The 72,089-nt window shown below is 26.3% G+C and overlaps 1 protein-coding gene, 2 long non-coding RNA genes and 1 pseudogene across 3 annotated transcripts; 2 read left to right on the top strand and 2 right to left on the bottom strand.

The window, feature by feature from the left end:
• Positions 1–8,240: 8,240 nt before the first annotated feature.
• LOC132923954 (uncharacterized) lies at positions 8,241–10,605 on the bottom strand (annotated as a pseudogene).
• Positions 10,606–25,229: 14,624 nt separating this feature from the next.
• Positions 25,230–31,971, top strand: LOC132923953 (uncharacterized). Its single transcript, XM_060987969.1, has 8 exons — positions 25,230–25,316; positions 26,606–26,696; positions 26,799–26,918; positions 27,016–27,132; positions 29,295–29,411; positions 29,473–29,729; positions 30,968–31,136; positions 31,838–31,971. The coding sequence occupies exons 1-8, from the start codon at positions 25,230–25,232 to the stop codon at positions 31,969–31,971; spliced, it is 1,092 nt and encodes a 363-aa protein (XP_060843952.1).
• A 66-nt stretch (positions 31,972–32,037) lies between these two features.
• Positions 32,038–33,905, top strand: LOC132923678 (uncharacterized). Its single transcript, XR_009661241.1, has 3 exons — positions 32,038–32,284; positions 33,024–33,188; positions 33,623–33,905. It is a non-coding gene; the product is annotated as an uncharacterized LOC132923678 (long non-coding RNA).
• Positions 33,906–54,173: 20,268 nt separating this feature from the next.
• On the bottom strand, positions 54,174–56,367 carry LOC132923938 (uncharacterized). Its single transcript, XR_009661278.1, has 2 exons — positions 56,279–56,367; positions 54,174–54,482 (listed from the first exon to the last, which is right to left on the bottom strand). It is a non-coding gene; the product is annotated as an uncharacterized LOC132923938 (long non-coding RNA).
• Between the last annotated feature and the right edge of the window lie 15,722 nt (positions 56,368–72,089).

The raw sequence follows: 72,089 nt of genomic DNA, 5'->3' as shown, positions 1-72,089 counted from the left end.
TTTTTACACTCAATTTACTTTGTACAGGAACAATGTGCACTTCTGGGCTCTGGCTTTGCTAAAAAAGAAATTTCTAGGGAGGATAAAATCCTGAATGTACCTCTATGGATCTATATAAAACGTTTTCACTATACACATTTCAATATACGAGTAATATAGGTACATTTTTGGACTTAAATTAATATATTAAGAGTGTACATATGCATATTATACTATTATACATGTATTTTTATCATGAAAAATTGATAAATATATTCGTAAAAATCCATATACCTATCATAATATTATGTAATTCACGAACTGGCATTTTTAACTAGTCTTATGAATTTATATTTTTTTTTAATAAATATATTTTTAATAGGTATTTATTGTTAAATTATAATGACATTTAATTGTTATGTTAATAGTTTAAACAACGGTAGATTATATAATCATAATTAAAATAATTATTATAATCTACCGTGGTATAAACTATAAATAGTTTAGGAATAGTTTGATCAGCTGATTATAATTATAATTGACAATTGGGTATAAATCTAGTTTAGCACCCCCTCGAAATGTCAATATTTTTCTTTTGAAACCTATGTATTTTAATGTTTTGAAAATGATGGCGCAAAAAGTTTTTTTCGGAAATTTTTAGTTTTAAAGTTATAGCCACGTTAAGTTCACTATTTTCGGTGTTCCGCGCACGCATAGTGGTGATATAATATGATACAGGTAAAATAACAATATAATACGTAATAATACCTGTCGTAGCACTCGTACTTACACATATCTGTCAAACCGGTGATTTAATAAAAAATATATTCTACTGGGAATTTATTTGAAGTTTCAATTTTTATAAACAATAAAAATATAAAATAGTATAAAATAATTTGTAATCATAATATTTTTTTTTATTTTTAGTAATTAAACATTTGTATATAACAATTTAACGTATAATCACTGCACATTCTATACGACATAACTTACCCTGTGATCTACTTGAGGTAGTGTTGCATAGCAAGTCGAGGGATATTTTCGATTTGCGGATTGGAGCGACGGCGCCGAGGAGCGCAGCGACGAGTGCCGCTAACAAGGCAAAACTGCCCATATTATACGACATAACTTACCCTGTGATCTACTTGAGGTTATTTGAGGGACATTTTTTTTTGTTTTTTTTTTTTACACTGAAAACCATATAATAAGGATATAAACGAAACCATACAGTTCATATTTTATCTTATCTTATAATTTTTATTTGTCTGAATACTGTGTGTTTATGGGTTATAATATAAACTGAGAACTTAAATTAGCTAAATTAGCCATTTACTTTGGCGCCATCATTTTTAAAACGTTGATTTACCTAGGTTTCAAAAAAAGGTGAAAAATTCGTGTGGCCACTAAACTAGATTAAACTATTGTATAATTTCAAAACTAATAATTTCCGACAATTTACTTTTACACCATCGTTATAAACTCGTTGAAGTAAAAAGGTTTCCCCAAAAAAATAATTTAAAAATTCGTTATATAAAAGCGGTAAAAACGTAAAATACGTAGTGTCACGCATATGAGTAAAACACCGAAAGTCGTGTTTGCGCATGCGCAGAACGCCGAAAATCATGAACTTAACGTGGCTATAACTTTAAAACTAATGATTTCCGAAAAAAACTTTTTGCAAAACCATTTTTATAACGTTAAAATACATAGGTTTCCAAAAAAAAAAACCAAAATTTCGAGGGGGTGCTAAACTAGATTTGTTCCGACAATTGTTAAGCATAAAAAACAGTTTTTTGTGTATAAAATTAAATTATTGATTTCCGTAAAATGCTTCATAAATCATATTAATTTAATATTTTCTTCGATGCCTATCTATATTATTTTTCTATCTTTGGTATGGTGGTTCTTGGTTCCTGTTAACTATCATGTGCAAAGTACAAAAGTTAAATTTCTGTAAGCTATTTTAAGAACTACGGTCTGTGTTATAGATAAATGCTAATCAAATTTACAATTTATAGCTACTTGTGAAACTATTATTATCTGAATGGTAGGTATAAGACACCAAATTTATCTTCTACACGGGTTTAAGTGGTAAATATTTTAGTCTCTACTCAATACGTACACTCTAAATCTATTCTATACAGCAGATCGAGATTCCAAGTTTTTATTCACTTTTATATTTTATAAATGAAAAAAAATAACTGTGGATACAATAGAATATGACTCTGTAAGGCCTACAGACCCATTTATCATGTCAGACGATGGGTAGGTCACCGCCCGCCGGCGCCTATGCTATTGAATTGACCCACTCACTATAAAGAGTTACAGTATTATACTTTGTAAAGGACAAACATTTTAAACGTCCATAATATTGTCATAATGCTCGAAAACACGTAGTTTGAATTCAGTACGACTAACCTTAACTAAAATGATAAATAAAATAATATTCTATTAACAGCATTTAAATTAATAATTATTGCAGTAAACATACGAAAACGACGATAGCAACAATAATAATAATCAAATAATTTAAATGTTCATAAAAGATCAAATTTAATACTTATTAAAATTTAAAACACTTCATAGTATATTATTAAAAAAAAAAAATAACTGTACAATTGAATACGAGTCTGTAGGCCATCGAATTAAATATAAAATATAAAATCAGGGAATAACATTCCAGCACTGTACCTAATGCAGTGACGCTTTTAAACTACCTCCTATAATAGCATATACTGTAGTTTTACAATAAAACACGTTCATTCTCAATTGCAACATAATTTATTGTGGATAAACATTGAACGGCGCCGATGAGACGTAAAAGAAACTATGCGTGCCCTTGACAAAGGATTAGGTATGTCAGCAACAATACGAATTTTTATCTTGCCTGCGTTCTTCACTGTTTCCTACGTATCGATCGGTTTTCGGGACAATCTTGTAGTCAGGGTGGCTGGGTGAGGGTTGCCGGACCGTACACTACACAAGAAAACGTCCTTTTTTATTGTGACGATGAAACACGTCGATCCAGACACACAGTTTCGACTATTTTTTTAATATAATTTATAACTGGTGTATTCATGTCTCATTGTTGGTTTTCGGTAAGGTATACTCTTTGGTTTTGGACTTGATCTCGACTTTGTCACTACGTGTTACAATAGAAATTGAAAACCTACGTGTTTCATTGTATTTTAGGTGTAGTAACACTAAACCATAACAAGTATGACTATATAATATTATAGTTACGAGTTTACGACATATTAATATGTTATATGTGCTTTGTGTTCTAACATTCGATTTTGTCGCTATGAAAATCGATTTAAAGGAAGACACATGAGCTACTCAAGTCGAATACACCCTATTGCGAAATCTTAGTCTTCGTAAAATGTGTCAAATAACACAATTCAAAAATGCTTACTTTTTCCCTCCAAATAACGTCGTATTTCCTCATAGAATCGTATAAAATAATATTACCAGTTTATGAGAACAGCTTGCCTATAGGCTCTCCCAATTTTACGAACTAATACTCGTCGTGGACTTTATCACTGCTGTTTCGAGGTTTAATCTGTGTTTGTTTTTAAATTTTAGTATACGTATACCTACTATAATATACTATATTATATTAGTAGAATTTTTAATGCGTGTAACCTCATAAGGCCATACATGTAATGAATGAACGGTAATTTAATAACTTTTAAAATACTTACTTAATTCGAAATAATATTTTTATGAAATATTCAAGTACGTATTTATAATTTTTCATTAGTATTGAAGTATGGTAAATCAAAGACAATAATATTTTTAAAGGTTTAGGTAACGTATCGGTTTTTTATTTTTTTTATTATATTTTAACTATATACATTATAGTATAATAGATACATATTATATATTATATTGTAATTTTTACAAGTAATTTGCTACCAATATTATTCAAAAACATAAACAATGGTTTTGCGTTAATGAATTTTGTTTATAGGTATTGCGTATTGGCTAGAGAAAGAAAACAAAATATACGGTCAGTACATCCTCTCGAGTCAACTGCACATACTCATTTTATATTTCTGCTGCAGGATTATTATAGATTTAAAGGACGACGACATGGCGAATTGGGTTTCGAATACGTTTCACAGCATAAGCACCAAAAAATAACGAAACATATAATAATAATAGAATAATTTATATTATAATTTATAAACTGATTTCAGGCATATTGTATTCTATGAATCAAATCAATGTCCTCGCAGACCGTACCTACTTCCAAAACCATAGAATTACAATCGTATCCGCTGCCCGTGTCGAGCGCTACATACACTCGACGCCCCTTCCCGTATACGAATTCCTGCAGAGTGCAGACCGGTTCCATCCAACATTGTGCTCTGATATTTGCGTTTCGTCTTCACCCGTCAGTCGTTTTCGAGTCGCATTTTTCGACACTTGTACTTGTACACGATACTTGTATTTTTGTTTGTCGCCGACGTCTTCATCGTAAAAGGTATGTTATTAGTTTTATTTATTTGTTTGAGGATATCGGCGCAATTTATTAGATTCTCGGGTAATTTTGGCGTAAATATTAGTTTATTAGAAATATTAATATTTTTGAAGGTTTGACGTGATCCGTTTAATATTTTAATATTATTGTTCGACCTTTAAATTTATTTGAGACAATATTTAGACAAATCAATGTATTATCCTTTTATAAATAATATTATCTTCCTTTGAATATTAATTCTCCAACACGGTTTTGTCTTACCTACTTTTCTTTTAAGTGCGGTGCTTATTCTTTTTCTTTCGTGCCGTAAAGGACATTGCTATTTGCTAGAAAGCCATGAAATAATTTAATATTAAAATATTTATTTAATTATCATATTAGAGAATATTAAATACGGCTATTAACTCCGTTAATGTTTATTATATTAAGGAAGTTGGTCAGTTAGTCGATTACTATGTATTTTTAAAATTCGAGGGTCTTGTAATCATGAAGTACTGTTCTAAGTGATCCTGCGCGTATTACACGGTCGCACGGACAGTGTTTTTATGTTCTGCAGGTAATTTCGAAGTCCGTATTTCCTTATCGGAGTACCGGAGTATTCGTAGTGATTCTATCGGCGTTCTTGAAATTCTTAAACGTACATCTCGATATATCTCATTGAAATCAAAACTCCTTTAAAATACGCGAACGCAAGTACTGACACTGTTGAAAATTGTTAAATATATTTTGTCTAATAATTGTTGAATATTAAAAAGTAATGTTTAAATATGAATTTATGACGAAATATGTAAAAATATGTAAAATAAAGTATATATTATTTTATTGCAGATCACATGAAATGAATTTATAATTTGCAATACTTAATTTATCATGTTTTAATAAAAATATATGTATTTACATACAAATCCCAGCCCTAATTATAACTTATAACCATTTAGTTTATTTATATAAATAAAGCAAATACTTAAATATAGTGCTATAATATTTTACCAAAATATAAAGGAACTTTAAAAAACAACTTCTCTGCATCTTGTAAATTTGTATTTTTAAATATCTTAACAATTGTAACATTAATAAAACTATTAATATTAATTATTATACTTGGGGGTTTCAGCATATCATTTATTTTAGTGTACTTACTATGTATTTAACATTTATCTTTTTGAATTTACTGTTACAGTAAACTATGTGGATCCACTAGATCAGTGACGTATTTAAGAGGGGGATATGGGGGGATAGATCACACCTTGGTTTTTTTTTTACTAGTAGGTTTAATAATTTCATACGTATACTACAGAAATACAGAATAAAATTATTGAAAGCGTTACACTTTATTATAATATTGTAGTAGCTGCATTGAGGAGGCCCTGAGACTCTTAAGCTCGGAGCACTGGCTGGTACATTATTTTTTACTGTTTTTGTCTTAGATATAAATTTGTATATTTATCAATAGATACTACATATTGTATTCTCACGGTTTTCTCCATTTTATAAAAAAATTAATTACCAATGAATAATAAATCTTCAAAACAAAATAATACAAATTTATATATTTATGTATAGGTACTTATTGATAATAAGTATAAAGTAATACTTTATATAAATGTTTAACATTTTTGAGAAATAGTGGTGATTTATATAAATAAAGCAAATACTTAAAATATAGTGCTATAATATTTTACCAAAATATAAAGGAACTTTAAAAATCAACTTCTCTGCATCTTGTAAATTTGTATTTTTAAATATCTTAACAATTGGAACATTAAATGAGTTATTAACTTCTGATAAATTTTGGATTTTTTGACAGTAACCATATAGTCCAATATTAACATTAGCACCATCTGTGACAAAGGAAGAACTCATAAGTAATATTTTATTTCATTCAATAATAACATAAGTAATAACGCAAAACATTGTTTAAAGTACATTTTTAAATTCTGTACTACACAAAGTATGTCATACACATACTACACACAGTTTTTAGGGCTGCTTCTTTATAAGTATGCTATACAACTGCCTTAGCCATTCGCAAACTTAATGTTTTATAACTGTTTACATTTTCACAAAAAAATATTCTATTTTTATATTAGATTAAACATAATATAACATATAAACCATAATTCTGTTAGAATAAAATGTTTTTAAATGATAATCTCTTAAATATCAGATTTTCAGTTATGGTGGATAGACTTTATAGTACTAAGTGTGTACCCTAATCGAGGCTGAAATGTGTTTTTAACAAATTGTTTTATATTTGTATTATATAGGTCTAGGATTTGTATGTAATAAAAAATTGTAAAATATGCAAAAATAACCATTTTAATTTTTATATTATATAATTGAGATTAAAAATTATTTTATTTTTTGCATGCATATTTATTAATTATTATTTTAGAAATACAATTTATTATTCACATTTAACAGTAGAAATATGTGTAATACATGTTACAACCACATATTTCTTTTTAAATTTTCAAATATATATGATCGGTGATTGGATCGTAGGTACTATTGATTTGTATTGGCTGAAGCTTCTTTTAATACCACATAATTTAGTTGGTGCATAATATATTAATAAAGGAATAATTTGTCCTAGTGTTAAATTACTCCTTAAATTGCCTTCTTTTTGTTAAAACCAAGAATAAAACTTAATCATGACTCAAAGAAGTCAATCCATTACGGGCTCAAATACAATAAATACGATCATACTAAATTTGCAAAAATATCCATAAAGCTCATTATATGCAAAAACATGCAAAATAAAAATAGTATTATTTTCATTAGTATAATATAAATTGTGGACATAACTCACTATAACTATTTGTACGTAGCAAATAAAAACATGCTGTTGCTTACAAATCATAGCCCTGGTAATATGTACAATAAATTTTTTGTAGATCACAGTATAATTATGGTTTTGATAATAAGAATACTTCATAATTTACCTATATATTACACTTTAAACAAAGAATTTCTATCAATTAAATTTATTTTTTTTTTTTTATAAATTGTACATGTAAAAACAATGTTTTAAAGGAATAAAACGTCAAAGCGGGACACTTGTAAATTTTAATAGGAAAACCAAAATATTTTTTTTCTGAAGATGACATCACAAAAACACGGACAAATGTTATAATTAAAAACCGGATTTATATGTATTTTAAATTGTAGAATATGCATGCAAACATGCACTAAAAAAAAAGCAAAACATGCATATTAAAATTTCAATTTTTATTAAATTTTATCCAAATTATCACTGATGGTTAATTATTAATTTTATTTAGATTTTCATAAAAAAAAGTAGACAAGTAAATAGTATGTGGTATAATGTATTCTTGTTAGATGAAAAACTGTGTTCAACGTCAACACTGATTATTAGTGCTTATTTAAAATTTGCTTATACATCCAATGAGTAATTTGGAACAGAAATCGTTGAAATTACCACTGTCATCTTGAAGTATTTTCAAAATTTCTTTTAAAACCGTTAGTCCTTTATTTAATATTTTAAAATTGTATTTAAATTATTGTACTATTTGCGCTTGTAGGAAGTTCATTGAAAGAATTTGGCACATTGCTTAAAATTGATACACCATTTTTAACAATTTCATACACACTTTTGTTGAAGTTTTATATCTGATACATTGAATAAATAGTTACATATAATACAATAATGAACCTACATTTATTAAAAAAAATATTAATAACAAAAAATAATCTGTACATTATATAATATTTTATATTATTCATTATCATTAATAATACCATTAATAATAATTCATACCATTGACATGAAGTATGAATTATCTGTTAATAATTTGTTCTCGATTTCTTTTAAACATTTTTCAGTGTATTTAGGTAGGTCTTCTTCAAATGATCCAACAATAACATGATAAACTTCTACAATTTTAGAGATTCTTAATAAGTTATTCTTATTGGTCAGTCCAATAATTAATTTCTTTAATTCAAACATTTTGTCACATTAATTCAATTTTGATATAACTTTATATCCATTCTTTGAATTTAATTCTAAAATAAACGAATATATATATATATATATTTAAGTTATCGCCAAAGCCATACTAATTATTTAGGTACCTTTAATTCCTACTGCTTTTTTAGTAAAAATTATTTTATTAATAGAATTGATAGGTGTTGTATTATTCTTGCAGGTATCATCTAATATTTAACAAATATATTTAAGATTTTTTTATAACTTAAACAATTTTAACTACCTACATACCATAATTTATTTTAAGCTGATGAGTTGTTGTAGGTGCCAAAATAATATTAGTATCATCAAATAACATTGGAGAATCGGCTAAGACATAATGTTAGATATTGGATTTTATACATTTTATATTATAAAAAATAATATACAACAAAATATAATAGTTGTACAAGTTTTATATTCCAGTCTCCAGAATAGTCATAATTTCATCATCAACTGTAGGAAATGTTGGGTATTTTGATATTGTAGCTTCACTATTTGCTGCTTCATTGCTACTAGGACATTCTGCCATTTAGATATTTCTTTTGATCATTTGAAGTTGTTTCATTAGAGCTGTCAATATCAGAATATTTTTCTGCTAGTCTTAATTTGTACATTCCTTCTTCGTATGTCGCTAAAAAGCAGTAGAATTGTATTTAATTGTAATAAAAACATTTTGTATAGTTTATACATACAGTATCTACTTATAACTTTTTTGATAGGATATAAAGACCATGATGGATCATTTTGTTTAGGATCAATGTGTAAAACCATCATTTTTCAAAATACTTTCTTTCCTAACATGTGTCTGTAACAATTTAATTTAGTAGCATCCACCAAAAATGATGAAACAAGATGAATTCCATCATCAAATTCAACTACAGAGAATTCCATTATTGAATATAACTGTAATACAATAATAGTTGTATTATATACTTACGACATAATATTATTTTATTCATATTAATATTATTGTAACATATAATGATATTTATATTATAACATAATATTCATGCACATGTAGTAAAACTATTAATTAATTTTGAATTGATATTTAATGAGTACTTATTTAATCATACAATAAAGTGTGTAAAATAGGAAAAAACATTTTTATTTATAAATTGCATTAGCTATAATTTACATTTTATATCAGAAACAATAAATTCAAAAATCTTTTCGTGTACATTAAAATTATAATTGTCATAAATACAGTTTTTGGTTATATCTTTAGATGGACAGGGTATTGAATATAAATTGAATTCTATAGTTTTTTTTTAAACCCTATAAAATAAAATACATTTGTATATAAAACTATATTTTTTATGTACACAGCGCTATTATTTTTCAATAATCAAAAACAATTATTTAATTTATCACTTGTTAAATTAAATGACAGTCTATCATCTGAATAAATGAAATATTGTTGGATATCTAGGTTTGAAAAAAATTCTGAAAGAGGCCCATTGTAATGACTAATGTTTAATACGAAATGTAACTGAAAGTTTTTGTTAATCTTGAATATATAATGCTTTTCAATCTAAATACTGTTTTGTAAACAGTTACTGTTGCGATGGCTTATCGTGGTTTTTCAACAGTTTTTGTTGTAACTTTTATTAAAAGTCTTATGTTATTTTCAAATTTAAATACAGAAAATATATCTGATGGCCCACATTTTTTATTATCATTTTTTAAATGCATTAAATTATGAATATTATATGAAATACAAAGAATTTTCCACATAAATTTTGAAACTGATACATTTTTTTAAAAGTGAATGAGAATATTTGATAAATTGTTGAGATTTTGCCATTTGATATAGCTACATGTTACATGTCAATTAAGTTATTATAAATATCTGGTTTTAAAATTTATTTCAAAATCACTGGGCCAGTATACATAAGGAATTGTCAATATTCTGTTGCTTTCCAATGTCTATATTCTGTTAATCCTCTTGGTATTCTTGCAAAGTCACTTGAAGTACATTTTTAAATTTCTATTAAATGTACAGATATACGTTTAACTACAGATAATGGTATTCGCACTGTAAGTGACCCTTCAAGCTATAAAGTTACCAATTTTTTTACAACTCCAATACAAACAAGGTGCATGTAATCAAGAGGGATACCTGAAAATAAACCAAAATTTGGCACATTGCTTAAAATTGATACACTATTCTGAAAGTATATGTAATAATTTTCACTAAACACATCTAAGAATAAACTCATCTTCTTCGTTTGGTTATTGAAAACAAACTCTACCATTCATACCATTATTTCTTATGTATGTACCAGTAGTTATACATTTTGAGCAGACATTATATCTATTGTGAGACTTAATATGAAGTACAGATGATTTTGCAGGTGCATCGCATATTAAGGCAACTAATTAAACACAAATTACTTCTCCTTCTGATGTAGTTAAACCTTCATTAACTACTGGGATTAATTCATAAATGAACCCATCCAAAAATTAATTTGATGACTTTGGTTTTTCATATCCATGGAAAATACCAACTATAAAAACTTTATTAGTTAAACGATCAGAGCACATAATTGGTCAAAAACTACTTTTATTAGATTTTGATAAGGGTAAACCATCTATGTTAATAATTAGGTCAATTTTTTGCATAATATGTATTTTTTATTTTAACTCCAATACATTATGGTTTAAAGCGTTAATCAGTCCAAAGTGACAATAATTTCCACCTTCGATTGGTTTGTCATTAATTGTTCTTTGTGTACCTAATATTTAATAATGTTCTAGTATCGTTTGGTATATCAACATTTGTAAATTTATTCCAAATTTTTAACATTGAAGTTAACGTAGCTTGAGTAGTATTGTTTTCAAAACGCCATTTAAATAAGTCTTGCTTTAATAAATAACTGTAATATTTATTATTATTACTTAAATATAAATCATTCGGATCAGTCTCTTTTCTTTATTACAACCATTATCATCATCAGTGCTACCTGAACCAGAAAAGCTATCTACAGGACTATCTAAATCTGAAGTTAGTGCTAAATATGATGATGAAAAGTTACAAACTGACCTTGATGAAGATGGTTTCGCATGATCATCATAATTTGGTAAAATTGGGGATTCAACTTCAGTATTTATACTATTAACCGTAGCACTGCTTGCAAAGACTATTATAAGATAAATGGTAATACGTCCTCGTCGTTTCGCATTTGTAAAGAGTTTAAACCTATCTGAAGTGTTTGCAGGGATAATGGTTTTTCAAACGCGTTTTTTAAAATTGCTTTTATACTTTCCCAAGTCGAAATTTCCATTTACATACTTCCAACGCTTATTTTAGTTATTATGAATTTAATTAACGTAGGTAAATATTTAATGTTCTTTTTCTATAATCTCGCATGCTTTAATAAACGCGTACACGTCTTTTTCGTACACGCAATTAGGTAATAGGTATTATTGATGATATAAATGGTCTTATTTTTATACTCATTGGTCACCAAAAATAAATATTTCTAAAGTAATTATAATACTAATTGTCTATTTTACGCATATACTTATATTAATTTAACCCATGTAAATCGTTTTAACTTATTTAATTCGTTAGTCAACATTTTTGTTTATAAGCATTAAAAGTGCAAATGTTTACAAAATATGTCAAAATCGCAAAAATTTGCAAGGAATTTTGAAAATTCATAAAATTTTTGTGATTTACATCTATAAACAAGGCTGGGCAAGTTAATGATTTTTTTAACTCAGTTAAGTTAAGTTAATATGCATCAATAAGAATAAAGTAATAGTTAAAACAATTTTTGGTTAACTCAGTTAAGTTAAAAGTTAATATACATTTTTTTAAAACTTTTTATTAAGTTAAAAAAAAAGTTATGATTTTTTATACATTAGCGTACTTTATTTTTTACCAACGCAAAACTAAATTATAGACTATAATCCTTAAACTTATATTTTTATTAATTTTAATTTATTGTATATGCATATTGCATTCAATAAAAGTAAATATTAAAAAATCAGTTTATAATTTACAATCTTTGGCTAGTTATTTGCATATGAAATCATTTTTTAGAAGGTTTACTGAAATTATTAGGTCATTAATATATGTCGTATACGTATGTGTTGTATCTGTTTTACTAAAGTATATACTATATAATATCAAAATTCTAACGAATAATTAATTTTATAATTAAATTTTTAATAAAATAGTGAATTTATTATGCAATTTGAAAGTAAAATATTATTAGGGTTCGTAAGGTTTTTTTTTATATTTTAAAACAAGTTATGAAACCTAAAAAAAAACATTACAATTTTAAAATAATCATAACTTGTTTTTAAATTAGAATATCAAACAAATCTTATGTGAAGCCCTGTATAATAATTTTTCCTTCAAGAATTAAAACAGACCAAATTTCTCTAATACTCAAGAGTACCTCTCTACAACAGAGTAAAATGGATTATTCTAAACGTAAAATTTATTATGTTGAACATTAGGTGGACAGATACATACGTTCTCTTTAGGATACACTCATCAATATCTCTAGTTTTTACCAACATTCAATGTATTGTGTGCGAAATAGCGTAAAATATACAAGTATTATTATTACTTCATGAATCATGATACTGTATATAATCTATATGCCAGACATACATAATAGTCCATATTCAATGGTCAAAATGGTTCAAAATAAATGAAGAGATGCCTAACGATTTCCTCATTTCATCATTACATTTTTCACACATAGTAATAATATTTTTTTTATATAAATTTAGCAATTGATCGACTAACACATGACATTCCATAGTTCCATACACATCTACATATCACTATATCAGTTATCTACAAAACATTGTCAGAAATTACGTTTAGATATTTTAGCATAATATAGCCATGTCCCTAACTTATTATCATTAATTTCTTTATTGTTCTGTGATATTTTATTTTATTTTTATTTGTAAAACATATATTTTTACATTATAAACGCCAATTAGCTTTAGTTAGAATTTATTTATCAATTATATTATATTATTGGTTCTAAATAAGGCTATAGATAATATAATTGCGAAACGGTCTATACCTATACTAAACAACACAATAAGCTGAACCAAAATATGTTATAAAACAATTATTTTCACTGTAAATTTAAAAAATGATCTCTCGGATAAAAGTATAATCCCAGTACAATACTATAATTTAAAAAATATAAAAATTTTAATACTATGTACTTTGTTCAAAAAAAAAAAAAAATACAAATCTTAGAAAGGATATGCGTTATTCTAACAACAAATTAAGTAAAGGGAAGAAAAATTTAAGTTTAAAAACGCAGAAAGATGTCATCTCTCGCGTATTCCTACCACTTCGAGCACTGCCAATATTGTAATTTAGAGTAGTACTTACCTATATATTAAAGTACGGTTATTTAAGGTATATAGTTATATATAATATAAATTGTCGTATTAACTAAATAAGTCTCAAACAATCAATGACCAATATTAATTAATGATGAATATATGTTTTGTATGTGTTGACTGTGGTTTTGTTGTTTTGTATAGATAACATAAAAACATACAAACGTCCTAAAAGTATTATTAATACAATTATTATTTATTATAGTTATCAAAAAATATAACTGTTTTTAAATAAATACAATCCAAGGTCTTTTGCAGTACTCCAATAATGAATTACATTTTTTCTCTATAAAATTGTATTACTAGTTCATTATAATGTTCTTAATTATATTTACATTATAGTGATTTATCGATCATTAAACGCGTTTCCTGTAGAACACCTGCGCATAATATGAGATACATTATATTGAATTACTTTATAATCTATATTATAATAAATAACTGAAACGTCTGAAACAGTAAAACATTTATTTCATGATTTTTTTTTTTGTATTTATATAAAAACTATATAGGTATTTAATTCAGTGGCGTGGCGTGGGTATTAAAAGAATGTAAGCAGTGATATTTTTTTTTCAAAAGTGATTAAATACTATATAAATTATGATAATTATTTAAATCATCAAAACCAAATTTTGACCAAACGTTTGACTCACGTGAAAATAAAATACAAGGCCAACAGTAAAGTTTTTGAGATTTTTCACAACCAGATAACCATTTATTTGAATCATAATAGGATGAATTAAAATATCGAAAAGTTTTTTTATTTTTTTATTTTAAATTTTGAAGTTTTGAAGTAGGTCTTCTTTTATTTATAATATTTTGTTTTTCAGAAAATGAGTTAGTTTTAAAAGATTTTTGTAATAATTGTTCTATAATACATTTACAATAATTATTATCGTTTAAATTTAAATTTGAGGTACTTGCCAATGAATCCATGTTATAAATTCGATAAAATAAACAATGTATATTACTTCAAAAGTCTATTTGGCGAATGACAGTGTACTGTGTAAATAAGAAAAAACGGCTACAGTCTACAACGCGTCGGATTATGTGCTGGTCGCTTCTTGTTTCTCGCGTAAGCAATATCAAATGTGCTTACAAACGCTAGTTAAATACGTGACCCCTTCTATGACTCTATGACGTTATAGGCTATTCGTAAACAACAGTTCCGCGTAAGCAATTTCAGAATGTGTTACACTACAAATCGTATTATGATATGCCGTTAACATAATGGATTAAAAATAGACCGTCAATCGATAATTTTCCCTAAATATAGTACACAGTACACGACACAAACAAAACAATAACAATAACCACTATTTACTACCAATAACTTTAAATATTTTATAAATAAAAATAAAATTTTAAAATTGAATCATTTATTATGTACCTACCTATAATATAATAATGTTCTTAATATTAGTCGTGATCTAATTTATTATTCCTTTGATTTAAAGTGTAAGCAGTGCTTACAGTGCTTACAGTGCTTACATGCACGCTACGCCCCTGGTATTTATGTATGTGTAATTAAGTAATCATAAATAATATGATAAATTCATAAATAACGACCAGATTGTCGGGGCTGTATGTAAACTGCGACAAAATTACACCTTTTCTTAATGTCGATGTGTAAACTACGTCAAAACCGATAAGATACATTATACAAACTGTGACAATTTAATTTATAATATAGGTATATGTATAGATACAATGTATATACCGATACGATAACATATATATAGGTATATAAATGCATCATATATACCTATGTGTTATTATGTACATATTATGTAATTTAATTAATATGTTATGTTGGAGACAAATTTGTAAGGAAAATCCTAATTTATTTTTTAGGTTTAACGCAATATACTAAATATCGGCTCCTTCACAAGTAGGCACCTACAAGATTATCACCAGGGTTCGGGACTTATAGCATTTGCATATCTATCATAGGTGATGTACAACATAGCAGCGTGACGTACAAATACGTTTTATAGTACAGAGAATTCAAATATGAAATTTTATTTTGCATATATTTGCATATTTTAGAGTTTTTTTTCTTTATAATGACGCATACTCGACGATTTTTAACAATTGATAGATAATATTGTTATTTAAAATGTATTGATTAACATGTTGAATGATCAATTACAAAAATTTGTTTTGATTGTACCTAGTAATACTATTTGTGTATTGTGTAGCTATCCATCATCACAAAAATGTTGCACGTGAACGTGATTTATAAATACTCAATAATGAATAAATCGAAAACCCTGTAGTTATGTGAAATGGTTAATTGAAAAACGTCTGATATGCGTATATAGTTATCAATAAAATTTTTCGAAATACGATAAAATTTGTTGTACATACACATATTAAAAAGCATAAATTGAAACCAGAAATAACCCAAAAAAATATGTAATTTTTGAAAACCAATTTATTTCTAAATTTTAACCAAAAATAACTGTTGAAAAGGACGAGTCGTAATGTAAAATCTCGTATTATTAACTCGAAACGTATTTGTAATGTTATTGTAACGCGCGGAAATACGTTAGAAATGCGTAACATTGTTATATGCCGAAGAGAAAAAGGATCGCCGAAAGAAGTCTCTGCATGTCGCAGTGTCGCCTGTACGATATTCTGAAGTCGGTCGTATAGAGTGAAAGGCTGGCCAAAACATTTAAAAATAAAATCAATGTATTCTTGGATCACTGGCAAAACCACATAATATCTAAACACAAATGTATCAATTTACGAAATGAGTACTTATAATAGTCGTTCTTCTATGGTTACTAGTTAATATTTCGTGTACAGCCGTAATCGTGTGCATATAGTGCAGTCAGTTCAGACATAGTTGTGTATAATAAGAACGGCATATCGCACAGTTACTATAGGTATAATAAAACCCCCTATAAGCTTTAATACAAGTATAGTTTTTATACTCGTTGAATGATAATTAATAATTTTTATAATAAAATATGAATGCATATAATAATAGTATGGTAGGTATAGGTAGTATGGTATAGTAATAACACACTAACACGTACAGAAATCGACCGAATCGATAGAAAATGAATGTATACCATATAAATGACGAAATTTGAAGTGCTGACTGACCATGATTGTACGTAATAAATAATGCATTTTGAGAGACACTGTATCGAACGAAACGCAGTTCGCCACCCCAATCGACCATGCCTTGTCGTGTGAGAGATCGTCCCGTGAATTCTATAGCTAACATATTTCTTCTTTTATTGTATATATATTATATTGAACACGGCGAATAGTGTCCGAGTGTCACCACCTGCTCCACTACCTACTTCTTTGTGTACTGCCAGAAACCATACCGACTCCCACCCCTATACACACGTACGCGCACACTTGTTACAAAGTATTTTGTTTTTTTTTTAGTCCTTGCTCACAGTACCACAGTGCACAGTGTTCGGAGTACAGGCGGAGACCACCGCACTACCATTCCACAGTTATCCTTACCACAGTCGAAACGTAAATAGTTTAATTGTGTAATTTTGCCTAATTAGAAATTACGTCTCTCCTTACTTGACAATCGAAAAACAACTAGTATTGTTGTGCCTACATCAAGCCAACTCGGTAAGTTAATATTATTATACTATATTTTATTGATGTAGAATGTTATTAAATAATAATAATAATAATAATAATAATAATAATAATAATAATATGTAATCAAACATTAATTATGCCTCAACGCCTGTATCTATAAAATTAATTTCAGCGGTCTTATGCAACACTTTAATACTTCATAACGTTATGACGACGTGATGGTTAATATCTATAAGAAGTATATTATTATTATTATTATTATTATTATTATTACAGTGAAACCTGTATATAACAGACAGTCGCGGGACCAAAATCTGTTATAAACTACGGGTGTCCCTTGTAACAGGTTTCAGTGTCATAAGGCCCGTTGGCCGTTTCACATGAACGCGTATCGTACGCGCGCGTTTTTAGTTCACATTGATTGAGTTCATCATACGCGCCATCGTCGAACTGGCGGGTATGTATTTAACCAATGTAACCGAAAACGCGCGCGTACAATACGTCGCGTATGATACACGCCCATATGCATACACGGGCCTAAAAGTAAAATTAATCTGCAAACATATCTAATTAATGAAAAATGAAAATTTTGTACGTATATTATATTTATATTGTACATATTATTATAATCGTTGTCATTAGTATTATATTATTAATTTAATTTTAATATTTATTAAAAAATGTATTTTTATATAATAGATTCGTTTCTATTAAATTGTATTTCAACTTCATAAATTCAATAGGAATTCGCAATTAACGTTATCATAATCGGTGTCTCACGTGTACTTAATTATGCTCCATATTGACGCTGTTTCGTTGTTAGTATATGATATGATATTACATTTGGATTTGAACTAGGATTTTTGTCCGTTATGAAATCGTGGGTGGGTATCTTATAAGATAGTCGCTTTAAAGGAAAAAAAGTGCACGCCGCCACTGGCTCTTATTAAGAGGACGCCATATACCCGCATGTGTTATCTCTGTCTTATTAACGTACATCATAACAAATTTTTGTTCAGCAGAATACATTTTGTGATGTTAGCTTTATATTAGAGTAAATTTACCTATTATCAAATTTAAAGTTAAGAATATTATCTAGACAATAACATATGATTTTATTGATATTATCATTTTAAAGTGAGTTATGAAGATTTTAAAGTTGTAATATTTTACATAGCTGTAACTCACTTTAAAATAATAATATCATTAAAAGCATCAATGACAAAAGTCAAATCATGTAACGAAATGTTGTTCATAATGTGTTTTTATTGACATTTTCTTCTTTGACCGATAAAAATCATTAATTCTTAAGATCGGTGCTCATAGATTATGTGTAAAGATCTCGGTGTATAATAATTAATAAATATTAAGATGATGTCAGCGCACTGTTTGTTTTCTCTCTCTCTAGCCAACACGCAACATAGACAAAACGCATTTACGTAGTCTGAGTAGAACTTGCTCAAGTTTGCTTCTAGAGTAAATATGCCTATTATAAAATTAAATTTATATAATATTTCTGAGTACAAAACGATGAGTTTTTTTTAAAAATTAAAGGTTATTTAAAAATGTTGTAATAACGATATAATGTTGTTTGGGAATAATGGAAAAAACTCATCGTCTTGTATTCAGAAATATTATCAAAATTTAATTTTATAATTGGTATATTTACTCTAGAACCAAAATTGAGCGAGTTCTACTTAGACTGCGTAAATGCGTTTTGTCTATGTATTGCGCGTGGGCTAGAGAGAGAAAACAAACAGTGCGCTGACATCCACTGAAGTATGATTATAAGTTTATTATTATAATTTATTTTAACTGTTGTTACTATAATTGTAGTTAGTTAAAATAAAATATGATAAGGTGTGAATAAGATAATGGTGAATGGTGAGTTAATTTAAGAATAAATTATTAATTGTTATATTATGTAGTTGAGATTACTATTATATTTGCGTACAAGCATATAAATATATTATGTTTGATTGATATCTTTAACTCATTACTTAATATGATTTAACTTATAACGGGGACGAGTAAGAGAATTTTTTTTTATATACATATATTTTGAGCCAAATAAAGATATTTTTTTTACTACTGTTGAAGGCAGCTCGATACATTTTATTCAAACACATAATATAAATATTTTTGACAAAAAAATAATAATAATTTTTTTTTTTTTAAATTTTAAAGTATAAAATATTATCTGTTACCTATTATTATTTAAATAAATTGTTTTATCAGCAAGAGTTACGAAAAACATTTCAATTGTATAGTATTTATACAACAATGCCGGACATTAATTCAGAGCCCTGAAGGCCAGAGCGCCGTTGCGAACTTTCGCGTTATATGTGTGTATGTGTGTGGCATTTTAACCCATCTAGCGCCCTACAGTTTGGACAAGTGAAATAAATACTCTTTTACTACATAGAGTATTTGTTATAGCAAAACTCACATTTTATATTATAAGATGCATTGGAATTGGACATAACCTAATCAAGATAAATTCCTATAGTTTATCCGCAACTGTTTTGTGTTCCATGGACCCATAGCAATCTTGTAAACTGTAAGGTATTAAAATAATTTTTAGGTACCTAAGTATGTATTTTTAAAATAATATTTATATTAAAATCAAATTTTTATTTTCAATTTCTATATATATTTTTTAATGGCAATTAAACTTAGAAAACTGAGGAGTATTTTATAGCATATTTAATATTATATTTAGATGCTCCGAAAAATAAACGTTAAATATGAAAATCGGTTCTGTTGATTTTATAAGGTAAAAAAAAAATTCTTGTTAAAAATTTGAAGGTATCTATGAAGTATAAATACTTTTTTTTACTATGTTTTCGAATATGTATTTTACATACTTTTTAAAATATGTATCTGTACCTGTAGGTACTTTTATTATTTTAAAAAGTGTCTTTTATGTAATGTACGTGTTAAAATCGTCATGTATAATACATGGAATTTAAAAATTCAAAATTATTTCTTTGTTTTGGTGCTGGTTACATAAAGTTAATATCTTATTATTTTCACCAAAATAAGATTTTTGCTTCTTATGTAGCCTGCAGTTATATAGGCTCGCGTCGTTTCCGACAGATGGAAATTAATGGACCAATGCCACGGCCAATGTGAATTTAATGCATTTGCATGTTTTTATTGCTACACGGTATAATAAAATGGATTCGGTCAAAATTTCATAGGTTACGGCATATCGCATATACATGCATGTTTTAGTGATTTTTTTGTACTATTTTATTTTTAGTCAGGTATTCAACGTGTATTATTGACTATTGTACTATTGAAGTCGAGATAAAATTAATTTACTGACATTAACTCGTACTAGTCTTAACGGATGACAAAAATCGTTAAACAATCGTTTTTAGTTTGGTGGGATCCATTGACCAACTTGCGTCGTGTCGAGTATTATTTTTATTCACGTTGATTTCTTTGTTTAATTGTAAAATTAATAGACAAATTATAATGAAAAAATAAGAATGAAAGTTAAATTTTAATATTTTTTTTCTTCATATTTTTGAAAAATGAGAGCTTTTTTCAGTTTTTAGTGCATTTAATATTTATACATGCGTATTTTGTAATAGTTTTTAAGTGCATTAAATTCACAGCCTTGGTCATCAGAGTACTTGACCGCCCTTCAAAGTAGACCTAAGTGGACTGAGGGTGCAACTGTAATGTGAATGAGATGGTAGTCGTGATCGATAGTACTAAAAAGGTAGTACTAATACTAAAAAAGGGCTGTAATGGATTGAAATAAGGGATTAAGTAAATAAAAAATAATTAAGATAACACTATGTAGAATGCACACACACACACACACACACACACACACACAAATAATATTAATTATAATATATAGACTAGTATTAGTAGTTAGTCATTACTCATTAAGACCATTTTGAATAAATTTAGTTTAAGAAATTTAATAAACACAATTGTTAAATAATGGATTATAAATATTATATTTTCTTAAAACCAAGACAAAATATTGTCCTTTTAGTAAAAACAAAAAAATGGGAAATAATCTTCCATAACTATCTGAATAGGATAAAATTTCAATACGGAAAAAAAATCTTTCTTTGATTAAGCTAGGAATACGCTTTTTCAGAAAATTTAGTGAACATGAATATTGTACATTTTGTAACTTACTATTATAAACTCCTCATATATAATAGTATATAGTATATACTATAAGTCTATAAATGTCTTTAAGCATCATGCAATGACTATATTATATATTAATTATAATATTGATACACTAATAGCCGACGGGCGACGACGAATGTAATAACTGTAGGAAACGGATTTAATGCTCTAAAAAACAAGAAAATGCTTTTAAAATACGATTAAATAACGCACTCACATATCAAACAATTTTTTTTTTAAATACTCTTAAAATTATTTTTAACATTGAAAAAATTCTTATTCTTATTAATTATAATTTATAAGTCTAATTGCATGTATGACGTATGTGTAATATGATATTATATAAATACTTACCTAAGTGTGTCATCTTCACGTATCAATATAATAATTTCGTTTGACAAACCGTATTATAGGAGGCGACGGCGTCATGTATATATTTATTTGATTGGTAAAATCATAATAACAAAGAATAATAAAAATAGAAGTACAAGACAAAGCAAAATAAATAATATTTAATTTTATTGTTTTAGAATAAATCAGTTTAACTACATTTTTAAAAAATGTTATCCATTCTTATAATAAAACGAATTAAAAAAAATATATGCACTAAAAATGTCAAAAAAATACTCAAAAGGTAATAACAGTCTTAGAAACGCAAAATAAAAGTTACATTTTTTAATTTCTTGATGTATGAAACTAACTTTGTGCTTGAAAAGCAATGTTACAGAAAATAATACAATTTGCATTCAAATCTGTTCTCTAGTAATAACTATAACTATAATTAATAATATTATAATTATAGTGTATTATTAAAAATAAAATATATTATAATAAAATAAAAAAATAAATATTTAATAAATATAAAGATAGTTTATTTATTTAATATTACATATTAAGATGTATTTAATGTAAAATTGCTAATAAAAATAAAATAAATAGAAAAATAATATATTAATTATAATTATTGAATAAATGAGAAGTTTTAAACAAAAAATAAAATTTTACATTTTAAGATTTATTAAACTATTTATAGTTTTTATTGTCTTTAAAAATTAAATATTGTTAAACAAAATATATTTATTTATAAATAAATAATAATATATTGGTTACAACATAAAAAAATACAATATATTATCAACATTGTGTAAACTTTTAATTTTAAATATTTTAAAACCAATTTAAATTTAAAAATTATTCAATGGTTTTGATTTACAAATACTGTGTGGACAGAGTGTCTGTCGAAACGTCATATTATTATCCATTAGTGACTGAAACAGTGAAACCTATCATATGTGCTTTTTTAGAAAAAATTATTGTATCTTTGACTATACTCTCCAGGGGCTTTGGGAGTAGAATTTTCTGTTAACCGTTTCATTTTAAATTTCTTGAGTTGCTATGTCAGTTTTTTGTAAGTTGTGATCAAACAACTAACATGATTTATGTATGTTTAATGTTTATAATAATGCCTTATAGAGTGGTGATATTGTATACGAGTATACCTAATGATTTTATGTTAATCATGTCTTTGAATTATGAATAGCTCTATATGTTACGTTAAACTATTGTGTAGTTTCCTGAATTTTACAACACATTAAAAATTTACTTGGCAATATTTTATCTCGTGAAATAAGATGATCTGGATAGTTTATCAAATTTCAAGTAGGATCTTTGCCCAATTAAATATCAAAACATAACATAGTTAAGAATTTTATAATCCATTTATTATAATACATTTTAGTTCTATTTTATACTTATACATAATATGCCAAGTGGTATTAATTTATATTCATGTATTTATATATACATATATATATATATTTTATTATTCATCAATTAAATTATAAAGTTACCTAAGTATTTTGATTAATTGATTTCTATAAGCAAAGCTTGTATGGTGAAGAAAATGATTTTCAACATAAAGTATTTAAAACTAGTCATACTATAATATTATATTGAAAAAAATATGATTGAATTAACAATAAAGTTTTTATAATAGTTCTACTAAGTAAGCAAAAACAATTTTTTATTCTATAGATAGCCTGATTTTATATCAATATTAAAAATGGAACTTGGTAAAGAAGCAAGTGGACCTATAGAAGTAGACAAGCCAACTGACAGTCCATCTATTGTTCTACAATCTAAACATTTGGTAAGTACAGAAGCTGAAGTATTTCTTTTAAATTTTTCAAAATTTCTTTTAATTAATTATTGAATCTGGTAAACATATTCATCATACTATTGATCAATATTATGATTATCCAGATGATCATCAGTTGTAACTAATGTATTATTTGTATTTGTTATGGGAAATGATACATTATATTCAACAATTTCTGCTGTTTCTTCACTAAATTGACAATTATATTTTTCAAATTGAAGAGGCTTATAAAATGATATTTCAGGTACATTTTTTCCAAAAGCTAATTTAGCTAGCATATAGACAATAATAGCTGGTAAATTAGGAATGGATTCATTATAATGATGGTATACAGCTGGCTAATGCTTGCGTTTAAAAGCTCCCAAGTTTCCTTTGGAACAAACACAAAAACCATGAGTGATATCTACTTTATAATAACCACAGTCGAACCCTGATGGTACTTTAAATATATTGTTAGGTAATTTTTCTATCAAATCTTTATTAATATAAACAGCTCTTTTTAATTGATCCTCAAAAAGCAATTGAACTGTGTCATTTCTACCGTTAACAACAGTTCTTAAAAGTCTTAAGTAGTAATCCTCAAGGTCTGTATAAATAAAATCAACCAGTGCAATGGCATTACATGCCTCTTATATCGGAAGACTACTATGTCTTTAAAACTCCGTACACTAACTCCACTAAATTTGTTGGTCTGATTTTCATGGACAGTAGCATCTCTAAAAGCTAGACACCATAATTCCTTACTCACCCAATAATTATTTATATATTTCACCCATTTTTCATATTTAATTGGTATAATTTCATCACTTATGCACATTATTAAGTTATTATATCCGCATTTTTTTTATTATTTTAATAGATATAATTAATAATTGTTTAAAAAATGAGTAACTTTATGGTAAATTAATAAATACACATTTTATTTTACGTAAAACACTTTCCGTTAAAGAACAAAAATGCAATATTACAAATTTAGTATGTATTGTTTTAGTGTAGATTAATATTCTTATCAAATAACATTCAATTTAACATTCACTAATCCTATTTAATAATGTTAATATAATAAAACAAATATATAATACAATTACAATGAACATTTTTTATTATTAAAATTAGTAAAATTTGCTTACTTTAATAATTTTTGTAAAAACACAACTTTATTTAATTAATAAAAATTAGTCTAGATTAGGTTATATAATAAATTAAAAAATAATTTCTTGTAGTGTTAATTGTATATTTTATGATCGGTTAAAAAAAAGTTTTAATTTGTTTATTTTTAGGAAACCAATAATCTTTTAAGCCAAGAAGAACATTTTATTGGATTTGATATTAATGATAGGCTTTCGAAAACATTGCAAAAAAAGATACGATGTAAGTTTTTCAATCATTATATGTTTATACAGCTTTTATATTTAACTTAAAATTCATTGTTATTACAAATTTTATAAAAAAAATTTATATGGTTGTATTTAGTATTAAAAATGGAACTTGGTAAAGAAGCAAGTGGACCTATAGAAGTAGACAAGCCAACTGACAGTCCATCTATTGTTCTACAATCTAAACATTTGGTGAGTACAGAAGCTGAAGTATTTCTTTTAAATTTTTCAAAATTTCTTTTAATTAATTATTGAATCTGGTAAACATATTCATCATACTGTTGATCAATATTATGATTATCCAGATGATCATCAGTTGTAACTAATGTATTATTTGTATTTGTTATGGGAAATGATACATTATATTCAACAATTTCTGCTGTTTCTTCACTAAATTGACAATTATATTTTTCAAATTGAAGAGGCTTATAAAATGATATTTTAGGTACATTTTTTCCAAAAGCTAATTTAGCTAGCATATAGACAATAATAGCTGGTAAGTTAGGAATGGATTCATTATAATGATGGTATACAGCTGGCTAATGCTTGCGTTTAAAAGCTCCCAAGTTTCCTTTGGAACAAACACAAAAACCATGAGTGATATCTACTTTATAATAACCACAGTCGAACCCTGATGGTACTTTAAATATATTGTTAGGTAATTTTTCTATCAAATCTTTATTAATATAAACAGCTCTTTTTAATTGATCCTCAAAAAGCAATTGAGCTGTGTCATTTCTACCGTTAACAATAGTTCTTAAAAGTCTTAAGTATTAATCCTCAAGGTCTGTATAAATAAAATCAACCAGTGCAATGGCATTACATGCCTCTTATATCGGAAGACTACTATGTCTTTAAAACTCCGTACACTAACTCCACTAAAATTGTTGGTCTGATTTTCATGGACAGTAGCATCTCTAAAAGCTAGACACCATAATTCTTTACTCACTCAATAATTATTTATATATTTCACCCATTTTTCATATTTAATTGGTATAATTTCATCACTTATGCACATTATTAAGTTATTATATCCGCATTTTTTTTATTATTTTAATAGATATAATTAATAATTGTTTAAAAAATGAGTAACTCTATGGTAAATTAATAAATACATATTTTATTTTACGTAAAACACTTTCCGTTAAAGAACAAAAATGCAATATTACAAATTTAGTATGTATTGTTTTAGTGTAGATTAATATTCTTATCAAATAACATTCAATTTAACATTCACTAATCCTATTTAATAATGTTAATATAATAAAACAAATATATAATACAATTACAATGAACATTTTTTATTATTAAAATTAGTAAAATTTGCTTACTTTAATAATTTTTGTAAAAACACAACTTTATTTAATTAATAAAATTTAGTCTAGATTAGGTTATATAATAAATTAAAAAATAATTTCTTGTTGTGTTAATTGTATATTTTATGATCGGTTAAAAAAAAGTTTTAATTTGATTATTTTTAGGAAACCAATAATCTTTTAAGCCAAGAAGAACATTTTATTGGATTTGATATTGATGATAGGCTTTCGAAAACATTGCAAAAAAAGATACGATGTAAGTTTTTCAATCATTATATGTTTATACAGCTTTTATATTTAACTTAAAATTCATTGTTATTACAAATTTTATAAAAAAAATTTATATGGTTGTATTTAGTATTAAAAATGGAACTTGGTAAAGAAGCAAGTGGACCAATAGAAGTAGACGAGCCAACTGACAGTCCATCCATTATTCATAATAATCATGTTAATAAAAAGAAACAATCTAAATCAAGTAGTAAGTTAGAACAATTATATTTGTAAACCTGTTTATATTCTTTTGTTTTATAACATGAGTAAAACATATATGTATTATTTTTTTAATTAATTTATAGTATCAACACCAAGATCTAATGATACAAAGAAGAATCGGAGTAATAAGAGGCATAAGAATAACAACAAACGCAGTGAAACCTTAAAATCTTTGGAATTATATATTCCTTCTTCTTCAGGTGAGTGGCAAAAATGTATAATACATGTATCAGAAAACATAAAATCTCATAATTCATTCTCACTTGGTACACAAAATTTTCCAATTCATTCACATTAAATATACATAAAATGTAACAATTCTATTTGACAAACTTCCATTACAAATGTTACTATATTTGTTAAATAGTCCTGTGTCCCTGTATACACGTTAAATGTTAATTTTTATAGGTGTTATTAACTTAATTTTTGATGTACCTATTTATTGCTATTCTTTCTTGACATTTTAATATTTTTTGTTTTATGTACATCTATCATATATCCTACAAACGATCTTAACTTTGAATTGACATTTGGTATTCGGAAATGCTAATTCAAATTTGTAAAAGAATTCCAACACAATATAATATATTATTTATAGTTACTAAATAAATAGTAAAATATGATAGGTAAATGGGTATCAATCTGTTGTATACACTAGGTGACTAGGTGTACTGTGAAACAGTTTTAATAGGTTCAAGATATAAATAGATTATACCTTTAAAAAAATTCACATTCTTTTATAATAAATTTCATTGGTAAAGTAAAATCTATAATATACATAAAAATTTTAAGTCATCACGATTAATAATTATGTAAGATAATAAAATAATTAACATTTAAATATATGATTTTGTCTAAATTTAATTTACAAATATATTTATAAAAAATAATTGTATTCAAATATTTTTAAGAATTTTTTAATTCAAGTTCAAACTACGTATGATGAACATTGTATTTAATTTTGATACTTCAGCTATACAAATTGAAGATTTTAAAAATTTATACTTGCGTTGGTAAATTTTTATAATTTTGACAAATTTTGTAATTATTTGAGCTTTAAATGCATATAAGAAAAATGTTGCATATATAATTTTATAATTTTTATAAGAATAACTTATTTTAGGCCCCGTATTAAATTTTTAAGAATTTAGACCCAGTGAACAATCAACATTTATAGAAAAGTAATTTAAATATTTTAATGCTTGTAAATAGCTCAAAATTATATCATGTAAGCACAAACTAAATCAACTTTTCTATCCAAAACCACCAATTTTATCTTCTACTTATCGTAAAAAAAAAAAAACCATAAATTTAAAATCAATTCATAAATTGCTTTGCTTATAATCCAAAATAAGTACAGGAAAACATATTATATTATGTTTATACCTAATAACTAATTTATCTAAGTTATAGATTTTAAAACTACATTTTTCCCAAAGAGAGACACTGTCCACATATGCTAATGAAAAAACTAGGTAAAATTATGTTCTGCATGTATCATAAATAAAAACTAAATTGATACTGATATTTTTTTATTAGATGAATGAAAATCTAATAAATATTTACATGTATTTGACTAATTACAACATTAATTTAATTTTATGTTTAATTTCTTTGAATTTTTTACATTTTGATGACTATTGTTTTTACAATTAGGTTTTTTGAATTTAAGATAATGAAAATGGCTAATTTAATTAGTGATATTGTCACATTTAAGTTACTTTTACAGAATATAATTTTAAATTTCTATGTTTAAAAAAAATATATATCAGAATTATTTATATTTTATTTTAATATCCAAATGTCAAATAATAAATTATTTTTTCTTAGTATCTCATTCTATAGAAGTAATTGTTTTTAAATTTTTACACAATTTCCTATTAATTACCATTATCCTTCTTTTAATTTAAATTATAATTGCTAAACTTACTAACCTAGTCTTTAAAATAATAATTATATTGTGTAACATGATAAAGTTTTAAAGAATACATGGGTAAACAAACAATACACAAGTTAAATTAAAAAATGTGTTGGTATTACAACATGGCACCCAGAACCACAATATTTTAGTGCATAATTATCAATTAATGTAAGCAACATTAAATAATAAGATAAATATGTTTAGTGTACTACTCTACATTTATAATAATATTCCTATGACAATTCAGATTTAAAGGGCAACAATAAATCATTAATGTATCTTATGATATACTAATAAATAGTACCTATTATATTTTATATTTGGTATATGTTTTATACTGTGTTCAAGGTTTTCTAAATATGAATAAAAATAGAATTTAATTATAAATATTATTTCTAAACAGTTTTGATATATTATGTTAATTGGTTTTTAATGTTTTAGAACTTACTACTCCTAAATTTAATGTGTATTCTACTAACACTAGAATACTCCGTAGTGCTGGCAGAACAGTTAATTATAATATCAAAGATGCCATTTTTAAAGTCCCATTTGAGCATGGTAAGTAAATTAATTATTAATAATTTATTTTGGTAGATTATCTGTGATAAATATTTTTCAGGATGGAAACGTGAATTAATATACAGAACATCAGGAAAATCTGCTGTTGTTACTCGTGCCAATAGAAATGGTGATGTATACTATTATTCTCCAAATGGCCAGAAACTACGATCATTACGAGAAATTCAGGAACAATTGGATATTTCATCTGATAAACCTTCTCTTACGATCAACTGTTTTACATTTTTAAAACAACCAATTGGCATGAATGATAGATCAAAAGAACTGATCAAAGATGCAGATTTAAAATCATTTAAGGTAATAAAAACAAAGCTGCATATGAACTGAGTGTCAGTATAACCTTTTATTACGAATTGAACCACATTTTGTTTTAGGCTATTTACCAATAAGTCCAGTGAAATTGTAGGTATAATACTAATTGAGTCCATGTTTTAATATTAATTGAGTCCCGTCAATTTTAAAAAAAAAAAATAAATTTTCCTTCCTATTTTTACAGGCTTAGGATTGTTTTTAACAAAAAAATCTACAGGTATGGTTAACAAGGTTAAATTTTAAATATTTCATAATATTTCATAATATAAATATATAATAATATTGGGCATAATATAATATAAATAATTTGTGTTTGTATAATTAAATAAATATAGATTATGATAAAATAACATTGTTTATATTGGTAAAAATGTATGTGATAACCATTGTTTATATTCAAATATAGTTATTGTGTTTAATTGCAACAGCTGCATTTGATGCCCGTTTTCTTTTTCTTTTTCTATTTTATAATTTCTTGTATTAATTATAGAAACACTTCTAATTTTTATATACGTTTCGCATTGTACATTCAACAAAATGTTTATAAATTGTTAAATGTTTGGATGGGCTGAATAAAACTATATAAAATTATATTTTACTCAAAATAATCCTCACACTCAATTCTTGTACAATTAGTTTCCTAAACCCGGGACTCAATTAATGTATTTTTTTCCCCGTTCAGGTATAGGGACTCAATTAGTATACAGCGAAAAACAATTTTATAAATAATTTTTGTTCTTTGTACTTACCAATTTATTTGACGATAAAACACTTGAACATGAATTTTCATGAAAAAAAAAATTGTGGAGGAGAGTTATACAAATCTTAGTAAGGAGTGTATAAAACAATGATTAAATAATTTTTAAATTTGTATAATGCAAGACAGTTTTGAGAGGAGCAGTTTGACCTTCCTCACTGTACAGTTTTCAATTTGAATACAATTTTTTAATTCTTATTCCTTGGTTTTTTATTGAATCCTGAACATGTTAAACTGAGAATTTCAAACAGTTATAATTTCGGTAAGAATTGTTATTTGAACAGTTTAATAGTTCAAATTTCATTAAGTTTGGAATGTTCGAGTATGGAAGCAAATGTGATTTTTTTTACAATGGATCATTCACCATGCACATAACCACATGGCTTTTTATGCATTAACTCTTCATATTTTATACATATAACTGTTAAAAAACCGAGCATTAACAATTATCTTCATACATTTTTAGGATGACACTACTGTTGGTGTTGCTGTTCAACCTAAAAAATCTAAAACACCTAAACAGCGCCCACCATCTAATTGTGAATTGACAGGTGATGGAAACGAAAATTCTGCTAGTAAAATGAGACTTGTTTCTAAAAAAGCGAAGACTTCCTCAAGATCAAGATCCAAAAAAGGTAAATATAATCATATATTATTATTTAGCTAAACATTTGCAGTGCTGTCCATACTATTATACTAAATTAATTTTTGATGTATGTAGTTGATTTTTATTAGGTAAATGATATTCTAATAAATATTTGGTATAAAAAATAATGTTTAAAAATAACATATCAAAATTATTTATATTTTATTTTATTATTTAAATGTCAATTAATAAATTATTTTTTATTAATGTCTAATTCTATAGATGTAATTATTTTTAAATTATGATCACTAAACTTACTAATCTAGTATTTAAAATAATAATAATATTGTGTAACATGATAAAGTTTTAAAGAATACATAGGTAAACGAACAATACACAAGTTAAATTAAAAAATGTATTGGTATTACAGCATGGCACCCAGAACTACAATATTTTAGTGCATAATTATCAATTAATGTAAGCAATATTAAATAATAAGATAAATATGTTTAGTGTACTACTCTACATTTATAATAATATTCCTATGACAATTCAGATTTAAAGGGCAACAATAAATCATTAATGTATCTTATGATATACTAATAAATAGTACCTATTATATTTCATGTTTGGTATATGTTTTATACTGTGTTCAAGGTTTTCTAAATATGAATAAAAATAGAATTTAATTATAAATATTATAACTAAACATTTTTGATATATTATCTTATTTGATTTTTAATGTTTTAGAACTTAATACTCCTAAATTAAATATTGCATATATCACTCCTCCTAAAACAAAAGAAGTCCATTGTCTAGTAACAGATATTAATTCTCTTATTCCCGGATCTATTTTTAAACTTCCATTTAAGCATGGTAAGTAAATTAATTATTAATGATTTATTTTGGTGGATTATCTGTGATTAATATTTTTCAGGATGGAAACGAGAATTAATATACAGAACATCAGATGGATCTGCTGTCGTTACTCAGGCCAATATAAGATTCGATACTGTATACTATTATTCTCCAAATGGCCAGAAACTACGATCATTACAAGAAATTCAGGAACAATTGGATATTTCATCCGATAAAACTTCTCTGACTATAGAATGTTTTACATTTTTAGCACAACCAATTTTCTTGTATGATGAACATAAAGAACGAATCAGAGATGCAAATTTCAAATTATTTAAGGTAATAAAAACTAGGCTGCATACGAACTGAGTCCAGTAAAATTTTAGGTATAATACTAATTGAATCCCGTCAAATAAAGAAAAAAAAAAATTTTCTTCCTATTTTTACAGAATAATGACTGTCTGTAACAAAAAAATCTACAAGTATGGTTAAAAGGGATTTTTTTTTTAATATTTCATAATATAAATATATAATAATATTGGGGTATAATATAATATGAATAATTTGTGTATAATTAAATAAATATAGATAATGATAAAATAACATTGTTTATATTGGTAAAAATGTATGTGATAAGCATTGTTTATATTCAAATATAGTTATTGTCTTTGATTGCAACAGCTGCATTTGATGCCCGATATATTTTTCTTTTTCTTTTATATAATTTCTTGTATTAATTATAGGAACACTTCTAACTTTTATATTAGTTTCGCATTGTACATTCAACAAAATGTTTATATTTTGTTAAATGTTTGGATGGGCTGAATAAAACTATATAAAATTATATTTTACTCAATATAATCCTCGGACTCAATTCGTATACAATTTAAAATTGTTATTTAAACAGTTTAACAGTTCAAATTTCATTAAGTTTGGAATGTTCGAGTATGGAAGCAAATGTGATTTTTTTACAATGGATCATTCACCATGCATGACTTTTTATGAATAAATTCTTCATATTTTATACATATAACTGTTAAAAAACCGAGCATTAACAATTATCTTCATACATTTTTAGGAAGAGACTATGGATGATATGCTGTTCTACTACAAAAATCTACAACACCTAAACAGCTACCACCATTTTATTATGAATTGACAGGCGATGGAAACAAAAAGTCTGCTAGTAAAATGCGACATTTTTTAAATATGCAGACTTCCTTAAGATCAAAATCCAAATAAAGTAAATATAAAATATTTTATTTTTTAACTAAACATTTGTAGTGCTACCCATACTAATTAATAGATTTACCACTTAATCTTCTTTAAATGTAAACTAACACATACATTTAATACAGTTATTTAAGTTGTTATGTTCTAATATTAAATAATAAAGGCCTAACAATTTATATAATAATTTAAAACTTAATTAATATTTGAATTTGAATTTGACTCTCTAGTAGTCTAATAGCACTGATAAGTAGATACTTATTTCCCATCTCTTGCCATCATACGAGTATACAACTAGTAAGTCAAATTCAAATCAAAACAATGAGCTATAAAATATCATTAGTATTGTTTGTCTATACCCATAGTGTGCCGTCCTCTTAATAAGGAATTGATTTTAGTAATATATACATAATATATCTTTGTAATTACATGTTCCGCCTTCTTTAGGTGAGTCACAGAAATGTATAATACATGGATCAGAAAATATAAGTTCCTGCTCTAGAAAAATGTTTAGATACAACGATGCCGGATGCTAAAACTAGGGTAATTAAGGTTCCCTGAATAGTTTAATGATCTTTGAATTAAATGTTTAGTATTCATTTGTTTCTTTACACTAAAACCCTTTCATATTATGATTCTATATTTGTGAACATAACAAATTTTTTATTTTTTAATGTAATTCAAGGTTGAAGATATTAATAACAATTTAAATTATTAGTTATAACTTATAATGTACATGTATTATGTTTTTCTGTATGTATAATAAAACTCATCATTAAGCATAAATGTTATCATATATTTAATAGATTTATAATTGTAATAATTTAATTTAATTTATATAACTCATATTTTTTTTTCATTTTGTAAATAATATGAAACTATAATTTGAAACTAAATTTTTCTATTCATTGTACCTATAGTAATAATAGTAATAATAAAATTTAATTTAATTAAATTCTAAATAAGTTAGATTAAAAGAACATTTTAAGATACTTAAGTAATCTGTATACTTTTTATAAAAAAAAAAACAATTCACACAGTATATCATTCTTAAAACTGAAATCAATTGTCTTTAATTTAGATATGATTTTATTATTAAAATTAATTAATTTTTATTTATAAAATGAATAATTCAATTTCAATAACCAACTATATGCCTTGCTTAAATACAAAATAAAACTTTTCAAGCAATCGGAAAATAAATAACCTAACTCTTTTTTGGTAATAATACTTTAAATTGATACGTAAGTGAAATTGTATTTCAAGTTTTCACTTATTATTAATTGTTTATTTTTCATATAAAATTCTATATTAACTTGCATGTTGAAGAAAATAATTTACTAAAATATAATTTAAATACATTTACTATGTTTCAAATATTCAAAATTGTATGTAAAAATATTTTAAGTTTTCTACATTAGTATAATTCAGAACTTGTCTACAACATAATTAGTTGTTAGATATAGTCATGCATACAAAATTTATATAAAAGCTTATGTAAATACACTTTTTAGCTATATCAATTTTTTTTATATGATTAAAAAAATACCCCATTTTAGATTTAGATTTTTGACTATATTTTATATTACCTTTTGTTAGACATGATACATTTTTTTTTAATAATTTGGCTCTTGTATTCCATTTCTAGACATTTAAAACATTAAAACTATTGCTTTTTCAGTTTTTTTTCCAAATTTTGTTTGGCAATTTAATACAAGATCTCAAAATGAGTTCTTTTCATATCAATTCAAAAATATTGAAAATATATTATTACATTTTTTTTAGAACCTGTTAATACGTATTTGAAATGTTTACAATATTTATAAAATTCATAATTGTATCTAAATTATTTTATAGTTTTATATGTAGTCAACTGTTATTGTCACGTAAGACTTAAAACTAATGTTTGGAAATTGAATACAAGATTCACTTTAATGAGCCTTAAATGGGAATTTAAAATAAAGTCTATTCATGAGCAATTAAGTTTAATTTTTGACATTTTTTGCTCTAGAAATTTTTAATATTCTACTAATACTTCAATAATTATTTTTTATTTACAATCACATTTTAAATATATTTAGACTAATTTTAAATTTAAGAATTTATAGAAATTTTGTTTAAAGTTTTTAAGTTCATTTAAAAAGATTGAAAATTTAAAACAAGACCGCACAAGTAAATGTTGTTCTTATAATATAAGTGTTGAAAGTGTTTTAAGGCTTAAAGAATATAAAATTTTGACAGAATCCGTCATAATCATGAAGTTTTAAAATTAGCAAGTGAAATTAAAATTTGTGTAAATTTGAACTTTCAATAGTATAAAGTTCCTATACAAACGCCTGTTAGAGTATATTATAACATATCGTATATTTTATATGAATTAATATTATGCATTTACAGTAACGAATCACGAGCACTTAAACCGTTTTTGAGTCGCAATGAATTTTGCGTCCAGCACTGTTTCACTCATGCGATTCGTATAATTTGTGTGTAATGAAACTCGGATATTCTTATTAATTCTTTTTAATGCATAATATGTCATCAATTACCGATTTATCATTTATGTGTATTATTACTTATTAGTTATTACATACAAATTGTATTATATGACTAATATGTTATATACTATTTGAATGTACCAAATTCATTCAAAGAATTAAATATTAATGCTCATATATGATCTGTACAATTTCAATACATATATTGTGTTTCATTAGGTAAATACCTTTGTTTTCAACAATATAAAAAAAATAATTATTTAAATTTAAAACCTGTAGAATTATATTCAAATATATAATATATTATATAAACAATTTAGGCAACAAATTAAAACTTATTGATGATTATTAATTATCAAATAATTTATTTACTCCTGAGTCCTGAGGAAGATTTAACAGACATATGGTAGCTATTGTACTGCATATTATTAACAAAACCACATTATAAAGTTTATATATTGATTTTTATTAGTTGAGTGTTGGTTAACTATTACACTCCAGAAACCTAATTAGTATTTAATTTACATAATATAAATCTTACCACAGATTAGGTAAAAATATTATTTAATGTATTTATCTATTGTCTGCACTTATTGTCTATATTATAATACAATGAGTGAAATATACAATACTTGAAATTACCAGATGTATATCCTTACATGATATTATTAATATATTAATATTGTAAAAAGAAAAATATCCCAACGTTGACAGCAGAATCAATGTTTTAATAACATTTGCACTATTTTGTGTACAAAAAGCGTATAGTCATATACATAGTAGTGGGAGCACATTTTTAAAATGATTTATTTCATTATTAATTAAGTACAGGTCATTCATTTATTTAATATAAATTATATAAAATACACTGTGTGCGTTTCTCAAATGTACATTTGAATGTCGGTAATAAATATAAAATGTTATTAACCCACCAATTCACCTACAAAAAACCTATCGTGTATTATTAAATATACACCCAAGTACACGAATGAATACAGTACTTTGCGACACAAACGTCACCGTCGTTGAGAAACACTTTTATAATATACAGACATACCACATACAGTACAACGTACAACCCGTTAAAGCTTCCGAGAACAACAAAACAATATTAATACGATAAAATGCAACTTATTGAATCAAAAAAACAGTATTCTAAATTGATAAATGGGCTTCGAATCAAACATCAGTGCTCTACGTCTCTTTTATGTGAGAAAATAAAAATTACGAAAAAATATGTCCGGAGAACCGTCGTTACCGCGATCACGACCGCTACAAACGCAAACGGCGAAAAAACTGTACACGTATGGCATTCAAAAGACGCACATTACGGCCATTACGGAAATATGGAAAGAATGGATTGGAAAAACTTTGTAAAAGTCTTAAAATTCTGTGAAAAGTGAAAAATATTCGAAAGATTACGCCGGTAGAAATAATAACAATTTAATAATAATAATAATAATCAATATAATCGACCGCACATAGATCTTATGATCTATAAAAAATGAAATAAAACGAAAAATATGACCTAAAAAATTAAAAACGTCAAAAAATGCAAACAAAATGCATTTTCCTACAAATTCACAGCTCTAGGTATAACAAATAATCAGTGGCGGACTGGGACATTAAGGGCCCGGGATGCGCTCTATGTAAGGGGTCTGAACTATTGGTAAAAAATATTTTATGAGGAGGACTTTATCTTCTTAAAATAACTATGTACTATGCTTCAATTTATTATGTTATTTTTTGTACCTATCTATCTTTATTAACACACAAAGCTCTTATTAAAAATAATAAACCAAGGGAATCCTGGATCAGGAAAGTAATTTGAAAGATTTTACTGAAAGAACAGAAGAGGGAGAAAAATTTACAAATTCAAAGTGTTTTTTCCTCTAAATTAAGTCATTAATTACTTCTTCAACAAAGAATTTAATCATTAATAAAATATTTATTGGGTGGATATTTTGAAATGAATTTAGTATTAGTGGATTAAAAATTAAAATATTTCTCTATAAATAAATATCATAAAATATACATTAAAAATATGCAGTAATAACAACCAAATATACAACAAAAATGGAAAGGAAAGGAATTAATTAATAATACCTATCATATACAAAATTGAAAACACTATTATTATTTTTTAAACTTCTTATTCTTGTGTTTTACCAGTTTCAAAATAAAGAAATACAACTCACAATTATAAATCGTGCTTCATTTTTTATATGAGTCTAAATATACATAAAAATATTAAATTAATTTACCTTTTTGAAAATCAGGATTCCAGTTGCACTAGTTTAATAGTTCACTATTCAATAAAATATATGAAATGTGTAAGACGACTAAGACGTATGTTACGTATGCTCTAGTTTTACACAAAATAAAAATAATCAAACAGCAGCTATAGTAGTGAATAAAACACGATAGTCGATAGTGTTATATTTACATGATATTATTATTTCATTATTGTTCAGAGAGAAATCCAAAAATAAAATAAAGTTTATTCATTTTCGTTTTATTATAGACCGAATTCCTTATCGCTCCATGTCGAGACAGCGCAACATATTGTTCATGGTACTACAGCAGTGATTATTACATTATATATGACTTGTAAAGTTGTAACCAGCAGTAATAGTAAAAATAATGATAATTATTAATAACGTTATTTTGGACCCGTTACACTGACAAATAATTCTTAAAAGCATTTTATTTAAATTATTTTTTTAAGTGTACATGGGGGCCGTGAGGCCCTGCTAAGTTAGTGCCCGGGATGCAATCGCATCCCGGCATCCCTTGCCAGTCCGCCACTGCAAATAATACATAATCATTAAGCTATGTACGATGTACTTTTACTCTTATAATGAAATTTACATAACGTTTAATTCTAAATATTATAGACAAATTTAAAGACAAAAAATACAAATTATTTAACAATCTTTAGTTATTTTTGACAGTATAAAAAAAGACAGCATTAAATATTTTTAAAACCGTGTTAATTTATTTAACTTTAGTTCTTGTATCCATTTTGGCTTCTCTTTCATCAATTGGACAGCCTCTTATACAATGTGGATTCATTTTACCATTGACTGTATATCTTCAGTAACATGTACACTTAAATACGTAATACATCAATCCAGGAATTTCAAAGATTGGATTCCTGTAGAAATTTTAAGTAATATGCTTGTAAATTATTATTGAATTATTATTTATTTTACAAACAGTTTATTAAGTATAGTCGATTAGTAAAATTGTAGTATGTAACTATGTAAGCACATTTTTAAAGTCGATGAGCGATGACACAATAAATAATAATATTCTACTAAGCTATTATATTTCATAAAAAAAATGAAATATATTTATCTTATATTCGTATGCAATATTATAATTATAAATATAAATACTTTGAATAAAACACTACATTTAAATTAAATAATTATTTTTAAATGCACACAGATCATTAAAAATAATTTCTGTTTCTATAAATCACTGGATTACAATATTGTTATAACTAGGCAACAAATTTAAATGCAAATTGCATTTTTTTCTGAATGTCCGAAAACATTGTTTTCCAAACATACAGTTCATTTCATACATCGAGGAATTAAAAAATGTAACTTTTGTTTTGCATTCTTTGACATTTTTAGTGCATATTTTTTTATGTTTTAAGTCATTTTTGTATAGGAATTGATAAAATTCAATAAAAATTAAGTAGCACTTGATTATACAGTACTATTATGAAAGACAAGATAAAAGTATAATGTATGTATCTATCTTATAATAATTGTAGATTAATTTTTTAGAAATACATTTCAAAGTACAAAGAAGATAGGAGATCTCGAAGAAGACGAAAAATATACGAATAATTAATACCTAAGAAATAAGAATAAAAATTTATATAATTAAACGATTTTTTCAATGTTAAAAATAATTTTAAGAGAATATTTTTAGTGCATTTAAAAAAAAAAAATCTGTTATGAGTGCATTAAATCGTATTTTTTTAAGGAATTTTTCTTGTTTTTATAGAGCATTTAAATCCGTTTCCTAGTTATTATGAATTATAGTTAAGTGTTAATAATTAGGGTTTAATCTTTCCACCTGATCAAAAAAAATTCATCCGATGACCAATTATTTTTCAGTTTATATTGTTTAAAGAGTATAAAAACAATTTAAGAAACTGAAAATCATGTATAGAAATTAAATATTTAATTATTATGTACCGTTTTTTATAAACTATCAGTCGTAAAGCAATTTTTTATAAATTTAAATTTAAATTACATATTAAAAATCATCATTAGAGGGCAATAGCATAGCTTAGAATTTGGTATACTAGGGATAGCATTTTTAAAATGCCATTTTAGAATTATTAATATTGAATACAAATATAAATATAATATATGTATATAATATATAGGGCGTTGGCCGCAGAACAACAACAAAAACAAAGATAGTAAAATCATAACGATAATATAAAAATGAGGCAAAAGGCCGACCAATAATTGATTATACAGAATAAGAACAAAGAAAATAAAATATATACACAATTATATTATAATAATAATATTTATATTAAGAAATTAAACAAAAAGGACTGCTTGCCGAGTTTTGTGCGTGGGAGACGAGAGAGGAAATTAGGAAAGGTGCCGATTAGACGACAACGATAGTGCATCATTGACGCGGCGTCAACAAAAACAATTAATTAATTAAATCCAATTTAAGATAGTATATGAATAAACTATTTAGTCTTTATATTTTGATTTGTCCTGCAACTTATACGTCTATCAAGACCAGAAGCAACAAACAGTATCCCAGATAGCAAAAACATATTATAATAATGTTTTTATATAATTATATATTAGTAGTATCAACTTGTACTGTTTCATTTCCAAACTTTCATGTAATTTTTCTGGTACATTAACAACAGCACCTTCCAACATCTCTAAGAAATACAATAAATATAAGATATATTATAAAAAGACTATTGTAAAGATAATAATCTTAGAGTATAGACCACTATATATATTACATAGAGTCTTGGTCAAAAAAAGTCGAGAAAAAAGGACAACAACTTCAATGAAAATATTACATGTTTGAAAATAGTTAATTATTAAAAAATAAAATAAAATAGACTATAAGTTTATATTATTATATATAATTGTTTCTGATTTCTTTTCCTAGTACAATCACACTGTGGTACAATGTCCAATTAAGATGAGCAATATATTTATTAGTTTTTATTATCAATTTTATCTCGTAAAATTAACAATTATTTTGTTCACCAATATTGTTTTATACTGTTTTGCATTTAAAAACATTAATGCTGACAATGCTGATCTCTGCTAATACTGCATAAAAGATTACATTTTCAATCTAAATATTTTGTTAGACAAAAAGCATGTATCTGATATATAATAAAAAAAAGTGCCGACAACATAATAGATATAACTATTTTTTTTCTATATCTGAAATATTAGCCATATATTTTTCTTGGAGATCTTAAAATAGTATTATTCTAGGGCTGGAAATGTAATGCCCTATAAGACCCTAAAAAATGATTTAATGTCCTAAAAATTCTAATTAATGCACTGCTAGCACTAAAAAAATGCAAGTAAATTGTTTTTATTTTTAATAAATTTAATATAAATTATAAATAATATTTGATTAAATTAATTAAATTGAAATAAAAGTAATTAAAATAATTTTTCTATAGGCTAAACTTCAACTTGAATTTCTTTTAATCTGAAAAATAATTATTTCCTTATACTTTTTAAACTATTTTGTACCTACTTTATTGTTTGTTATTACAAAAAAAAATAATATAAATTTATATAAAACTCGCGTGTAAGATTTTAAAATAAATGTCAAAAAATGCAAAATAAATTTTCTCAAAATATATTATTACCTCTTTATTATGTTTAGGACTATGTTATGATTATGTTTGAAAAAATGTAATGCTGGGCGGGACATAAAGTTGATAATAATTATCATGTTAATGACATATTATGTCGAAAATATCATCTACGAGTATACACTAAATCATAAAACCAAAAATAGTTTTTATCCTCACGCTAAAATATGTTAGCATTAAACATAACAAACTTAACACGGATGCATTTTGTACGGGCAACGAAGTGCACAGGAACAGCTAGTATTATATAACTAAATAATTTAAATTTATATATATATTACCAGTTTAAGCCTTTTCAACATCATAATTAGCGGCTTGTAATAGTTTCACAATTACACTTTCTATATCGTCTTCCACATAACCATCTTGTGTCAAATTTTTACAATCACAAATTACAAACGGTACATCTAATTGCTTAGCTATTGTTTAATCGTTTAACATGTAAATATTATATAAAATATATTATTATAAATATTATAATTATATATATATATATTATATTATATAAATTTATTACATATAAATATTAAAGTTTTTCCTAACAAAAACTAATAACTTAAATGTAATCATATTTATAAATTATACTGTAATAAATATAAATTTGAAATAATTAGTAGGTATATTGTATTTCTAAAATTATATTAAAACAAATAAGTAAAAACCACATCCTGTAGGCTCCAACAATATGATGTTTTTCTTTTCTAACAGTGTATTTTCAAATGATGAAGAAATTTTAATTTCTTCTTGACTGTTTTTTGTACTAACCATTTGTGGAATTCCAAATAAATGATTGTTAGGAAAATGCTCTAAAATTAAATTGTTAACCAATGATTTGTTTTATATTATTTAAACAATTTTTAAATAAATTATATCAGTATATGATATGAGTATACAAAAAATAAACAATTATTTAAATTGTATATAAAAAAAATTAAAGAGATTTGTATAAAATTAATTTAATTAATACAGTACAACCTCTTTATAATTTCACCTATAAGATAGAAAATTTCTTCCTATGGAAAATAAAAGTAGACCCATATAACCTAAATCCCAAATATTTTAGTCAGGTGTTTTTGTAACAAAAGCTTTATAAGAGAAAAGTTAATTGATTCAGAATAAAAGTAAATAAAAGTAACTTTAATACTTATAAAAACACAGTTGTATATTCATATATATCATTCATATTCAATTACCTCTTGAATTTTGTAAATTATCTAGTAACTGTAGATCAATTAAATCATTCTTTTTTAGTGTTGTAATATTATGAATAGGTAATAAGTTTACAATGGTTGTAAACTGCCACAGCTAACACTTTCTTAGCTTGCTCTTGGGCAATTACATCCTTGTTAAGGTTTACAGCAATCTGTATTAAACAAAATATTTAAAGTATATGTTATTAATCAATTTAATAATGAACCAAACACAATTTATTATTATAACAGTATTTATCTAATTATAAACATCTATATTTCAAAATACTTTATTTATTCTTTTTAATTATTATTATCATATATTTGAACTTTGAAATTTACATACAATCAAATAATTCATCATAAAATTACATTTATCTTTATCAAAACAATATTAATAAAACTTTAACATAATAAAAATATCTGCCAAATTATGAGTTAGATTTTGAAATAAATTTATTTTGGGAATGATTGAATACATAAAATCAAAACTTTATAGTTTATACTCAACCTCAACCAAAAATAATTTTCTTTAATTTTAATTTTAAATGATTACAATAATGTGAAACACTATAATATTATGTTAAGTAATAAATACTAAAATAGAACTAATAAATTTTCTACAGTATTGTAATAAATAATAATTTTTGAAATAACTACTTACTTCTTTTGGAATTGGTGGTATTTGACACACTTAAACGACAAACAAATAATATTGATTTGTTTTCGAAAAAAAATATTAGCCACTATTAATTTAACTGCTAAGAAACATTTTGAATCATTATTTAAATAACGTATATTATTTTGAGTGTTTTGACACATAATTTTATCTAAGACTCAGAAAAATAGTATATGATTCTGGTAAGCGACTGGTAAGAAATCTTGATTTATTTTCAAAGAAAAACTTTTATTTCCTACACTGTCAGAACCGTCAACTCTCGCACCAACGCAAAGGCACAAGGCGAGACGAGAAAACAACAAGACGCGAGTCACACCGCCGCGCCGGACAAGTACCGGCCGTTGGCGATCTCATCGACTTGCGACAACTGTGAGATCGGCGACTACTTTTTTCTTGTTCCATGAACACCACAATTGTGTATTTTAACAACATTACCATTAACTGTGTTTTAAAATATTAACATTATCTCAAGATTTATTGAAGATTAATTAATTTATTATCCATAATAAAATTCCACGATGAATGGTAAAGCGTTATAACAATTGATGAAATGACGACGGCAGAGCTAGGTAGCGATTAGCGAGTGTACGGTCCGGGATATCAGCATATTATCTGGATCGAAGACGGACGTGATTATAAGGCTATAAGAAAACATTCGGGAGAACGGGCAGGACCCCGAGAACGTATACGGTTCAACACCGTACAGCCATCAATCACGGGATTAAGACATTTACCTCTCCTAAAATTTATAATTTTTATAATATTTTAATTTTTACTACATAATGTTGAAATTAGGCACGTATACAAAAAAAAATCGGTGGGTGGGTTACGAAATATAGCAATACAAATTGTGCCGCAACATAATAAAACAATTTTTAACTCGTTACTCGAAGTTATTTCGGGGTGGGGGGGGTGAACATCAAACCCCCCTGTATATGTGCCTGTTTGAGATTGAAGCTTGAGTGAATTTGAGGATCGAGGTATTTAACACAAATAGTAACACGACTATAAGTCTATAAAGTATAGTACACGATGATTATAATAACATACAACTAACGGGTATATAACCCGTCATTTGGTCCGGTATATAAAATAGGATATTATTTATGGAAATTAGTATTTTCTATTTATTTGGAATTTTTTAATCAATAAAGAATATTATTTTTTATGAATATAAACTAATAATATTACATTTAACATTCAATAACTTAACAAGATTTGTTAACTTAACTTTTTTAACTTTTTTTTAACTTTTAAACTATTTTTTATATACATATAATATTTATTATTACAATTTTATTTTATGGCGTTTTATACATTTATTTAAATTAAATTATGTTTTATAATTTTTTAAGAAGGGTCTTGCCGATTTCACGCAATCGGCAGTATTATGCTTTTTAAGTTGCCGATTTCACGTATTCGGTGACAACGTTGCTGATTTCATGAAATCGGCAATTTCATAAATTCAGCGTAACATATATATATAATTGCAGCGACGTGCGATGTAGCCTAGACAAATGTATTATTAATTTTTGTACACGCGAACGCGCACGCGAGTGTATTATTCATAATAATAGGTTTTGTAAGTGCTTCCCAGTTTTCAAAAAACATTAAATTAATTTTTTCTAAATATCAACTGTTAACCGTGTACCGTGCAGTTCATTGATATCACTAGCTAGTATACACTTCTTTCAAACTGGAAACAGACAACAGATCGGTCATTATACAGACGACAGTTGTACATAAGCCAAATGCATAATTCGATAACTTAATTGTATTATAATTTATTACATATTACCATAATTATTATTTACGAGTATATTGTAAATATTTAGTACCTACCTGAAAATAAAAGTTTGTAAAAATCTAAAATTTCACGACTGACCGTAAAATGTCGCAAATCAGACTATTTAAATAGCAGCAATTATTATTAAGAGGATGCTATACCCGCATGTATATTGTCTCCGTCTTCCACATGTAAAGCATAGCAAAAGCTGTTTGCGCGGGATAGAACCATTCAGGCTGTAGTGATAGTTAAGATTCCAAATTGATACATAGTATAGTTAAGAACATTGTTGCGTATCTGGCTATTGACTACCATTTGGCCGGGATGACTGAATTTGACAAGTGTGGTGTCGACGTGAAGGTAACCGATTTAATATAAAATATATGAAATACAGCAAATATATTGAGCGCAGTGAGCAAGCCGCAAGATAACATAATAATTATAAAACAATATCAATATTATAATACCTATGGGCGCCCAGAATTTAGCATATTGCATATAAATAATAGATACACAAATATATAATATTAGGTAATAATAACAAAAATGAAAAAATATATAAATATTAAATTGAAACCTAAACCTGACAACGCAAAAGTCTTCGCTGGAACGACGACGACGGCTCCAATGCGATGTAGGCACTAGGCAAGGCTAGGTAGCTGATTTCTCCTGAGGTCAACGATTTCGCGACGGCGGCGAGTGCGAACTGGACGATATATATATAATATATTATATGTATACGCACTTCGCGTATCAGCCGTTTCGACGACGCGGTGCGAAGGTATGTGCAAAACTCGCGGGTGTAGTAATGTAGTATAATAATGAATATACCTAATTCGCAAATAAATAACTGCGGATGTCCAACTGGCTTCGTAAAAGGCCAACAATACAACCGCGTGACGATGGACGACTTAATCGCATGAATATCGGTTGGACCCGTAACGTGGTGACTTATTCCGCACCAATTTAACGTCGGGGAATTTATTCCGGAAATTCGAACGCCGAATGGAACAACGCCTACGACAAGTTGCCAAAGGCCGACCGCGACAACACTTGACAGTATAAGTAGTATAACGACTAACGAGAAGCATTCGCGGCGGAAACGCAAGACCACGACCGGAGTGTCAGACTGTGTTCTACAAGCCCGGCAGGGCCTGACTAAGGCATTTTGTGGCCTTAGGCAAAATAAAAAATGTGGCCCCTTATGGCTTATTGTTAACAGTAGCAATAGCCTCCTCCACAAATGAGTCCACAAATGAGTTGTATTTTGTATAGAACAAAATAATAATTTATTACAATTTTGTATTTACTTATACATTTTCACAAACATAATTATAATGTTATACATTTTTTTTATCTCTACAGGCTACAGATTTTTTGTACTTATTATTTTCATTTACATTTTACGCTGATAAGGATTAATTATTTTATTTTTTCGAACCGACTGGCTCTCACTGCGACGTCGACGATCTCGGACGTCAAAGGTACTGGGATAGAGTGGGGGGGGGGACGTAAAAGTTCACGGAGATTGTATTTTCCGTGCGTATTGGAACCGGTGACCGACGCACGACGATGGGAATTTGAAGCAGCAATTTCGAACAAACATTATTTGTGAAATATCGTTTTTATTTTTTAGATTCTGAACGGATTAGTGATGAATATATTGATTTTACAATGATGTGTGTGTTTTTTTAAATTTTTAAATTTTTTTTTGTCTGTCATCACGTATTGAAGTAGTAATAGTCTTTGATTTTTGACTTCAGCCCCACTTTGAAAAGGAAATTGAATCTAGTTGGTACTTTGGGGAGGGGGTCAAAAGTAAAAAATGTCCATAAGTTTTCAAAAGCGTCAGGAAAAACCTTGAAAAAGTATCGGAAAAACGGGAATTTTTACGCATAACCATTTTTCGACAAAATCGATTTTTTGATTATGTTTTAACTCAAAAAACGAATCATTGTGTTTATGCAAGTTGGCATACATGCCACCGTTATCCCCCTTGGTCGAGAAATCAGCGCCGCCCGTTCAGCTGGAACGTGTGGCGTCCGGCAATATTGCGCGACGTTAGAAAAACTACTATACGACCGCCGTTGTTATTGTCATGCGTTCGTTCGCGGTGTGATCATATTTTTATTTTATTATTATTATTATTACGTTGCCGTTTACGGTTTTGTCGTCGCTTCTCTTACGCTGAAGAAAAGCACGGCTTTTATTAACTCTTTCATGATATTACCGTTGCCAGTTTAGGCCAATTATCCGAGAAAGTATCAACTGCTGCAGATCGGCGCATTTTAAGAAGCGGTCCAGTTCCATCTTACCTCTCCTTACGGTACCGTTCTCTTTTTTTTATTATTATTAGTTATAATAATTTAGTTATATTAGTTTTTTTATATTAATAGTTATTCATATATCATACAAGACGATCTGTCTAGTGCCAGTTGGCGTATTGTTTTATTATACCTATATAACATAATTACTTATTAGTGATATATTATGTTTTGGTTTGTTTTTTAAATATAATTTGTAAAATTTATATATATCGTTGTTCTACTTTATTTATTAACCCTACCCTCTCCTCGTCATAATCAGAACTCTAGTCATCGCCGCCCACAACCCAAAACAAAGGTAAGTCCGGCGTTGGCGAAACACATTGTAAATACTTGAAATTTTCACTAAATATTTATATTAGCGTTATCTATTTACGATTAAATTTTCAAAATATTTAGAATTTGTTTAAACTATTTATAGACCATTGAAATTTTTGATTTTTCTAAATTTTTTTTATTGAAATGCCGATAAAAAAAATTTGGCTTTCCCAAAAATCTTTAAAATTTAATACAAGGTTTATTATAAGTTTTTCTTATTGTAGTAAAAAAAAAAATCGTTGGTCACAATTTTTGTTTATAAGCATTAAAAGTCCAAATAATGATTACGAAATAAGTCAAAATCGCGAATATTTGCAACGAATTTTGAAGTTGAAAATTTATATCTTAGGTTAAAAAATCAAACACAAGGTTCTCCATAACTTTTTCTTCAAATAACTGTAAAAAAAAAAAACTCCAGCATCAATATAGAAAAAATGTTATGATCGTATAAAATTTTTTTTTACGAAATCTAGTAAAATAATGATATATTACAATTTAAATATAGGTAATAATTAATAATATAATATATCCTACTAATTATCTTAAATTGATCATCCTAGAATCATCTTCGTTCAGAATCATTTTTCGTAGACAATGATACCAGTTATTGCATTCAAATTTAACACATCTATTATAACAGGGGTGGCCAAACCACTGCTCGCGTCATAGACTTTTGCGGCTCCCATTTTATCGTACCAGTTTTACAAAACAAATTTTTTAATATGAATTTATTTATATGAGTCTCTTCTCACTGGCCACCCCTGCATTATATAGTGACCTACTCATATCCATCTCTACCATACAGCAGAGCGACCACTTGCTCACCTTTTTTATATCAATTATACAAAAAAAATTCTTATTGTTTCAAAATCCTTTTTTTTTTTGAACTTGAATAACTTTTTTTTTAATTACAATATCTAAAAATAAAAACGATATTCCACAGCGCCAAAGTTCTCATTTTTATGTGATGAAAATAAAATTTCGTTTCTTAGTTATTATTGTAGCCAGTCACGACCTTATTTTTTTAGGGCAAGTCCCCAAACAATTTTGGATTGGTGGGTGGGTAAAATTGCTAGTTTGTAAACATATTTTACTATGTATAAATATATTATTTTAGGAGTTAGCTGTCAGTACATTAGTACATGGGTAACAAAACATACTATGCTGTACATTGCTGTATTGTTGTAATGCTGTATATAATGCGTATTACTTATCGCGTATGGTAGGTATGTGTATGACCAGAATTGGGCAAAAATGCAAAATATTATCTTGATAATTATTCGAATAAATACTTATTTGAATAATTTGTTTTTTAAAAAAAATCATTCGAATAATTCGAAGTTCCTGTACGGCTGTACTAGTAACAGTAGTAACCATTTTTATTTGTTACTGTACTAATTGTTTTAAGTTCTTCGTTGGTGAAAGCAATCTAATCTAAACCTGTGATAATCTATAATTAATATTGTTTTTCATTTTTATTATAATTATTAAATAATATTGTATAAGCAAATCGAGTTTATTATTATAGGCATTAGCAATCAGCAGAGCTCGAGAGCTAAGACTAGCACAGTACCACTCTTCACGAATCTTGTGAATTTTAGATTTTAAATTAATAATATGAATAAATTTGTTATTAGAGAATCAAACACAAAAGTAAGTATTTTTAATGCAATTGCAATGCACTAATCAGTAGTCAATAATATAAAATATTATGACATAGTTTTTTTTATATTAAAAACTAAATAATTTTCAACTTTTGGGAGTTAAAAAATACCTATAATTGTATATATTTGTATTTAATTTAATTATAGTTGAATATCTATAACCCTAGATAATTATTATTTATTAATAATTGAAAAAATGTTCATTATAATTTTGAAGTGTCTTTATTACAGTATGTTTTAATTTGTAATTAAAATAATTTATATGGCAGTTGCAGTAGGAAATACTTAAATTATGTAAGTGGCTATTTGAGTATTTAAGTATTTCATATTTTCATTCCTAATTATTATTGGTAAAAATTGGCATATTTTGTATGATTAATTTCATCTTGTGTGAGTAACAAAATACAATTCATAACATTTGGGATTAAATACCTACTCAACATTTTTAGAGCATATTTTGACTATTTTGGTGTTAAATGCCATAATATATTTTATTTTAAGACCATATTTAAAATTTTTGATCATTGTGTGGTTTCATTGAGTTAGTTGTTGAAAAATACTTGACTAGGTAGTTGTAGAGCGATAGTTAATAATAATAAATAATAATTAATAAGGGTTGTAACTATATTCGAACGAAACGAGAATAAAGTTTTTTTGGTTTAATGTTAAGGTTATATTATTGACACCTAACTATACCTAAGATCTAACCACGTCAAGAAGGTGTATACCCACTAATAATTTTAGCAATACGCCACTGCGTGACACACTATAAACTTGTCTGTATAAACTCTCTGTCATAATATGTATAAAAACATATACCTATATGGCACATGCAATATGCAGAACGATACAATCATTTTCAATCCCAATTTCTATTTTTATAAATAGATGGAAAATATGTTATTTACACGAATCAATTATTGACCACAACCAAAATAAAACATTGGCTGTCGCCTGTATTCTGTGGCTCTGTCACTAGTCGTGAACCAAGCACGTGATTAACTGCTATATAAAATTATAAAAATTATAACTTCATCACCGACTTAACCGTTATGTAACCTATTACACTTAGTTTGTGACCTTTCAAATTTGCTTGTTAAGTTCGCATTTGTAAAATGTCAAACGCGAATAATTATGTTTATTCATGTGAAAAAAAAACGAATAAAATTAAACGATACAAATTGGAAAAGACATATACTTGCTTGCATGTGATGTAGTTAAGTTTAAAAACACAAAAACAATAAGTGACGTTTTAAATTTTTTTATAAAAAAACGCAGTATAGATTAACTTATTGATTTTCCAAAAGATTTTTACATTAATGTTAATTGATATGGTAAAAAAATATCAATATTTATTTTATAATTAAAAAAAATATACCTATGCATCAGCAGGTTTTAGTTTTATGTTTGGGTAGGTGGATAGTTTCAGTATTTGCCCCTATGAATAAAATGTTCGTGACACCACTGATTGTAATCTTCTTGGTTCTTTGCCGTGAAAAACTGTTTTTGCTATGTTTTGTATTTGTAAAATGGAGAAAAGTTACAACACGTGTCACGTGCGTGTATAATGTCTTCTTAAGAGCACAGCGACCAATGTAAGCGTACTAACTGTTTTATCTCTCTGGCCTACACGCAGCATGGACAAAACGCATTTTTGCAGAACAAACATTACCTGTGAAATATCGTTTTTTTTTTATATAAAAACTAATGTTTTTAAGTAATTTTAGAGTAAACATTTTAATGAATTTCAGTACTATAAATTAATAAAAAATACATTCAAATTAAACTAAAGTTGATCGCGAAAGTTATATTTTGACTAAATCTGGAGAAATTATCAAATATTAAAACACTAAACATTAAATAACAAAATCATGATCATTAGACAATTATTTGAAGAAAAAAAAAAACACTGAAAAACCAGTAGATTTAAAAATATTTATTACATTAATTGTGCATAATATAGATGATAATTTAAAATACTTTGAAGATTATGAAATCCGTAAAAAAATGTTATTCCTGGTTCACAATGGAAATTCAATGGGTATGCCAATAGTTCATACCTAGGTACTTAAATTTTATCTTATTCTAATAATCAATATATTTAAACATACATAAATTCAAACATTTAATATTGTTTATAACATAAATTTATATATCATAAAATATAGTTTTACAATAAATATTGTTATTAGGAAGCCTAGAAGAAGCACATGTTAAAGCAAAAAAAAAGTACTCTTATTCTTTCAGATTTATCTGCAAACAATGACCATATGGTTAAAAAAGTTAAAAAAAAATATTTGAAAGGAATAACAAATAGAAAGTCATCCAACTTTAAAATCTAGTAAGATGTATTGTTTATGTTTAATTTTCTTTGCATTTCAAGATTATATAATAACAAATATATATATTATATTAATACTGTTCAATTTATTTAAAAATCAATAATATCAAATTAACTATTAATTAATTGTAGTATTGTACTGTATTATTGAATAAGAATTTTTTTTTTAGGAACAGATTCTTTTGCAAAATTATGTAGAGAGTATAATATATTATATGCAAATTATCATTATATAATTATATTATACAATCTTATTCAATAATACAGTACAATACTACAGTCAGTGTCGGTCTGGCTCATGACTGGGCCCCTGGTTAACTAATTTCGAATGGGCCCCCTACAAACTTAATTTTAACTTAAACGAAAAAAAAATTAATTATCATTTAATATAATATTTAAACTATTTTATACATAATTAATAAAATTAGGTCGTTTTTTCAACGCCTTTGTCAATATAGATCTATTTTTATCCCGTAGAGTAGTAAGCTAAATACTGCGTTTATTCTTATCACCAGACGACAATAATTACCATGTATCTATGTTAAATTTTTACATATTTATTAGAATTGTACCCGATTAGAATTTTAAACACATACATATTTTTTATTACGTTTACGATTAGCTATGGGCCCTTAAGAGGGCGTCACACCCGCGTGTGTTGTCTCTGTCTTATAAGTACGTAACATAGCAAATTTACACTCAGCAGATCACGTTTAGCTCCGTCAGTTTAAAAATTAGAGTAAATCGACCTATTATGAAACTTGATGATAAGAAAATTATCTGTGTTTGTATGATGGTTTTTTACGATAGTTCAATTTTTTAGCAAGTTATGTGTATATACTATATAACATAGCGTAAATTAAAAATGCTCATAATTCACTTAAAAACTTAATAATCGTAAAAAACTAACATACAAACACAGATAATGTTCTTATTATCAAGTTTCATAATAGGTTGATTCACTTTAATTTTTAAACTAAAGAAGCTAAACGTGATCTGCTGATCATAAAATGTGCTATGTTACATAGTTGTAAGACGGAGACAACACATGCGGGTGTTGCGGCCTCTTAATATTGAAAAATATCGAAGGGCCCACGGCGATCGCCGGGTAGCCGGGTGGGCCAGACCGACACTGACTCCAGTCTACAATTAATTAATAGTTAATTTGATATTATTGATTTTTAAATAAATTTAACTGTAATAATTATAGGTAGTTTAAATAACATTTTTAATATTATTTATTTAAAAATTAATAGACAAAAGAAATGAATAATGATGAATTTACTTAAGAAAATGAAGATAATATAGATATGTATGAATCTGATAAAGATGCAGAATACCACTTACCTGTGTCTTGAAGTTTCAAATGGTAAAATAGATTAAAATATTTAAGTAACTGTTCATATTATTATCATTATTATTATTGATATGATCTAGCTATAATTGAGTTGGAAGTAGTGTCACTGGACGCTCATCCTTTCCCTCACGTTGTCACGTCTAGTAATTTATTTTATCTAATTTACTTATTGTTTTTTCTATGTAAACAGATTGTAAATGTATTTTGTAAAAAAAAAAAAAAAAAAATTGAGTTAAATATTAGTATGATATGTAATTTGCTCTTATTAAATATTTCCATTACTCAATTTTGATTATTCAAGTCCAAAAAGTCGAATAATGATTGAAAATTATAACAATAACTCAATATCAAACATTTTTAATTTTCCTAGTCTTATTAGTCATTCAATGAATAATCCATTTCCAAAATAAAACAAGTCAACAATATTTATGTTAAAGCCGAGTAGCCATACCCCAGTGTTTGCATTAGACAAAAAATGTAAAAAAAAAATTATTTTTCTCACAACTATCAAATTTAGCAGAAAGTATATAATATAATACATATATTTAACATCATATATCTGTTACTATTTTTCAAATTAGATAGATATTTCAATCTCATGTGATAATCATGTTAAAATAAACTACCTAGATATGAGTATATATAGGTAGGTACTCATATATAACTAGAATTTTATTTAGATCAAAATAAATATAAATGAGTTAAAAATTATCTAGATGAGATAAAACATAAATAATTTTTATCTAAATGAGTTACCTATCTAGATATTTTCCAACACCGATAACCAACAGGCGACAGCGTTTCAACCACGTATATAGTATCTATATCCGTGGTTTCAACTGCCACGTCGTATCATAATGATAATTTGTTATCAATAAGTAGATTTCCAAATAAATTATCATCTGTATGAATATGTTACGAAAAATAAAACATAAGAAATAAGTTATTAACAATTATATTATTTGTACGAAAAAAAAAAGTATAATTTATTATATTTACATTATTATAATACAAATTAATTATGGTAGGTAAAAATTAGAATAAAATGGATCGTGTAATGGTAGTAACATATAGTACCATAATCCGTGACTTTCCTGTTTTGATGGTGGCTTCGTCGGCGGCAGAGGAGTAGTTGTTGTTATAGTTGTAGTAGTAGAAGTAGTAGTAGTAGTAGTTGATTTAATTATTGATTCCAATACTGGAGCAGTAGTACCAGCAGGAATGTTCATTTTAGTGACCTTATTTAATCTGTAAACATTATAATATTAGTTTTTGGATTTTTAACAACATTCCGATTTTTGAATTGCAAGACATATTAAAACACTTTCATTTGAAAACAATACTAAGTTCATTATAGTGTAGATGAGTAGGTAGTAACACAGACAGTGGCGCAACTTGATAATAAGGGGCCTATATGAAAATTTCCAGACCTTACCGAATAATAAAAATGAAAAACAGTCATACCTTATTATAAGGTATGTCCTTATTATAACTTTTAAAAATAGTGTTTTCTCATACCTATGTCATAGTATTAATTAATTAATATAATTATAATTTTTATTAGTTAAATTTTTTTTTTTTTTTTAAATTACACATAAAAATTAACTCTTGTTTTTACGGCAGCAAAATCATTAATGATTTTGTTTGTATCCAATTCATTATTATTAGGTACCTAGTAATACAAAAATTCTATAGATAGATATTTTTTTGTCTTATTATCGTCATACACTCAGGTAATATTGTCACAAGTCATGACTTACACACTACCTACACAGTACACTCACCAACATAATTATGTATAATAATAGAAGAAGTTTCAAATATTCAATTATAGTGTATACTCTAACTCTTTATCCGCATTTCGGACCTATACTGTATTACGATACACTGTATTTCTCACATAGGTACTCGTAATTTGAATTATTCTCTAATTCAAAAGAGTAAAGACATCATTATTTATTATATTAAAACAAATATTATAATATGTGTATATTACAGATTATAGTAAAGGAATATCGTACATGAGTTTTTTAATCTAGAGGCCCCTCAAGACCGGGGGCCCCTGTGAATTGCACACCCAACACTCCCGATAATTGCGCCACTGAACACAGAATAAACTGTTTGGTTTTCATAATTTTAAAATTATGCAGTGTCTAGATAGTAAATTGAACACTGAGAAAATTGAGAATGACGAGAACTAAGCGAAAAAAAATTAAAATGTCAATATAACGATAAGTTAAATACGATAAAAGAACCACACAAAATTATATAAATTATATTATTATTATCATTTATATAAATATAATACTCATGATATCTATACTTTCCTGGATTAATTTTCGAAACACCATCGCTATATTATCATTGTTTTTTCTCATTAATAGATAGGTACGCCGTGTTGGTACGCGAATGTGTAGCTTGTGTGATTTATTCATGTTACATTTTTACAATTTTACAAATGTGTAGAGTAAACACTGTTTTATTTTCGTGAATAATGTACCGTTTAAATAAATATATAATATATATATATGTGTTTTATACCAGTCATTAATATCGAATTTATTAAAAGTAAAAATGTTTAGACTTTTGTGTTACAAATTATATTTATATTGGTTCAATAAAAATTTTAGTTGGCGATGTATCGAGTGTAAAGCGTAATAATGTGATCGTATTTAATAGATAGCTAAATTGTTAATGACACTGAAAAAGACTATATTAAAACCATACACCTGATAATTCAGAAATTGAAGCAAGGAAAGCAGTGCAAATTTAAAAAACATATTGAACTTAGTTCTCAAGAAGTTTTAGGCATTGTACCAATGTATTTTTACAGGTAACAATAATAAATAATTATAACTAGAGATAGAATTTAAAATTAAAATAATAATTGTAGATCTTCAAAAGATTAATACTACTTCCTATACATAAATTTATTTCGAACAAATATTTTTGAAGTGGTTGCTACAATAACCAACAATTAAATCTTAACGGTTAAACTTTCACATTTTATAATATAATTAATATAAATTAGATTGTATAGTTACTTAGTGTGTTGTTCAGGACAATGTGCTTTAATAAATTTTAAATTGCATTCTTTTTTACAGCATGCATTTATAATAAATTTATTTCTTTCTTGTCTTTCAAATTGTTCCACAGTATCTGAAACCATAGTTAAATTAGAATCATTGAGATATCATAATAATATTATGCCGTTATATAACTTATAGGTGATAAAAGTTACATTACAGCTATGCTATCTTTTCGTCTTTATGTAGAATTTTGAATAGTAACTAACTCAAAATACAAGTTACAAAATACTATAACAAAATCAATTATTTAGTTAGGTAAGCAGCATGTAATAATTCTATTACCTACGTTTTATTTAAACCAATATACATTAATTGTAATGAAATTATTTTGATTTTGAGCTAAGTGCGATAAATGTATTGATTTTACAATGATGTGTGTTTGTGTATGTATTGTAAATAAACTTCATACACGATATAAGTAGTCGAAAAAATACCACAATTTTTAATTTTGAGAATGTTTGAGTATTCTCATAGGAAATTGAATCCAGTTTATACTTTGGAGTTCAAATTCCTAGGATTTTTCAAAAAAATTAGGTAAAATTATTTGAGAGAGGGGATTCAAAAATAAATAACTGTAGTTACTTGAAAGTTTCATTAAATATTTATGTAAGCATTTCCTACAAATAATATAATAAACTAAATATTTTAAATGTTTTTAAGTTATTTATAGATATTCCCATTTATCAATTGTTTATAGATTTTCCAATAAATGTCAATAAAATATTATTTGCTCAAAATCTTTAAAAAATTAATACAAATCCCACATAACTAAAATTACATCGTCACATTTTTTTTTTTTTTATGCAATTGAGGTTCAAATTTGTCAAAGTCATAACGATGTATAAATTATAAAATATATTTTGCAGTAAAATAATAACAAAATTATCAATTTTTATAGGTTTTAAGGCTTGAAATGCTTAAATTTACAATTCAAACTTCTTTATAAACTCATAATGGAAACAAAATTTAAAAATACCAATGCACAATTTTTTTTATAAATATTTGAATTTGAAACTTGGACTAAATTACATATATTCATTATGAATAACGTTTTTTATTATTTTGTTATAAATCAAAAATATTATTTGAAGGGACATGAACTTTCATTTGCATTTAAATATTGTATACACATAATGACTTTTTAAAATGCAATGTTTTCGACAAAAATTAATTCAACCTATTGTATTGCTAATGGTAGGTAGATAATATAAATTAGATTATCTATTAGCAATATCAAAAAACATAACATGAAATATATTTAGTTATAGGCTGACGGAGCATCTTCATTCAGAATCGATTGTTGTATTCATTATTATATTATTGTATACAAGTATAACACAACCACCATAACAACACAGTGACTCATTCAACATTTATTGTACCTACTTGCCCATCTTTTTTAAAAGTAATTTCTATGAAGGAGTTCATTACTTTCTATGTTATTCAAAATTAAGTTTCGATTCAAAAAAAGTAGAAAGAGATAAAATATTAATGCTGTATCAATTAAAATTGAAAACCATATTTATTTTAATTTTAAAAATACATATTAATTCTTCTTTATTATTAAATTTAATAGTTTTAGATATTTACATTTTTGTTGTTTTTTATCTCATATTTTTAATACATAGATTCCCCTTTCCAAATACCTACTTATTCTTCCTAGATTACCAATAACCAAAAGATCATATTATATCAAAAGTTATGGAATTTTATATGTGCTTTGAATATTTGGAAGACCGACCACAAGAAGAATATCATTTATTTAATCAAAGTTAACATGTATGAAGAAACTGATGACCATAGAGAAGTGAGATATTTTAGAAAGCTAAAATTAGTAGTAATTTAATTACCAATAAAATAGTACAACACAACTATGGAATTATTTTTAACCACAGGTATAATATTGCATTCTTACTCAATTACTTGTAATGTTTATAACTAACTATAATATGTTTTTTTAATAATAATAAATATGAAATTCTGTGTAACGCTATTATGCTATGAATAGTCACAGCAGGGAAAGGCATGTGTAATTGTTGATACTAAGTACTAACTATCCAATTGAATTTTACTTACATTTAATTTAAATAATCTAAAGCTATGTTGTTCAACATAAATATGAAACAAGTCTAGATTTGATACAAAATATTTAACATTTAATAATTGAAAATAAAATTTAGTCTAAAAGTTTTTTTTTTAACTTTGTATATTAATTTTGCTATTTATTATTTATTTTTAAGTTACGGAGTTCAATATTTTTTTTCTATAAAAATTGTATGTAATAATAAGTTTCTAATAATCTCAACCGATCATATTTATGTCAATGTGGACTGAAAATTATTGATGATAAATCTCTATACAATTTTGTTTTTTTTTTAACATTACACTAATTACATATACTGTATCATTATATAAAGCATAAAATAATAAATTACTTTTTAGTGTCTTTCCTTTGCAGACAATTTGTACAGCAGATTTAAGTAACTCTCCACAATATATTTGTGTCACCTCCCATGGGTCTGATCGCTCGGGAGCGGGTGCCGTTGCTACAAAAGCTGTGCTGCTGGCCCATAACACAACAAATAATTTTAAAAAGTTCCTGAAACACACATGGTATATGCATTAATATTATAAATAGGTGTTATATTAATTGGTGTAAGTATTATAATAATTTGTGGGTAGCTAGTGAATGGGATAGATTTTTTTTTTATAAAAATGTGCTATCAGATTTCATCTTATTTTATAAATGATATTATAAGTACAAATATTAAAGATATTTTTTTTATTATATTCTTTGAATATAAGATGAATCAATAGAAATTATACAATATAATTTATTTTTATTTTCCTAAATAATTAGTAATTACTAATATTAGGCAAAATTTAAGTAATTTAAATAAGTTTACGGAAGTTTCTGCATCCTGCACTGTTATTTTATGTATAAGATAGATTAGATACTTACCTATAAAAATCTACATGGAATCAAACTTTTCTTTTTTTATTAAATCATGAACATGATAAAAATTAGATTTAGTAAATATATTATGTATTAATACAAATTAGATACTTACATCATTGTATTTATACTATGTACGGTTTCTGCAGTTACTGAAGTAAATGTGTATTAACCCTAAAAAAAAAAATGCTTTAAAATTTATATTTTACAAAATTAAGTCATTAATTTACAATTGATATATCTAAAATACATTTTGAATAAAATATTTATACCTAATACGTTTATTAAAACATGTCTTTCCTACTTGAAAATAAAATATCAACAATACCTATTTGTAAATTTTTATTTAAGTTGTCAGTTTTTGAACCAACAAAACTCTAAGATATTAATAAAAATTTCTTAAATTTCTTCATAGACTTCATAACAAAAATAAAACTATGATAATTGAAATATAAATAGTTTAAAACACTCAATATTCAATAATTTACCCATAGGTATAGTCAAATATATTAAATCAATTAACTATCCTGATTAAATTGTACACATTAAAAACTATATTTTAATTTATTAAATGATTGATTAAGAAACTTTTACTTGTACAACAATATGGAATTGAAGACAATGTAAAAAATAAGGCGCAAAAATTATCTTTCAAACTTAATAACAATACAGACAATACAGTTACTAAAGGGATTTATATAAAAACACCTATCATACAAATAAAATAACAAAAAGTAAGCTGAGATAAAATTAAAAAAAATTAAAAATGCATAATAAAATGGGTAATAATAAATTTTTTTTTATAAAATAATTGTCTGTTAATGCTTCTTAAATCAAATGGCACGTAGCAGTGCCCATCGATAGCAGCAGCCTAGTGATTGCTACTCTATTGTGTAATAGGTCAAAACAAAATATATGATATTGCATATCTTAGGCTTAAGAGGACGTTAGCGCACTGTTTATTTTCTTTCTCTGGTCTGCGCAACATAGACAAAACGCATTTACGCAGAATCATTTTTTTATGTTTTTGAGTAAAATCACCTATTACAAAATCGATAGATAATAATATTTTCGAGAGTATGACACATCGATTTGTCTAAATATTCTCTCAAAACAATTTAAACATAATTGAAATTTATTTATTTTTTTTTGAAAGTCGAATATAAAATTAAATAACAATAAAATATAAGACCGATAAGGTCATTCTCTCGAAAATATTATCCTCTATAATTTTTGTAATAGGTAATGTTACTCTAAAATTGCATAAAAATAATAAAAAAAACGGTTTTAGGTGAAAGTATTTTATCAATGTTGCGTGTGGGTCAGAGAGAGAAAACAAATATTGCGTCGATACCCTCTTAAAATTGTTCACTTTATAAATTATAAAAAAAATATTGTATAGCTATGATAATGCTTTGTGTTATACGTTATAATATGTATTATATGTCGCACGAAAAGGTCGTTTCTACGCGGTGGTGAGGGGTAAATATAATGTGCTATTGATATTTTAGAAAACGTATACCTACTACCTGCTGCGTACTACGTAGTAACTTCTGTTAGTAGGATTTCGGAATTCAACGATTAATGCCCATCTCGATAATATCTCTGTCATCACGAACCAGTGTGCGAAAATCGATTTTTTTGTTTTGATGCTATATAGGTACAACATAATACAATATAATAGCTGGAAACATGTGCGGACATTACGTCGGATGTTATCCGTCCACCGATTTCTTATGTTTAGGTCAGCAAATCGAACAAAAAGCAAGAAAAAATATTTCAGAATAATCAACTGCATTACAGCTACCTGTTAGAATTCTAGGCCGCTTACACGACCTACAGAGTAGATACTACGGCCATATGGTTATCTGGTGAAAACTCACGTTATACATATTTGATTCTTCTAATTTAAATAATTATATTAAAAGTATGATAATTTAATGGTTTTTAAATCCTAGATTATTTTAAAAATATATTATAACTAGGTAAAAATATACCTAAAAAAATATAAATAAAATAATATTATAAAATATTTAAAATTAATTAATAATATGTAAATATTATAAGCATTAATACTTATTATTTTATATAAACAATTTAATTAAACAACTTACTTTTCTGATTAAAATCGCAGGTGTGACCGAAAGCGTTTTATTTTGAAAATTAAAATGCCACAATACTTCAAAGATAATTGCCCAGGTATATGCACAACCATGTGAATGCTTGGAAACTGAACAACTGCACATTAGTGTAATAGTGCGGGACGCGCGTTCCATTAGGTTAGGTGTCGGTTTCGTGGTATATGGTTTAGGGATGGGCGGTCCGTATAAGATTGTGTTCACCAAAATACGCCATCTTCCGGATAGTTCCACAAATACGCCCTAGTTGACACGATCATTGGGAAGTACGACAAAAAGCCATTCGATAAAACCACCCACAAAAGGCCACGATGGTTATTTGTCGTATAGTTCTATGTCGTTTTCTAAATCTAAATTTGACATAAAACCATCATGATGGATATCAACACAAATGTGTGTACGGTAATTAACAATATTTTAACGACAAAAAGCCATCTAATGGAATTATAATTTAGTTATTTTTTTAAAAAATTTTTGGTACCAATTCGTATGTAAATATACTACACTAATTTGTTAATCTAACTGTAGACTAATCGTTTGAAATATCTAATAGAGCACATTTAAAATCCAATGTTACTTTTTTTATGAATATTTTTTTATTTTACTTGTTTGAGTTCTATGAACTGTTTCTTATTATAACTTCACGTAAAAATACTGTAGATTATAGATAGATTTGCGAATTTATTCTAAACATGACTATATGGTGCCATGGTGGTGAAGTTGGTGGATGCTTGGCACAAAAGGCGGCCTATATTATACAGTATACACAATATACACAATACACATGCAGTAGCGCAACCGGGATTTTTTTCAAGCGGGATTTCCGCCAGTAGCGTATGCAGTAGTTCCCCAAAAACATTTCCAAATTTGTTAGTAAACTATGGACAAAAGTTACAGTTCAGGAGGGGGGGGTGTACATAGGTTCAATTTGTTAAAAAACAACGTTTTTATTAAAAATATATATTTTTAAATATTTTTTTAAGTTTTTACTTTTTTGAATGACAACTTAGATTCTTAATTTCATATTCCAAAGCAGAATATTTTTCTGAGTATTTTGATTCATAAAAATTGAATTTAGGGTGAGTAGTTTATGAATTATACGCAGTGCCGGGTTAATGGGGGGGGGGGGGGAAGCGTGCAATTTTTTAGGGGCAGACATTTTTCAACGACTAAAATGAATGTTTTAAAGTCTCCTAATGTATTCTAATTTTTAAGATGAATTATGAATAATCATTAAAAAATGTGGCAACAAAACAATAGTAATATATTATTACATTGCCAATCACTGAGTTATCACGTCAAGACCATACTATTAGTAAACTGTGTTATTAGAGAGCTCGAATAATCAACGCATTTCTATTTTCGTTTTTATTATCTTATTATTTTCGATTTTAATTTGTATATAATATGTTTACAGGCTTACAGCAGAACACATTGAGACATAATCGTGTTTGTGTCTGTATAGTTTAATTAGCTAAAATAGTGCTTTTAACAAAAAAAAAAAAAAAACAATGTAAGCACATATTAAAAATTGATTTAATGATTTGAACGATAATACAATTTCTAAGTAAATATTATATATATTCACTTTTCTTCTTTTCACTCGTATTTAAAGCATGTGTCCAATTGTCCAAATATTACCAACAGTAATTACATTTATATTAATTAGATTATACATTCTATTTTTGAAATATACAATTATTATTATCATTTTATACATTTTATTAATATATATTGTATATTATGTAGGTCTATATATTTTAAAATAAATATACAAGGGGGGGCATAAACAGGGTCCGGTGGAATCGATATGCAAATATTATAAACAGTAGCCGGCGGAATCAATAATTCCCTCAAATCTACAGTTAAAAAATGAACAATTAAAAAACTGATGCCTACGATTGTGAAAGCTACTAAACATAAAAGGGCAACAATGAGTTTTTGAAACATAAATTTAAACCATATTAACCATAAATCGCGTAAGCAACGGACAGTAAGCAAGTGAAGAAAAATAATTATCTTGGTCTCTTTATTACAAATCGTCATCGATATATAAAATATATATGTTAAAAATAAAATTATTTTACCTGGTGAATGTACGTTACGTCGTTGGCTAAACTCTAATAGTTATGAGGGATCACAAAATATAAGAATGTTTTCATTACTCGGTAGGTACAACATAATATCAATATATCATAACCCATCAGTAGACAATATACCTACATAAATGGTTAAAAATTATTTTTAATTTATGATATACTTAATTTGATAAAAAGCTTATGGAATAATTTATTAGGTGATAAAATACAAATTGAAATGAATTTGTAATGAATTTAATTTAGAGATATTAAAAAAAGCTTATGAAATTCACATAAAAAGTAATACTGCATAGTGCATGGGCAATGTGCAAAATTGCACCTGCTCGCTCACATTGCCCCAAACGTTTTTCAAAAAATGTCGTGATAGTTGGCAATACAAATTCTTAGTAGATGAAGATCTGTTGCAGCTTCGTAAGTTAATACCTGTTGCTACTGGTAAATTAAAAACTAATATCGCACTAGAAACAGCAAATTTTATTGAAAATGTCAATATGTTTGATTTTACAAATTGCAAAAATTTGTTTGTTTGATGTTACTTTATTTAAATACGTATTTTATAATGTTTAAAAACAGGAAAATTTATTTTGAGTTGAAACATTTTGAAAACCATCAGTTTTTATTTATTTATTTTGAATTTTTTAAAATATCATCTGGTATTTCAAAATTACATGTTATAGGTTGTTTTAAATAAATTGCAATTTACAAAACTAAATAACTGTTATTTGTTTTCAATTTCTGACCATCATACTATAATATACTTGTATAGATACTTTTTATATCAATAAAATCAATTATTAATAAACAATAAATATTATTATAGTATCCGAGTTAGCCATTAGCCATTACATAATTTTCATAGGCGAAACTATGGGTCAGGCCAGTCAGGCCATGGCCTGACCTAATACTGACTAAAAATTTGTATGGTGTATATATTATATATTTTAATAATTATTTAGGCATTATAATAAATAATATATGTATACATTTGTACGTTTTGTATAATACTATAATATCATATAGTATATACTATATTTATATAGGTACAAATGAGGATTATAATATAACATAATAAAGTAATATTTTGTTAAATGACTAATAGTATATTTATTTAAAATTAAAAACTTTATTTTTCGCATATACAATTTGTGAAATTTTTCGTTTAAATGTTTCATAGGTACCTACTATACGATTATTATACCGCTCGTGCCTATTAGAAGTGTACGAATATGTGGACTTGATATAATTTCTTAAATTAAAAAATTGTACAATAAACTACACAATATGAACATAGTAATAACATTTATTTTTAACATTGATTATGGAAATATGGAGTCGTATAGTCTATTCTATAATATAGAAGTACATATTATGTACTCGAATAATCGGTTTTATTAGTTATTGTTTAATTTAGACATTTTGCGTGGGGATATACACATACACGTAGAAAATTATTGTCAATTATACGTACTTTAATATTTTCATATTATTTCTTTTACTATAAATTCATATTTTTATCATTGACCGGCAACAGCGGTTGTTCACAAGATTCTTGCGTTTAACATTCCAAATTATGGAGAGATAATTATTAATTAGAATATTTTTTTTATAGATGGAGAATTAATTTATTATTAACCCCCGTTAGTCGCATCGCTGTTTAAAAGACATTTATAATTTTTCAAATTACTCATTGTAAGTAATTTACATTATTTCGTGTACTTTAATACAGTGGCGGCTTTGGGGGTGAGGCAAGTGAGGCGCCGCCTCACCTAAAATTTTGTAGCAAATTATACGCTAAAAGTATATTTCTTGACAATAACATTTCGCTAATAATTTTTAACATTTTTATGATTTTATTTGAAAAAAATTCTTCTTTACGAATTTTAATAATATGAATTATCATTTATTTTATTATAGTATAATATTATTTCGTGTTTATTACCAAAAAATAGCAATAAACCGATAAGAAATGCACGAAATAATAATTACGTAAGCCAACGCTCATATTTCAGCCGGCGGAAATATTCCGATGACGTCAGAGAGGCGACGTTCAACGTCGCCTCAGAATTGTAACTTGTGTACATTAATTACACACACATGCGAATGTACGCGAATGCGCGCGACTGTTAAATAAGCTGAATAGCGCATGCGCAATGATCTTAGTGAGGCAACTTTTTCATCGCCTCTGATACTAAAAATAGATAGTTAGCCCGCAATCATGTCTGCGGCACGTTCAACAATAACATAATATAGATATTATTGCATAATCATAAACCGATAAACCGTTATTATTGTCACAGCGCCTAATGAAACCAATTTCATTATTAGTTTATTAGTTTATATCTCGATCGTGTTGTCAGCAGTCGTCGCTCGTGTCGTGCTTTTTTGTTTAAATTCGTTTAAATTTTACTTGTGTTGTCAACTTGTGCTTTTCATTTAACATTTAACACTATGAATTATATGAATCCAGTGACAGACGAAGTTGTTATATTATTAGAGACAGAATCATTTTATGATAATATTATAAACATATATGCTAATCAAAAAGATAGGAGTATAAATTTAACATACAAAACATAATAGTTTGATATAGTTTTATTTAATTCATAGTTTCAGAACTTTGCATACTTAAAAAGTCTTTTTTAAGACTTGGTTTACTTAAAAAGTCTTTTTCAAGACTAGGTTTACTTAAAAAGTCTTTTTCAAGACTAGGTAGTAGGTAGGTATAATGTATACTTAAAAAAGTCCTTTTCAGGACTACCAAGTTTTAAAATGTTCACTTTATTATATTATTTACTATACGAAACAAGTATATTATTATAGTTATAATTATTTTTATATTTTTAAATTACATTGTTATGAAGTTTAATTTTTGTTATGAAGAGGGGGGGGTGATACATAAGTCGCCTCACCAAAAAAATACCCCCAAAGCCGCCACTGCTTTAATACTTTCATTATCCAAGAATTCAAGCTATCATTTAATGCTATTTAAAACAATTATCTATTGTTTGTTGAATTTACATGTATTTTTAAAGTCTCAAACCTGTCAAAAACACCGTGTGTGACAACTCGGATAATGATTAATTTTGTTCAATATTATTTTCGTCAGTGATTTGTTTTTTAGATATAAAAAAACCATCATAATCGTTTCTTGAGTTTCTTCTTATCGATAGTTATAGTTTATCAATTTTATCGCTTTTCTGTTCATATAATTTCATTGAAAAATTCAATATTTTCGTCATTTTTATTTTATAATCGACACGTGATACAGGAAAAGTGTGTAAATTACTAAATTTAAATGAAAACAATTCGGAATAATTTTAAAACTACCTATACAGAAATATAATCTTTCATTAAAAAAAATTCATTTATAATATGTATTTTATTTAACATTATATAACCATAGACATTTTAATAATAATAATTTAAATAGTAAAAAATAAATAAATTATAATTTGTGCATATTTTTAATAAATGTATTAATTATTAAAATTTTTATTTATTATTAAATATTTAAATTGTAAAGAAATATTCATTTTATATATTTTTTTTTAAATTTATTTTTATTTTTATTAATATCAGTAAAGATTACCAGGCCTCATTGAGTTTAAACTCGTGTTGAGGCCTAGGAGTTATCTTATGTTCAACACATTTACATTTATCTTTTTCTCCTTAAATACCTACTCAAATACACAATAAAAAATCAATAACAGAAATACAATAATATAAGTTTGAACAGCAAATATAAATAAACAAGTAACCTATGTGTAATAAAAGCAAACAACGGTAGTGTAAAACAAAAGTGTTTTAGTGTTTTTATATATATATATATATATAAATACATTAAACAAAATTGCTATTAAAAGTTGTCAATAGAATTTTTTTTTATATTTTTCATTTGGCCTGCCCTAACAAAAGTGTCTATTTTCGCCTATGACAATTGCGCTTGGTGTGTGATGAGATAAATAAAAAAGTTACAACATTGTAATTTGTATTATGATTGATCGTCGTGGTCGTTAGGTAGCAACCAAAAATAAAATAAAATAATATAATAAATGTATTATAGTGTTTGAGCGCCGGATTTTCAGCATGTCAATGCGGGTGCCGTACCTTATCGGTGCGCGACCCCACTTCCTTCCCGCCGACCGATATGGATAGCTCGCCACTGGCCGTGATTAGTGCCGCCCGTCAGTCTAGCTTCTCTGCTCGTCACGGATTTTTACGTGTCCGTCGTATTTAGCGGCGTTGGTCGCAATATCGCATAACGGTGCGTGTGTATGTGAACCTCGTGTGCGACTTGTACGAGACTTCTTCGTTTTGTGCCACCCGTTCGTCGTACGCCGCCCATAACGTCGCCGGTGAAGGCAATCGTAGCGTGTTGTGGGTTTTCGCGTCGAAACACGCCAATTCTGCTCACGCCGTTCTAGTCGTCCGCCTGTACCGCGTCCCCCGTCGTCGTCATTGTTGTGTCCGTCCGCTCAGCGTTCCTTTGTGGTGAGCCGATAAGTCGGGACGCGCTAGATACGTCCCGTGGGCGTTGTAAGACCACAAGTCGGTCTATTTATTCGACCCGTACTTCTTTGCCACCCGTGCGGCCAGTCTGGACAGAGTTCGCGTTATTTGGGCTGTCCACGTGCGTGATCGCAATCGCACGTGATATACCCGGTTGTGCCACCTCACGCTACACCAACGGTCGTTCGTCGGAGGTACGTTGTTCAACACCGCCGTCACCTGTGGGCCAAGCGTCAGCTGTCTTTGTCACCGCCGTCGTGCTGCTCAGATAAGATAATTTTATTTATCATATATATATATGTATGTGTGTCTAATGTAATATTATATGAACGGTCTTTCTTGCTGTGATCTATGTACGGCGGTCTGCGCGTAGACATTCCCCCCTTGTCCTCTTATTATTATTATTATATTATTTCGTATGATCATATCCTCCCCCCCGTGCCCACTGTAATATATTATAAATCGAAGCGATTGGTTGGGGTGGTACAATAAAAACAGCTATTAACGATTTATTGTCGCGTTAATTCTACGGGGGGATAGCCTAATCCTACTAAGCGATACTCTAAGGTAACACTCACGGAGTCACGCGTCCGCAAGTATCGCGCGGCCAGTTATATCGACGCCGTTCGATAACTCCGCGGTGGTGCGTCAACAATAGAGTATAAATAATTATTATATTGCTACCCGTGTCGCCAACTATTGACAGTCAATTGAACTCAGCTGTCGTGCAATATAATATTATTGTTTTCTATAATAGTGAGCATACTAATTAACGTCCATAAAATTCATTTAAGCTCATACTTCATAAACTCTATAAAACATGCTTTCATATGTTAATTTTAATTCATATTTAAAATTTATATTTTTAATTACTTATTATACACTCAATTCTCAAGTTAGTGTCATGAAACCCAGACCGATAGATTAAGTAAATGGTTCTTATTTAGCATAATTAACTTCCATATGATTTATTTAAGCTCATACTTCATAAACACTATAAAACATGCAATTAAATTATTATTTTGATAAATGTATAAAATTCATATTTTTAAATGATTGTAAAATATAAAATAATCAAATCTTAAGTTAGTGTATTGAAGCTTTGACCATAAGATAGAGAAAATGATTCTAAATTACCATAATAAACTATTATTTATACATTTTTACCTCATACTAATATACTTCATAAACACTATAAAACATGCAATAAGGTGATTATTTTGATAAATGTATATAATTTATATTTTTAAATGCTTATAAAATACTCAATTCTTATGTAAATATATTGAAACTGTGACCATTAGATAGAGAAGATCATTCTAATTTACCATGATTAACTATTAGTTATACAATTGAACCTGATATCTATATAACTCATTAAGACATGTTTTCATAATATAATTTGTTGTATGTATAGAATTCATATTTTTAAATGATTGTAAAAAAATCATTAAGTAATCATTAAATAATCATTAAATCTTAAGTTAGTGTATTGAAGCCTTGACCATTAGATATGGAAAATAATTTTAAATTACCATAATAAACTATTATTTATACATTTTTACCTGATTCTTCAAAAACACTATATAACATACAATAAAATTACTATTTTGGTTAATGTATAAAATTCATAGTTTTAAATGATTGTAAAATACTCAATTCTTAAGTAAAGAACTTAAAACTTTGACCATTAGATAGACAAAATCCTCCTAAATTAATATTATAAGCTATAATTTATACAATTTTACCTGATATCTATATAACTCTTTAAAACATGTTTTCATATTATAATTTGTTGTATGTATTGAATTCATATTTTTAAATGATTATAAAACACTCATTTCTCATGTTAGTGTCATGAAACACACCACCGATAGATTAAGTAGATGGTTCTTATTTAGCATAATTAACTTCCATATGATTTATTTAAGCTCATATTCATAAGCACTATAAACATGCTTTCATATGTTAATTTTAACTCATTTTTAAAGTTCAAATTTCTAACCGCTTATAAAACACTGTATTTTTAAGTTATTCTCCAACCATTAAACATACTTAACAGACTACATATTTTTAGATGGCAGTAGAGCAGACCACTCAAGGAATGCTGAGACATGAATTCACATTTCTACCACATGTGAAAATTTTAACATCCTATGTTTAAAATGGTCGTGAAGATAACGATAATATTCATGGTTTTATGCAATGTACATAGAATAGTAATTTAATATAATTAATAGTGAATTAATAGTAGAGTAACAAAAAGTTAGTGTCATGAAACCCTTACAATTAGATTAAGAAAATTATTTTAATTACCATAACTAACGTCCTTAAAATTAATTTAAATTCATACTTCATAAACTCTATAAAACATGCTTTCATATGTTAATTTTAGCTCAAATTAAAAGTTCCAATTTCTAACATTTTATAAAACACTCAATTCTTAAGTTAGTGTCATGAAACCCAGAACAATAGAATTAATAAATATATCTTATTTACCAAAATTAACTGCCATAAAATTAATTAAGGCTCATACTTCATAAACTCTAAAAAACATGCTTTCATATTTAAATTTTAACTCAAATATTAAGTTTAAAATTCTAACCCCTTATAAAACCCTGTTTTCTTATGTTATTCTCCAACTATTATACATACTTAACAGACTACATATTTTTAGATGGCAGTAGAGCAGACCACTCAAGGAATGCTGAGACATGAATTCACATTTCTACCACATGTGAAAATTTTAACATCCTATGTTTAAAATGGTCGTGAAGATAACGATAATATTCATGGTTTTATGCAATGTACATAGAATAGTAATTTAATATAATTAGTAGTGAATTAAAGGTAGAGTAACAAAAAGTTAGTGTCATGAAACCCATACAATTAGATTAAGAAAATTATTTTAATGACTATAACTAACGTCATTAAAATTAATTTAAATTCATACTTCATAAACTCTATAAAACATGCTTTCATATGTTAATTTTAGCTCAAATTAAAAGTTTAAATTTCTAACAACTTATAAAATACTCAATTCTTAAGTTATTCTCCAACCATTATATATTTCATATTTAACGTCCATAAATAATTTAAGCTCATACTTCATAAACTCTAAAAAACACGCTTTCATATGTTAATTTTAGGTCAAATTAAAAGTTCCAATTTCTAACATTTTATAAAACACTCAATTCTTAAGTTAGTGTCATGAAACCCTGAACAATAGATTAAATAAATAGATCTTATTTAAGAAAATTAATTTTCATATAATTCATTTAAGCTTATACTTCATAAACTCTAAAAAACATGATTTCCTATGTTAATTTTAACTAATATTAAAAATTCATATATTTTACTGCTTATAAAACACTGTATTCTTAAGTTATTCTCCAACCATTATTATTTTTCATAGTTAACTTCCATAAATAATTTATGATCATACTTCATAAACTCTAAAAAACATGCTTTCATATGTTAATTTTAGGTCAAATTTAAAGTTCAAATTTCTAACCCCTTATAAAACCCTGTTTTCTTATGTTATTCTCCAACTATTATACATATTTAACAGACTACATTTTTTAAGATTCAGTAGAGCAGTTCATTCAAGGAATGCTGAGACATGAATTCACTTTTCTACCACATGTGAAAGTTTAACTGCCTATGGTTATAATGCATGCGAATATAACGATAATATTCATGGTTTTATGCAATGTACATAGAATATTAATTTAATATAATTAGTAGTGAATTAAAGGTAGAGTAACAAAAAGTTAGTGTCATGAAACCCTTACAATTAGATTAAGAAAATTATTTTAATGACTATAACTAACGTCATTAAAATTAATTTAAATTCAAACTTCATAAACTCTATAAAACATGCTTTCATATGGTAATTTTAGGTCAAATTAAAAGTTTAAATTTCTAATAACTTATAAAATACTCAATTCTTAAATTATTATCCAACTATTATATATTTCATATTTAACGTCCATAATTAATTTAAGCTCATACTTCATAAACTCTAAAAAACACGCTTTCATATGGTAATTTTAGGTCAAATT

The sequence above is a fragment of the Rhopalosiphum padi genome, chromosome 3 (assembly GCF_020882245.1).
Source record: "Rhopalosiphum padi isolate XX-2018 chromosome 3, ASM2088224v1, whole genome shotgun sequence".
In the NCBI taxonomy this organism is placed as follows: Eukaryota; Metazoa; Arthropoda; class Insecta; order Hemiptera; family Aphididae; genus Rhopalosiphum; species Rhopalosiphum padi.
The sequence above is the reverse complement of the archived record's forward strand: the minus strand, read 5'-3'. Positions and strand labels throughout refer to the sequence as shown.

Coding starts and splice junctions, on each gene's coding strand:
- LOC132923953 (XM_060987969.1), top strand. CDS start 25,230: ATGGAACTTGGTAAAGAAGCAAGTGGACCTATAGAAGTAGACAAGCCA. Junction 27,133..29,294: donor ATATATTCCTTCTTCTTCAG/GTGAGTGGCAAA, acceptor TTAATGTTTTAG/AACTTACTACTCCTAAATTT. Junction 31,137..31,837: donor AAGATCAAGATCCAAAAAAG/GTAAATATAATC, acceptor TTAATGTTTTAG/AACTTAATACTCCTAAATTA.